Genomic DNA, 72,089 nt, shown 5'->3' on the forward strand with positions numbered 1-72,089 from the left:
ACATGAAACATATTGCGGTGAAAAGGTAAACGTCAACTAGTTGTCACACTTTAAGACAAGGTCTGATCCAAAAGTTAGCAGGGCGCGTGAAAATGACTACAAATGATGGACAAACATATGATTGCAACCTTGCTCAAGTAATTTACAGCTCAAAAACAGCCTCCAATCCGTGTTCTATTTTCAAAAGACTAACACACAATATGAAGAACCTCAACCAATGATTCACGTAACATTCAGTACTGCAGTCCACCTTCATAGGTGACACATCCGCTAGAATTTCGTAAAAATTGCTCATTACTGTGAAACTCATACAATACTCCAAGATGAAGTTCCACTTTTTGTGCGTAAGGCATGTTCTGAGATTCACAATTTCGATAGGTAACAAATTTAGCTCAAAGAAACACAATGCCAAAGCAAAATGTAAAATGTAAAAGGAGCGACCAATGCGTGACAAAATCACGTGCTTGTGCTCAAGAAACAACAAATAGTGCTCTCTCGTGTGAAGTGCAAATACTCACTGATGTAATGAATTCAACTACCAAACCACAAACCCAATTGGCCTAAAAGAGAGAGAAGAGATGTATGAATATATGAGTACCAAATAGGACAGATGATCACAAAAAGATGCGTGCTAGGTTGTCGAAATATATGCTTATGATTGAGACTGACACTGCAAGGAGAATTTGCAGAAAAGGAGCTTCAGTGGAGGAAAAAGCTTCATTAAGAAATTTTGGAATGGAAATAAAGCAAGAAAACTATCTCAAGTACAAATATTTCTGATGCAGAAAAAAATAACACCAAATTTGAGGCTTTATACAAATTCGTCCAGAAAGCTTCACGGCAAATGATATCGCCTCTTCGTGTGCAGAAAATACCATCAAACAAAATTCATTGACTTACTTTCCTAGAAAGAATATTCCCCTACGAGGTCTCCGTCAAAATAAACAGAGCTAAAAGGAAACCTCCAACCAATACCCTTTATAACAAAAGAGTATTTAAGGGAAATTTCAGTCGAAGGATTTTCTATCAAAGCAGATATTTCCAACAAATGCTCCTATACTGTTCAAATAAAAACAAACAAATGCTCTTACAATGAATTATTAACTAAGTTAATCCACCCAGTCTCTACCATTCCTTGAATTTATAATTTACCTCCATGCATAAGATTATGCCCATGTGCACTTATCTACAGCTCTGGGGTGAGCGTGTATGTCTAGATGTCATATTCATCTAATTTCAATCTAAAAGATGGGACGCGCCAATATTTTTCTCTTCTGCATTCTTTGTTATCCAGGAAAAAAATGATGGCATACTTGTGAGCAACAGAGGGAAACATTCCATTTCCTAACTAGATTTATCAGCTGTCAGAAAGGAAAACATGAAGCATAGCATAATTGTAGGTTACATAGAATATTTCAATGTGTTCAAAACAAATACACCAACGATGAGTAAGAACAAATCTTAACTGACTTGAAAAGTTGAAAGGTTCGTTTGAAGTTCAAAAATCTATTTCCCCCTACAACAAAGAGTTCTGAGTTCTTAGATCAAGTCAACATAACCCAGAATAAAAGAAAAAAACCTAATCGCCTGAGTTGATTACAGTCACATCAGTTCAAAACACATACATCAGTTCAAAACACATAAAGACACACTACTTCGCAGTTATCTAGAAACAGCAGAATGCAGATATCGTCGTGCCTTAAAAATATAAAGCATCAAAGGTAAAAATTACTGCAGAGAGGGAAAAAAAGAAGAAGAAGCAGCACACAAACGAGATAACGAACCAACAAAACAGGTTGTGGCGCTTGAATACAACATTAAAAATGTACTGGTACTTCACTTATTAGTCTATGATTGTTCTTCAGGATGCCAACCTTTGGAAAAACTTTCATGGAAACTACAAAGAGGTGAAAACCAAAAGGACAGAAATAAGATAAGAAGACTGAGAAACCTCAAGATCTTCTTTGAGAAGATATTTACGAAGATTGAGTAAAATCTAGAATTTTGCCCCCATATGGAAGACATATTACCAGAAGGGGACTTCATATAGTGCACAACATTGTTGCCAAAATTACACACCTCAGCAACCCATCACAGCGCAATTATAGACAAAACTTCCCAAATGCTTACTGGCAAGTAAGCTCCACTGTGGGGGCCCTTGATCTGGCACCCAAGCATTAACCTCTATGACACCTCCACCTAAAGCCCTTGGTCCGCCGATTACAATAAGCTGGTCCCCGCATGCCCTAAACGCCAGCCCCCAACCATTCATGGAGGCTGCCCGTTCAGGCAACCTCCCAACTGTTGACCACAGATTCCTCTCCTTGTCATACTTCCTCACTTCATTTTCCGCATAATACGCCGCATACAGCTCATTCTTCACTACAGCAAGCAAAGGAGGTGCCCTGGATGTCGCAGGTGGCTCTCTTTCCCCAGTCACGCTGTTTCGTGCTGGGAACATATTGGGAATCTCGTACCATTTTCTTGTCTCCAAATCATACATCTCCCCACATGTAAGCACATTTGGATTTCCTATTCCAATTCCCCCAAGGACATAGAAATTCCCATCCATAAACACCCCAGAACACATTTTCCTAGGTTTATTCATTCTTGGAAGAGACAACCATGTACCGGTATCCGAGTTATAAATCTCTGCTGAACTCAAGATATTGCCCTCTGGGTCACAACCTCCTGCAACAATCGCAATTTCCCCAAGGCTGGCAGACCCAAACAAGCATCTTGGTTCGTTCATCTCTCTACCCGATGACCATGAGTTCGTCAATATGCTATATTTGTAAATCACATGCGACCTAATCTCCTTTCCAAATACAAGTAGCTCGGTACCAACCGCCAATGATTCCTTGTCCGAGCACATGAAGCACTCGTTTGATGTCATCCTTGGCAGATGCATCCATCGAAGGCGAACAGGATCGAATGACTCCCATTCAAGAAGATTACAAGAGAAATAAACCCAGTGTTCGATAATTCCCATCTTTCGCCTAAGCCTATATAGCTCACCAGTCTGAATTAGAGACCGAAAGCTTCGATTCAAAGAGGCAATCGATCCGTAATCTGATCTTGAGCAGCGGAGCAGACAATTTATAGAGATGTCACGTCCAATTTGGTGGATGAGGGAGCTTGAATTTGATTGGTCACCATTGCGGCACCCATTATCCGATTGGCGCGTTTGAGATATTAAAAGATCACAAATCACTGTTTCTTCCTTCACAACAATGACGTCAGACAGCTTGGTTGACTTGCTAAGCAAGTTCCCTTCAACTTCCAAACGGCGCTTACCGTTTGAAAGTTTGATCACGCAGAATCTGTTGTAAATCAACATGCTCTCATGCTTGCAGGAACTGGGCAATTGTCGGGAGACAAGAAATGACGGACCTTCCCACATGGCAAAATTTAGTCGGAGGAGTGGGTGTAATACGTCAAAGAGCAATCAATGCAAAAGCCCGTGTCTCTTCTTCAGCAAAATAAAAGTGAGAGCCCGTTAGTCAACAACTCATAACATTGCTTGTCAGTTACCATGAGCATAACACCACATCCAGATTATAAAAATGAGACCATGGAAATAGAAAGAAGACACCCAACATACAAAACTGATGTATCCAATATGACAGCTAAAATATACATTTAGGAAAGTTCTTAAAAAAAATCTCTGACGTTCTTAATCAAAGAACAATCAATGCAAAAGCTCGTGTCTCTTCTTCAGCAGAATCAAACCAAGAGCCAGTTAGTCAGCAACTCATAATATTGCGTGTCGGTTACCATGAGCATAACAGCGTATCCAGATTACAAAAATGAGACCTTGGAAATAGAAAGAAGACACCCAACATACAAAACAGATATATCCAAGATCTGCTGAGACAAACCTTTACGGAAATTTAAAAGAAAAATCTGTGACGTTCTTAATCAATGCACTGATCTCAACATTAAACCAATCACTCCATCAGTGAACAACTCATTACCGCATGTCCGTTATTCTGAGCATAATACCAAACTTCAGATGATAAAAAACAGAACTTTGGCATAAATAGAAGACTCTACATATCCAATTACCAAAACGGATGTATCCTAGACATTGCTGACATAGATATTCCGGACTTCAAAATTTCTGTGACTTTCTTCATCAATGCAACGATCTCGACATTAAACCGTTCAGCCAACAACTCATCATAGAGCTTGTCAGTTACAATGAGAATCATACCATATTCAGATGATAAAAATGAGCCCTTTTCCAGAAAAGACAATAGGTACACATCCAATTTACAAAACAAGATATATCCTAGATAGCAACTGAACAGCAGAAAAAAAACCTTTTTCAATACGTATATTTGGTGAAAAATTATTAATCAAAACTGCTTATTTCTAGCAACAGTTCCTTAATCACCCAATTCAAATCAGTAACGAGACTAACCCAATAAATAAATTCAAAAGAATCTGCACAAAACCCACAAGGTATATATTCAACAGCATGAATAAAAAGCCCTAGAAGCTTCAAATCAGATCTTCAAATCCTAACCCAAATCCAAACCACACTAAAGTTTACAGATAACAAGACCAGCTGTAATCTGAGAGTTTCACCATTTAATCAAATCCAAGTCCAAGTCCAAACCCATTAATCCAGACTATACTTTTTCAATGATAATTAAGCACCAGCCGTAATCCGAAAGCTAACTATTCAATCAAACCCACAGGCACAAAAGAAAAGGAAGTCTTTTTTTTAATTTCCCCCTATCAGAAAGATCTAGTTTTTAAAAAGTCATCAAATTAGGAAACTGCAATTACATTTCGTAGCATTCAATTATTCACCTGAGATTGAGCTGGAAACGAACACACAAAGGAGCAATCAAAGCGCATTCAGATCGAATTGGGATAATAAAATGGGGAGAGAACTCACCGATTTATATTGCGAAGAGAATTATTCGATAACAGTTATTCACTCACTGTTCTTCATGTATTCTTCTCTCTCTCTCTCTCTCTCTCTCTCTCTCTCTCTACACTAGCATCCTCTCTGTCATTCATTTTCCCTGGTTTTATATGCGGCATCCCTGTATGGCTGTATCTATCTCTCTCTCTATATAGTTTTAACGGAAAGAAGGGGGTCAGGGGAGTGGTGGCGGGCCCAGAACGGCTTAAGGCGGAGAGAGTTAAAGAGAGAGAGAGACGCCGTTAACTGGTCGGCGGCATCTCGGTAACGGAACGCTCAAACGGTCGTTAGTGCACGTGTAAGCACGTCCCCCTGGTTTTAACATTTTTTTCGGGGTTTTATTTAAAATGGTGTTTCCCTTTTCGGACCAGTTTTGAACTGTAGACTGTAGTGGATTAGTCGAGAGCACGAAATAATGATCGGAACCATTCACATTTTAGATACCGTAAAGAAATATGTTATAGAAAAAAATTAGTTTGATCAGACATCGATTTCTTAATAAACATTTTATATTTGTACTAGACTAAATAAACCGTCAAAACTTTCATAGTAGTATATTTTATCAATCATAAGAATGATCGATCTGTTATCATAGCTATCGGAGTCTAATCAAGCTAATTTTATGTATGAAAATGATAGATTTAAAATATAAATGGCATTGACCATTGTCGTGGCTCCAGTATAGGCCCACGACAGTCGGAAATTGGACAGAAATGGAGGATAAAAAAAAACAATTATGCTAGAGGTATATATAAATAGGTACATACATATTTGACCCATCTCGGGTCCCAAAAAATTGATTCGAGACACTCATTTTGTTTAAAATGGGTTGTTTCGCACCACTGTAAAAAAAATAAACTCTATCCAAAATCGGTATAGGCATATACGAAACATCAAATTTTTCTTCATAAACTAAGCCTAGATTATGAAATAAAGTTAGATGTTTTGTAATCATTTTTACCAATATTTGATTAAGTTTATTTTTACAGAAACCTTAAACAAATTATTTTGAATAAAATGAACAATTCGGATCATTTTTTAGGATCCGATATAGGTCCAAAACGCTCTGTATATGTACTCATAGACTTTTCGTAAAAAGAGAGAGTGAGAGAGATGGAAGCTTTGCTCCTGCCCGTTCGCCGTACGCCTGTCCGTTCCGTAGCATTTTTCCCCCGTGCAGCCTTTTTCTCCTTTGCCTTTCTGGGCGTAATTGATGAGAGAGGAAGTTTGATTTGATCTCCACTGTCACTATTGGAAACTTGGAATCATGTGGAGGAGTACTCATCTGGAGTTTGGTTCCATTCTAGAAACTTTTTTAAAAAATAAACAGTTTATTTTATATTTTTTTTACATCGTATAAAAAATTTTATCGAAAATTTTCAAATAAGATCTATATTGCATATTTTTAGATTTCAATAAATTTATATTTTTTGAGCTTGAAATTGCATTCTTATAAAATAAGAACTTTTTTTTTTGTTCCGAAACGAAGCCTCTTTTTGACTCATTCCAATCTCATGTTGATAATCGACACCGTTCACATCGATAATCGAAATCGTTTGAGAGCTCAAGATCGAAAGACCAATCTTGTGATCGGTATCTTCATGAAATAGTTTTTAAAATATATTTGTCACGAAAATAATTCCGTACAACAAAATCGAAACTCATTTAACATTAGGATGCGCAAGCACCTATCATTTGTTTTTCAATAATTTGAGATCATATATTTTATCATCATATATTTTTCGACTGGATCTATAAAATGAATAATTCTGATTATTGTAGTATGAGCTCAGGATAGGATTAGTTAGATTAAAACTAAACCTGTCTGAGTTTTTTTTTTAATGCAAAAATGAGGTGTAGTCACTTTCACTGTATAGTTGTTCCGTACATGTGTTTGGAACATATATAATTGGAGCTTTCAATTGAGGGTACGTTCTTATAAACTTATAAATTTGAAATTTATTTCAGTATTTTTTATTTTTTGTAATTTTTTGTTTAGTTTTTCGTCGTAATTTTTGGGTTAATCGTTTGTCTCGACGAGACGAATCGGAAAAGTATAAAAATATGGACTGATATTGAAAAAATTCAAATAAAACGACACTTTAGACAAATCAGACAGTAATTTGATATTTTTTCGTCTTTAGTAAACTTTTTTTTTACTTTCGGTCATAATTTTAGACTCCTCTCGTCAAGATAGATGATTAATCCAAAAAATATCCCTTGAATTTAACAAAAATTTTGAAAAGAAAAACAAAACACACAAAACGAATAAAATAATTAAGTTTACGAGTAGGATTTTGATTTAGTATCCAAGCTAACAAATTCTCTAATCGGTTTCATCCAACTTTCGACATTCGCCGATGATGCGGCGCCACGGAGCCCCCAAAATTTCTCTCATTTGGGAGTATATAATACATGAAATTAGTTAGCAAATGTCCAATTATACTTAGTGTCCAATTAGTTTTTATGGAAGCTCAAATCAAAGGGCTCAAAAAATTGGTGATAAAGATATAATTTTAAAAGTTGTGGGTTAAATTTCACAATAAGTGTAAGTATTAATAGCAGTAAGCAGTGTTTTGTCCTAGCTTGTTTCAATGAATGAAAAACGTTGCCTTCATCCTTACCATCGTTCCCGAGCCCTAGCTTGAAATTGACAAAACTTCAAACGTATCGATGGACAAGCTGTGGACGAAGATTCTTGTTTTGAATCGGCTAAAATATGAGAGCTTAATTATTACTTTTATCACTAAAAATGCGAGGAAAATGATATAGACGTAATACTTTTTACATTAATAAAAAGGTTATTATTAATTATCTCTTTTGTGTTTATATTTTTCTAATACTTGTAGTATTTTCCATTGAAATTGATTAAAATTTTTTAAATTGGTTATTTTTGAAGCATGTAAAAGGTCCCGTTTTTAATTTTTTCTTTGAGACCTAAAATACTCTGTACTAAGTACTAACCCTCATTAGTTGTATAAAGGTTGTCATTACAAAACTCAAAAGCTTACTGAGCAAAGGTCCTGTCAAGTTTGTTATGGTCCATTCCTGCCTATTTACAATTTTTTTGGGCCCCGTCCCGTGCCTCAATCATGCATCTAGCTAGTTATTTTTTATTACCTGTATTTGCCAAAAATATGAAGGGTTAATATTTATACCTTCCTAGTTAATTTTTCGTCTTTCAATCAGTAATTATGGGGACTTGGTTAATTAGGCATGATAGAATTTTTCTTTTGAAATCCTACAAATTAACTACTGGTAGTTATGTTCTGTTTGTTTTATCTGGCTTTCTTGCCAATCATGGAATTAGAAACAGACCATAAAGGGGAAGAAGAGATTGGAGATGCGCGCGTGAGGGAAAACGAGAGGGATATTATTCTTCAAATTTGAAACCGAAAAATCGGAGTGAAATCAAGGAAACAGGGACTGTATTGACGGGCCATGGTTCAACCTCAGGTCAACTACAATTGAATTGTAATTGGACTGTGACATCATAAATATATTTAATACAGTATGTTAGAAATTTAAAATTACTCCAACTTGTGAAGTTTACTACATGCATAAATGAAAGTAAATTTTTATTTTTTTATTTGTCAAAATGAGAAGAATGTATTGATAAACGCCTAGCGGCACTTACAAAACGAAAATTATTACAAAGAACTTGGACAAAGCCAAACTAATTGTCTGACAAATATAAAACGAATAAATCACAAGGCAATCGATGTCTTTCATCGTAACTCAGGCATGACCTGATGCAATAGCGACATTTTTAAACTGCCTAACATCTAATCAGGAGTATCAAACGAGAAAAACTGCAAAGTTAAGGACAAAAACATCAAATACCCAGATGATCCGATATACTTCAACCAAGTATGAACTCCCAAAAACTATAGATTTGCCAAGTCATCATGAGTTGCTCGCCAAAAATATCGTGTAGGGATAAAACGCTGAAGCACAGATATCGTTGTGAAGTAACCTCGATTGAGAGAATCCGATCTGTAGACAAAATTCATCCAAAGATGAAACTAACTCTCGTAAAATGAGAGACAAAACTCTCACAGATTAGCCGACAAGCCGTTAAAAAAAATCGTTGATCTGGAGAGACAGAAGAAAAAAAAGAAAAAAAGCAAAGAAAATAAGTCAGAATAGTACCATGGCCTTCTCCTCCTGCCACTGCACACGAGTATGAAACCCACGGGGGAGGGGAAGGGAGAAGAGGAGTTGTAGTGGTTAGGGTTGAGGTACAGGAAGAGAGAGATATAGGGTCGGCTGAGAAGAGTTTGAAAGTAACTTGCTTTGTTCGGTTCACTTTTAATTTGGAAAAAAAATTCCAACTAAAAAAACATTCATTATCCCTACTTTCAATCATTACTTACATTTATCTCTCTACTCATTACCTCTATCACCAATCATTATTATCATTTCCCTCTATCTCTCCTCACTTATTACTCATTTCTTCAATTATTACCCTAATTTCTCTTTCTACTCATTATCCCAAAAACTAAACTAAAAAATTCTCAACAACACATCCAAATACAACATTTATTAGTATCTATTTGGAACCGGTTGATTAAGTATTTCAATCAAAACTTTTCGCATTACTTTTCGAACCGGCCGGTCATTTTCAGATTTCAAACTTTTTCTTTATTTTGGGGCAAGGGCCTGTAGTTTCCAACCACATCATCATATATATATATTTGTCGAAGACAGAGATCTTAATGACACGTTATATTTGCTGGTTAATTAAAGATGTGTTGATTACATTTAGGTCTTGGATTATAGCTAGCTAGGTTGGACTTGAGATAAACCCTACTGATCACTAAATAAAGTTTTTGATTTAGCTGTAGTACGTAGTATCTTAGGGGAATATGCATGCCAATGTTGTCTATGACTAAGGGATTATATCGATATTTGTGTGAGTGTGTGTTATTATGTGTTTATATTCGATCATCTCTGATCTCTACACTTACCGGGTCATGATACAATTTTAAATTTAAGTTACAAAAATTCAAACAAAAGGATTTAGAAGTCTAAAATCTCTCTCTCTCTCTCTCTCTCTCTCTCTCTCTCTCTCTCGTTTGACATAGTCGAAAATGTTAACTCTGATCAAAACGTACTATGCATCAAACCAGAGAGATTTGTGACATGCAAGATGAGTGATAAACATGGATTTGAAGAAACATAAATGCTGCTGGTACGGCAGGTTCTACACAGACAGCGCGTACAACGCTCGTTTGGGCCCGTCTCGGATCTAACAAAGATAATTGGAACCGTTCATTTTGTTCAATATATTTTGCTTAAGGTCCCCTGTAAAAAATCAACTTCATCCGAAAACAATAAGGGCATTTGCGAAGCATCCAAAATCCCTGTAAAAGAATTCTAAAGCGATTTTGGACGCTTCGCAAATGCCCTTATCGTTTTCGAATGAAGCTGATTTTTTACAGTGACTTTAAGCAAAATATATTGAACAAAATGAGCGGCTCCGATTATTTTTGTTTGACCCGATACGGGCCCAAACGTGCGCTGTACGCGCTGTTTGTGCAGAACTTGCTGTACCAGTAGCAAGATCCTTGAAGAAATATATAACTAGAAATGCGACACATGCACCATAGTATTGAAAATTCGCATATCGGTACAGGTCCTGTGTGGATTATCTCTCTCAGAAATTATCATTAACACATAATCCACCATGATTTGTGGATGAAAGTGCACTGTCATATTCTCAGTTCGAACACCATTCCAATGGGTGTAATGGAGAGGATGCGGATTACTAACATTCTTTCTATTGGAAATCTGTTACTAATGTATCAAATTAAGCTACCGGAAACCAAGTTCACAAATTTCTCTTGACAAATTAAATCCGAACAAAATTAAAGCTTCTGAATACATAGACAAACTGGGGCTGGCTTTATTGGCCAGAACTCTTGCATCTCACAAGAGATTGATGTCAAGAGTTCAAATCTTTCTATCAGCGTGTAAGTATTTTTCACTTTGATGGGCTTTCCATTCGTTCTTAATTTGTTGCTTCCATATGGTATGCTTATTTAAATTTCTTGTGCTGGTTGAGTTTTTTGGCTTGGTTATTTCATGAACTCTCATAAATGATGTGTGTCTCGGATTTGTACGTTATAATTCATGCATGTTGTAAATGATCTTTTTATCTATTGGGAAAAAAGAATACTTAGAAGTTGACATTGAAGGGGTAAAAATTACACTGGGGGTGTTTCTACTAACAAAAAATACCAAAAACTTAATGTATTTTATCATTTCGTTTCCACTAACAAAAAAGTTGTCAACAAAAACTTTTTTTGTTACAGTAATTCTACTCATAAACCCATTAACAACTTATTCACTATCGGAAATAACTTGATATTTCTTAACAACTTATTTACCGGAAACACCTAACAACTTCTCAACCACAAATAAAAATTTACAAGTTTTTCACTACCAGAAACAACCCCTGATCGTAATGTTAAAAAGCCAATGGAACAAAATGTCCCACCAAAAAGTATTCAAATAATGAGGCATGTATTTATACTTATTCTTGTAGCTCAGATGATATGGACATTAACGTCTCAGAATAAGCCTTATAATTATGGGAACCATTAGATTTGAAGTTCGAAAGCAAAAAAGCATTAAAGAATAGAGCTTTTGATATGCTGCATTAAAGAATTGAGCTTTTGATGAGCTCTATCTCTCTCCACATATAAAATTATTATTTGTATCCATGTGAAAGTAACTAATACAATGCATCTGGTGCAATTTACTCTGTGATCGAATCTAGAATACGGTAATAGGAATTTACGTAATTCTAGTCGTAACTACTTTGCTTAAACTTGGGGCTAGATTCACCCAGTCGTTAGGGGTATCCACAATGGCATAATCAATAGTATAAATTTCTAAACTTAACAATGTTAGAGCATCGATGTTGATATTATTAAAACCAAAAGGTTGCTAAAGGTTAGTAACATTTGCTCAAAAAAAGCTCATATTGAAATAATCAAACTTAGCAACATCTTAGTAAGAGCATCCACAGTAGAATAATCAAAATTGGATAGTTAAAAGTTGTCATATTATCTTTTGGTTTTCCATTTAAGGGATTGCTAAGGTTAGTAATATAGAAGTTCACAATGGTACAATCAAAATTGAATAACCAAAACTTGCCATATCACTTTTTCAACTTATAAAAATCTAGAAATTATGACATAGAAAACAATTTTTTTGAAATAGGTTCCAAACTAATAAAAATAGGTTATTAGAAAAGGAGAAATTAAATTTTAAAAAACTTTGATTAAAAAAAATTTGGGAAAAAAATTTAAAAAAAAAAACCTTTTTTGAAAAAAAAAGTTTTTCTTTTTTCAAAATAACAGTTTTTGAAAAAAATAAAAATAAAAAAACTGTTTTTGCAAAAAAACAGTTTTAATAAAAAAAAAAACTGTTTTTAAAAGTATTTTTCTTAGAAACATGTTGAAAATGGAAGAGAAAGAAGGTTTTTGTGTAATGATGGTGTACTTAATTGAGGAAATATGGGGATAACTTAACTTGATTATTGACAAAAGATTGCTAGTTTTGATTATTCAATGGCCAAAATTTGATGAGTTGCTGAGAGGTTGTTATGTTTAGTTATTCCAATGTGAGCTCTTTATTTAACAAATGTTGCTAATCTTAGCAGCCTTTTGGTTTTGATTATACCACTATGGATAACTCATCAAATTTTTGCCATTGAATAATCAAAGCTAGCAACGTTTTGCCAATAACCAAATTTAGTTGTTCCCAAATTTTCTTAATGAAGTACACCATCATTACACAAAAACCTTCTTTTTCTTCCATTTTCAACATGTTTCTAAGAAAAATATTTTTAAAAATAGTTTTTATTTCTTTGCGAAAACAGTTTTTTTTTTAAACAGTTTTCCCATAACTTTTTTTTTTTTTTTTTTGCAAAAACAGTTTATTTGAAAACAGTATTTTTCTTAAAAGTTTTTTTTTCAAAAGCTTATTTTTTTTACTTCTTTTCAATTACAGTTTTTTTTAAAATCAAAGTTTTCAAAAAACTATTTTCTCTTTTACTTCTTCCCAATTATTGTTTGAAAACTATTTTAAAAAATTATTTCCATGTCATAATTTTTAGATTTTTATAAGTTAAAAATGTGATGTGGCAAGTTTTAGTTATTCAATTTTGATTGTACCATTGTGGCCCTCTGCATTGCTAACCTTAGCAACTCCCCTAAATGGATAACCAAATGATGATGTGACAACTTTTGATTATTGACTCTTGGTTATTCCACTACGGATATAATTATACTAAGCAACCTCATTAGAAATAATCAAACTTTGGGCTTTAAATAACCATGCAAAAACCCTAACCAATTTTAGTGGATCTCACATATTCTCAATCAAATACACTTACCATTACACAAAAAAAACGTTTTCTCTCTCTCTCTCTCTCTCTCAACAATGTTTTCAAAAAGTATTTTACTAGTAAATTATTATTTTTCCAAAAAAAAATTTGACTGTTTTTCATAAACAGTTTTTACACAGTACTAAAACAACTATTCTTTTTTGGGAATTTTTTTAAAACTGTTTGTTTAAAAATCTTTTCTTATATAAAGACTACTTTTTCAAAAACTGTAGTTACACAAAAATTGTGTTTTTAAAAACTGTTTTTTTTTAAAATTTTTCCAAAAAAGAATTCAAAAACTATTTTCCATTTTTAATAAATAGTTTTTATTAGTTTCAAAACTATTTAAAAAAATTATTTTCTATATTCACAGTTTTTAATTTTTTGTAGTTTGAAAAGGTGATGTGACAAGTTTTGATTATGCCATTGTATACCTCAACATTGCTAACTTTATAATTTCTCAAATGAAAAATCAAAAGCTGATATGACAACTATTAGTTATGTATTTTTTATTATGTCATTGTGGATACTTTTTAGAATTCTGAAATTAGTTGAGGTATGCACAAGCTGGCTCGGACATCTTATTGTCAAAAAAAAACAAAAAAAAACTTTGCCTTGGTTAAGTTAAATGCACATACTCCATTTTATTTTATGATCAAATATCGGGCCAGCACACGCACACCTAGACTAATTATGGAGGACCAACCCACTATCCGGTAGTAAGCCCCCATTTAAAGTCAATTTGCTCTATATGAACTGGCCACTAATTAATTGATAGCACATCAGAGATTTCGAACATGAAATTTTAAGAGAAAGCAAACTCTTAATTTTCAGACTTTAATTAACCACCGGCCAACTCTTGGGGTATACAAATGCATATACCCCTAACACAATAAAGTTAAACCCCTATGTTTTTAGGAAATAAAATCTGAAAAAGAAAGAGCAGCCCCATCAAAATGGTGTACAAATTTATTTACACATCTCAAAAGTAGATGAATATATCAATTTCATTAATTAGTTCTTTCTCATCAATGTTTTAATTCAGCTCCAATAATTTAAGGCACCGGTACATGAACCAATAAAAGTAGTGGGACCACCCACTTAATTTGAAAATAGTTGCACAATTATTTGGTCTAAATGTTCATCAGAATATATATACACTATAATTCTTAGGCCCCGTTCCAGAAACCTTCTAAAAAAATAAGCAGCTAATTTTATATTTTCAAACTCAAAAATAAAGTAAATGAAAAATAAATTTTTAATTTTTTTTGCATCGTATAAAAGATCTTTCAAACAAGATCCATATTGCATATTTTTAAATTTCAATAAACCCATAATTTTTGAGCTTGAAATTGACTTCTTAAAAAATAAGGGCTTTTTTTTTTTTTTTTTTTTTGTGTTCCGAAACGGAGCCTAAGATACTCATATTTCTGATGTCACCTCCATCCAAGAATGCATTTGAAATTTAATGATGTCAAATACTTGTAATTCGAGTTTTATTCTTGTGAGTTGTCGTGCCTAGGCTATTAACAAAGATTCACATTCTTAACGAGTGTGTATATATGTGTGTGCGAAAAAATGAGTTAGAGTCTGTTCATGCTATTGTCTAAATGATAATTTTGAAACTTTTCGATATCGTAGTTAAAAAAATGCACACCATTCGAGACAACTCATTTTATTTATTTTTGTTGTCTAAGTAGTATTTTTTAGTAAAAACAAATTGTTATTCTGACATTTATACATAAATAAAAAACATAGTGTGAAGTCATGAATTTTCATCCGTTCTAGAATCCAAAATAAGTATTTATTTTTTAAGAAAGCAATTTCAAGCTAAAAAATAATGCGTTTACGCAAATAATATTTCTAACAATAGAGATCTTATTTGATAAATCTCGTTGAGATTTTTTGAACGGTGTAATAAAAATCAATTTTTTTTTTGAGTTTAAAAATACTACTGTATAAAATAAACTGCTTATTTTTATTATTTTTTAAAAAGAGGTTTGTTGAACGGGCCTCGCCGTCACGAAAGTTACTGTTAAATAAGACTTTAATTAACAGCGACTGACGTGACTTGCACTGATTGGTACGATCGAATAAGTTCCACAACACCACCTTAATCAGTTTGTTAGATTGACATGTTTTACCCCATCAATTTATGATGCTGTGATAGTACTATAGAGTAACATGCACCTGTAAATAACGGCATAATGTTTGTTAGAACATGCATGAATATTTTTAACTAAAAATGTGGGAATCTGAACCGTTCATTTGCTTTTATGAGTACTTAATTTTATGAAAATATTTCATGTACCCTATCAATGCTCATATTTAAGAGCATTTAAAATGGTCTAATCAAAATCAAAAAAATTGTTAAAGTTAATTGTGTTTGTTAAAAAAAATGCTCACATTGAAATAACAAAATTTAGTAACATATTACTAATTAACAAAATTTTGATTCTTAGATAACCAAAACTACCTAGCAATATTTGCTAATAATCAAATCTAGTGAATTCTGGAATTCTACATCTTCTCACTCCATTACAAATATCATTATATAAAAACCTTCTCTTTATTCCCTTCTACTTCTATCTAGTATCTTTTTTAACAATGTTTTCAAAACTTTTTAGAAAACCTTTTTTTTTTTCAAAAACAGTTTTTTAAAAACCTTTTTTTAGCAAATATTTTTTTAAAAAGTGTTTTCAAAAAATTATTTTGAAAAAGAGTTTCAAATTTTTTCCCTCAAAAACTGTTTTCTTCAAAAATACAAACTTTTTTTTTTCAAAAACTAATTTCAAAGAAATGTTTTTAAATTTTTTTATTTCTAATAAACGGTTTTTATTAGTTTGAAAAGTACTTTAAAAAAAACTACTATTTCTTATGTTAACAAGTTTTAGTTTTTCGCTTTTGGTTATACTATTGTGGACTTCTACATTGCTAACCTTAGTGATCCCTAAAATGGATAACCAAAAGGTGATGTGACAACTTTTGGTTATCCAATTTCGGTTAGTCCATTGTGGATGCTATCTATTCTTCTAAACTTTTTGTCTAAAATTTTATCGACATTTTTTACGTTTCATAACTTTTTGTTGAGTTTTTCGTCGTAACTTTTAGGGTTAATAGTTTGTATCGACGAAAGAAATTAGAAAAGCATAAAATATGAGTCGATGTTGAAAAAAGTTCATATAAGATGACACTTTAGAGGAAAAAAAATTGCTGTTTGGTATTTTTTTCGTCTTTAGTAAACTTTTTTTTTCCACTTTTGACTATAATTTTGTACTTCTTAGACTACTCACGTCAAGATAAATAGTTAATCCAAAAAATATGACGTCAAACAAAAATTTAGAAAAGACGAACGAAACACACAAAACAAAATAGACAAAAAGGTAAGGATCGAGAAGCTTAACAAAAAGTTGCAAAAAGTAAAAAAATGCCGCTAATGTTTTAGATAAAAAAAGGTCATGAACAATGCACCCAAGTCTCACATCGAAAAAACAAGAAAAATGCTGGGTCTTAATGTAATGCTGGATGACTCACTACTTACATGCTTAAAGTCTAAAGTGGGTCTTTGCAGCAAGGTGGCTCGATGATGGAGTGGTGTGATTGGATGACTCTAAGTCAATGGAGTGGGTGCGGAATAAGCCTAGTTCGGGAGATATGATTTTAGAGTAGTAGATCACAATCAAGGGAGAATTTGGATGCAAAGAGAGTGATCAAGGCCATATGTACGGTTCACACGTGAGGGGAGATTTTTTTTTTGGTACTTCGAAAATTCTTTAGGGGAGATTTGTTTGAACATGTGTGAACATTAAAGTTCTACATTACAATAAAGGTTAGGTCTTAATATAATATTTGATGACCCAGTACTCTTACGAGTCCGAATTTGTTCACCTTCACCAAACATGGATGAACGTTACCCTCGATTACTTCTATTGGTTGTTTCTAATTTATAGACCCTACCAAATTATCTCTGCACTGGTATCCTAAGGAACTCTCTACAATAGTACCTGAAAGGAGCCCCTTTATCATGGACCCCAAAGAGACGCGACACCCTAATAAAACTCCCCCAAAAAACCCTATTATTTAAGAAAAGCCTAAATAATCAAACAACTGGAAGCACTTTCTTTCGTGTCCGCACCGGCCGGAGGGACGTGACTCCCGTTCGGAAGAAAGTTTCAACGCATATATACAACTTGGGTCATCTGAACAGCCGTGACTCCCGCTTGCACAATGAACGGAAATTGTAGCTAACCATATTCAATAGGCTAAAAAGGTGAATTCCATGAAAGCATAACATTTCAAATTATGAAACAACTTTAGGTTCATCCGGTTGTTATAGAGTCATAAAATTAACCGAAATGTGCATAAAGTGGCCCCGTACCGGTTACAAAAAATTGTACTATATGAGAATGACAGTCTTCTGTTAGTTAATTCAGGTAAATGTACGTAATATAAAAATTCCGGTCCAAGACTGCCTTTCTACAGCTATATATGAAATCAATGTCCACATGATGTCTCACTCCAAACTGCGTTTGGCCAGCTATAAATTGAACACTCACATGGACTGCTTCACCCAATTTAGGCCCTAAATAGACACATGTTTCTTATAGTTTCTTTTTTTATGGGTATTACGAGTTGTGACGGATTAGCTTGCGTGCATGAAGACTAATCTTTCCACAGCCGTTTCATGTGCTTACGTGTGAGGGTGAGGTGACTCAAGAGTTGCTGATAATGAGAATCGAATTTGAAATTTTAGGATGAAGCAAAATCTTAAGTTCCAAGCAAAGATCACAAGGCCAACCCAGAGAGAGAGAGAGAGAGAGAGAGAGAGAGAGAGAGAGAGAGAGAGAGAGAGAGAGAGAGAGAGAGAGAGAGAGAGAGAGAGAGAGAGAGAGAGAGAGAGAGAGAGAGGCTGCTTTCTTATAGTTACCCAGCAAGGCATGTTCAACGTTATTTCTCTACGAGAGGCTGCTTTCTTATAGTTACCCAGCAAGGCATGTTCAACGTTATTTCTCTACGAGATCTTCCTTCAATTTAGCTAGTTTAGTGAAAGATCGATAAGTAGTAAATTACTGTACCAAACTGTTAAAATTCATATTGCGGGGGGTGTTTAGGTTTCGTTGGTTTTGATGATGGGAGTCTGTGTTTTTTTTTGGGTTTGAGGCTCACTTGGGGGTGTTTAGGTTTCGTTGGTTGGATTTTTGGTATTCGGTTGGCGTTTTGCCTTCTTTGCCCTTTTTTTCTCGGTGATCTTAGGTGACTTTTGCCGGTGTACTCTTATTCCGTTTAATCTTGTAATCGTTTATAAAGATTAATAAAATCTTTTTGTTGTTGCAGGAGAAAAAATAACCATACAGACGCACACCATTACTCTTGTATTGAAGTGTAATCGGCGAATTTAAACTTCTACCGCTTGAAAAACCACAGCTGTACATTTTCCTGCTCCTTACGTAGTTACGTGTACCGTTGTACATTGCGGGTCTTGTGGCGCGTAGTACTCTTCTTGAGTTATTTTCCTAGTATAATCACGTAATTTTTTTTCTTTGACTTGGTTTGGATGACTGGAATGTCGAACGAGAATGACAACATGATTCTAGTTTTCGGGATTCTTATGATTAGAACGGACTAAAACCAAAATCGAAGTACGTAACTCTTGGTGACCTAATTAATTAAGCAAATCCATATCAAATTTTCAAACTGTGTAAACATCTGATCCTGACTTTCTATATGGTATTCTCACATTTTCGATCGGTTCGATATACATTAATTAAGAAATTGGTATATATGGTAATATCTTAATTAGATCTTGAAAAAGAATTTTGAGTTTACCCATTTACCTAGCTAGCTAAACAGAGAAGTCCACATATGCTAATTTTGGATTCCCACTCGAACTACGTACAGGTATATATGTTTTCCACTCAAAACTAGGGGCCGGCATAAAAACGTAGTGTGGAATTTTGGAAATAGTAGCGTTTAGCTTGCGGAAGTGGTAGACGCTTGCCAAATGGCGCAGGAATTTCATGTTAAGGTACGTACTAGAAAAAGGACGGGGCATATTTCGGTGTACTTGACATCACTAATAATTGGCATCTAAAAATTAGTGGTGGTTGTGCCCTACATTTCTTATAGGTGTAGAAGTTCTAGTGCTTAGATGTACTGTATTTGGAGGAGGGAGGACATATGCCCATAAAGTTGAAGAAAAGATCCTTTAACAATATTATATATAACTTACCCATTATTCGTGTTCAACTTTAATTCAATTCAATTTAATTCGTATATATTCGTCGCTTGTCATGAAGCTTTAATTTTGTGTTCCACAAAATAGCACCCGTTTCCTACTTTTCGTTTCTACCGTCATCGAATGACAAGGAATATATGCAAGTTTACTTGGCAGTCACGTGGCACGAGAAGCCACTCTCTTTAATATTTCGGTTTCTACCGGTCGTAAACTTCATCATACGAAGTAACATTTTGGTTTGGGTAGGAATAGACCTTAGAAGAGCAAGAATACGCTTCATCATGGGATAACGTAGATCAGCGTTATGTGTCTCGATCTATAAGGAATGCTTGCTTGGATGCTTCAATTCATTTGCTTTGGGATAAACAAAGTAGACAATCTAACCTTTTGTTTTAGTAAACTGATTCCGCCAAGATAGACCAAAAAATGACTAAAAATTGAACATAATCTGAAAAAAGTTCAGTAAAGCATAAATGGCAAAAAAAAAAAACCATATGTTTTGTTTTTGGTGGACTTTTCTCAAATTAGGTCTATATGTTTTACTTTTGTTGTTTCGGATCCTCTCTTATCTTTGTTGCATTTCTTCTTTCAAAATAATAAGCCAAAAAGTTGTTTTTGTTAATTGAAGACATCCCTTTAGAATTTGAGTGAGGATTTGGGAAAAAAACAGCACTGGCACCATAGACAAAGTAAGAAATTACTCCGTCTAACCGAACGGTCCTAAAGTTGCATTCTTGTAAACTTTTTTGTTCAGAACTTTTTTCGTTATCTTTTCGTAGTAATTTTTAGGATTAATTATTCTTCTCAACGAGAGAAATTGAAAAAGTACAAAAACATGGGCCCATATTAAAAAAAATTCATATAAGACGACACTTTAGACAAAAAAGTCATGCATTGTTTTCTAGTTTTGTTTTCATTGTCGGCTCTTTTTACCCATGGGCACCATCAGTTGGATGGCCCGGGATATATATGGGTCCCCATCATTGTTACAGGCTTGGATAGTGCTTTCCATGGACTGGGCTCATGTTTATTAGGATGTTCACTTTTTTATACCGGGCTTTTGTCTTGCTCTTGTTCCCATTAATGGCCCAGTAGGTCCACGTAAATAAAGAGATTTACCATTTCACATGGTGGTCAGGGATGCATATGCCACGTACGTCCCTATAGGATAATCACGTGGCTCAAAAGTTATTCCCTCCCTCCCGATTTATTTATTTACTTTTTGACTTTTAAGTGTCCCAAAATGTTTGTCCATTTGACATCTAATTGGATCGATTTTTCTTTTTTGCCCTTTTTTAGTGGAATAAAGTAACTTTTTTGAAAAAGTTGAGGGCAAATGTGAAAAGTTGAATCTTTTTGGGGGTAATAATTGTGTTCCCTAAAAAAGTTGAATTTTCGAGATTGGACAAACAAATTGGAACGGAAAGAGTATAACTCAGGTTAATAGTAACTAGTGGATAATACCTTATATACTACTCAATATTTTTCATGTCTAGTCAATATTGGAGTACTATGGATGGATTTCACAATCTCCTTCACTTAAGATTGCAACGTCCTCATTCTTCCTTATGGTCCAACAAATTTTACTCACCAAGCAATGTGAGACCAATACCCGTTTAAGCATGTCGAGCTCATCCCTTGTACGACCCACCTAATTAGCAAGCCTTCTCGCGGGATTTTGTCTCACACTTTCGATTGGTGTACGTAGGCTCTGACTTGTAACCATGCGGCTCAAAAATTATAACGAAGACGTACGTCGTTCAAAAAAGTTACAACTCAGATGCATGTACTGGTACTTGATGAATGAAATGAGTGGAGATCTTCGATCCTTCTCCCTTGCTAATTACCGAAAGTATTTATACTCCAAAAAAAAAAAAATGTATCAAATTTTGTTTTTTGTTTAGGTGAACTGGACACGTAGTTGGATGATTGCCGCAAATGAAAAAAAAAATTAAAAAAACCAAAGGAAAGATGCAATATACTTATATAAGTACAATATTAACTCACTTAGGAAGTTGTCATTGAGAATAAAACAAACGAATTTACGATCTCGATCCGGCCTTTCCAGTATCTATTTCAACTTTGAAATTGGAGTATTTACTATCTGGGTAAATTGAATGGAAATCAATAAAATCATGAAATCTTTCTTAAAATGTGATTGTAATCTTATTGTATCGATCGTACTCCTGTTCGTTGTCCACGAACTCATATACAAAAATATGAAGATTAAGAGTCAATTTGTCTCAAATTAAGCTAGCTAGCTAGCACTAGTATTTTTTTAAAATTTTCTTAGATTCACGTCAATTTTTTTCATCCATCATTAATTCCTCTCGACAAACAGAATCTAGCTAGCTATTTGCATGGTGGTAATATTCAAACTTAAATATAGCATGTCCCATGAGAGCCTGAGACAAAAAATTAATATGAATGCATGTTTGCAAGTTTTCAATCGAGATTTCTAAGAAATTAGTAGTAATTCTGAGTACGTAGTACTTCTCCATTAATCGAGATTCAGGACAGCCAATCCCATTTATTGGAACTGTACATGTCAGGCATAAAATGATCATATATCAGCTTGCAATATTACAGGAAAATGTTTATTGCAACTGGCATTAAGTTAACACTGCGGACCTTTTGCCGACAAATCTCATTTTGTTATTTAATCTTTTAAATTCTCTTTGTTTGGAAGTTGATCAGGAAAGTGAGAGAAAATTAATTAATGGGAGAAAGTTGAGAAGCAAATGAGAGGGAAATATTGTACTATTTACACTTCTAGATTTTTCTATTTTCTCTCTTCTTTCTCTCCAAACCAAATAATGGAAGAGAATTTTTTTTTAATTTTCCCTTTCTTTCTCTCACTTTCCTCAAGTTCCAAACAAAGTGTTGATTGAGTTGAGTTCATACTTCCAAGAAATCATCAAGTTTTCTTCAAGTGTGTGTACACACACATGTACACATATAGAGTACTATGTAAATGATCGGAGCCGTTCAATTTATTTAAAATATGTTTTTAAGAGGTCCCGTAATAAATCAATTCATTCAGATGTTGGTACGAGCTTGATGGCTTTTTTCTCGAAAAAATGTTTTCATGCTCCCCTTTTTTATATTCACTCTTTTTTTTTTTAAAGCAAAAAAATACACACACTTTAACACTTTAAAAAAAGGAGTGTGTATATTAGAAAAGAGAGTGAAAATCACTCCCCCTTTTTTCCAGCTTTTCTAATTTTGGAACTTCACAAGATTAACTCAGGCTTGAAAACTCGAGTTTGAAAGCCAAGCTTATCACGATCACAAAGGTCCAAAATGTGAGCCAAGCTTGAACAATGATCCTGGAGAACTCGCAAGCTCGAGCTGAGCGTGACCGTGTGTAAAAAGAGTTTGAGCCAAGCCTGAACAATATTGTGTTTGACTTATTTTGCTCGATTAACAACCCTACACCTAAATAAGATATCGCGACGCAAGCTTGAAAATGTATTGTTTGTTTGTTCACCGCACTTCTAATTTAAACTAGTATATATGCTCGCCCTTATTTGATACTACCTCCTTGGTTCCTGTTAAGTGTCCATTATAAAAAGTCGTTCAAATGTGGGATCAAGTAATAAAATAATTTCGTACATAAATTTTAACTTTCTTTGCACCAAATTATAGATATTCTTTGCACCAAATTATAGATATCAAATAATTCTTGAAATAGGTGCCAAAACATGTTCAAAATTATGAACCGAAGAATTTTATCTTCTAATTTTAAAATTTCTTTTTGTAGTAGACAGTTAAAAAGAAACAGATAGATGGAATATGGAACTTTGATTGGATGACCACGCGGTTCCGCAGATAACCAATTAAACACCTAAAAAATTATCTCAAATCTCAATCTCATAGTTTCTGATCAAATTTTTATGATCCGAACCGTTCAATGTGTGCAGAATGTGATGTTAAGGGTACTCGCGAGAAAGTAGCAAAAACTATGACCGGGAAGTACTTGTTTTGAGTAATTTTTAATTGAACTGTTCATCAAATCTAAGCTAAAAACTGCTCAGATCAAGTTATTCCTGGTCTTTTCTTCTGCTGATTTCTCACGAGTACCCTTAAAATCACAACTGATCACATTGAGCGGCTAAAATCATTAAAATTTAATCGGGAACTATGAGGTGTTTTTTTAAGTGTCTAATTAGTTGTCTCCGAAACCGTCTCGATATAACTAATAACTAATAATATATTGCGCAAAAAAGAAAAAGAAAAAGGCAGAGTTTATCTATGCACATATGGAAGTTTGAGCTTTCAGAATAATTTTGCACTTTGTGTACTGTGGAATCAATCTCTGTGCAAGACAAAGGCTTAAAAGTATGGTATTAAACTTGCAAAAAAAACCTGTTGGGATAATATTTATCTCCACTCTGATTGCATGGAGGGAAGAGAAAGATGCTAAATTAAAGTCATACACGTGCAGTCCTGCTTCTTCAATCCTACTCCAAACGCCTTAATTATTAGTATTCGATTTAAACTCCTCCCCAACGGCAAAGCTATGGTGTTTCCTAGATCCTACCCTAAGGCTCCGTTCTTTTGCACTTAATTTAAACTTAATTTTATTCTGAAAATTTTATTCTTATTTGAAATTTTTTCGCATTTATTGGTTTTGTGTCAAATTTTTGTAGGTTATTGATTCATTTAAACGAGAGAAATCGGAAAGTAATTTTTTTTTTTTACTTTTACCTAAATATTTTGAGAAATAACCAATTTTTAGCAAGAAAAGTCACTTTTTGTGCTAAAATAAATCACACTGCTGCTTATCTGATAGGGACTTGAGGAGCTGTTGTCCCTCAGGAACAATAGCATTCAGAAGCGCTTGATCTCATCATCCCTCTCGGTAATCAATGATTCGGATTTCGAAAGGGAAGAGTTCTGTGAGATTGAGCGTTGCCCCCCAATCAAGAAGTACACAAAAATAAATATACTTCTTGACGAAGAATATATGCCAACTTGGTTGGCTGAACGATTCATGTGCAATCCGAACCCAAGAGCTATTTAGGATGTTTGAGCGCATAAAACATTGAAATCCAACAATTGAAAGATTTAAGAATCCGGGGATATTAGAGGTAATTTTAGAAGTTTTATGGTCCAATACGCAGTAATAAGTTAAGAAAAATTGAAGGACGACTAAAGTAATTTTCACTCAACAGGTTCACGTGACTCCACTTCACCGAGAATGCCTCCGCCGGTCCACCCCTTGATATAACACATCACTTCTAATGTTTTGAATTTTGATTCCAAAATATTTGACCACAACTAAGTAGGAGCTAGCTGCCTTGTTTAAAACCGTTACCAAAAACTGAGTTGATCAAAATTGACGTGCTTGCCCTATGCTCCCTTCGCCCTTAGGTCGGTGGTGGCTGTAGTTCATTACAAGTAATACTCCAACATGCAGAAGCTAGCCCGTTTAACCAAGCTCCCCTTTCGACTTACTTTTCTTCCCCGTACATCGATCGACTTAATATATTACACCAACTCCTGGTCATTAAGTACGGAATTATTTACAAAAAAAAAAAAAAAAAAATTGTTGTTGTGCTTATATAATATAAAAATAGACGGTACAAAGAGCATATGGTAAGAAGATCATTAAGTATCTTTCTTGGAAACCAGAACCAAGCTCATCTTTCTGAGCTACTATTTAATTTCCAGAGAAACCATGCACCAGCCCACTGGATTTTCCAAGAAATTTGTTAAGAAGAGAAATTAAACTAATAAGTAAAAATCAGGGGTTGCTCGTGGCTTTGGGTACGGCTTCGCTGTCCACCAAATCAAAGGTCATGTGCCCCCGATCGAGATTATAGCTGAAGCGATCCCATTTTTAATCTTGGAACTTGATCCTCTGTGACCTCCAATATCAGTCATCGATTTGAACGATTCAGTTTTATACTAGTAGTAGATTGTGAGCTTTTTTCGTGTTTTATTTTTATGGTCGGGATCGTCTGTCTGGCTGTTATAATTATCGGTGAGAACTATAATCGGTTTCAAAAGTTACGTTCTTTTTTCCCGATGTTAGTATTTTAGTAGACTCGTAAAATCTCACACACTGTCACCTAATTGTCCACTCACTGCTGTCAGACGATAGGATGTTAGTATTTTAGTGGACTCATGAAATCTCACGCACTGTTATTTGAGTGTCCACTCACCACAGCTTGAGCTACAAACCAAAAATTATGTGGATCGAAATCTGCTTTATTAAAGATAAACGTGTTCTAAGATCATATCAGATGATATCTCGTTCAGAAAGTCTAGGAATGCTACTTTAGAATGCAACTCCATACTCAATTGTGTCCGGAACCGTTGAATATATACAGTACTGGCCCTGATGTTTGAGTTGCCCTAATCCGACCCCAAATTTAGTTGCCCACTTTCTATTAGTTATAAAAAATAAAGAACTACAAGTCAAAACAAAAAAAAAAATAGAAAATAAATTCAAGGTTACATAGAACACATATTTTCTTACAAAAACTTAAATGAAAGAGTATAAGCTAGTAGTGTGTGTGTATATATATATATATATATATATATATATATATATATATATATATATATATATATATATATATATATATATATATATATATATATATATATATATATATATATATATTAGAAAAGGCAATAACGAGTATTTCTGCATCTTTTAAAGCTGAAAAGTATTAGTACTATTTTTTATTTATTTTATCCATGGAGTATATTGCATATATGTAATATCATTGTGGTGCCAATGCGCGTTAACGAAACTTATGTGGGGTTCAAAACTCAATCGGGTAAAACTTGTGAATAAGTTTTCTTGATTGGAATTACTGTTTGCGCTCTAAAGTTTAACATAGATGGAGCATATAAATCCTCCTGCAGCGCTGCTGCCTTTGGCATTATCGCGAGAGACCATGGTGGATTAGCTCAAATTTGGCGTTCAGGAAAAGCAATGGCATCCTCTGCAATTACCATAGAGGCTTGGGCAATTACCATAGAGGCTTGGGCTTTTAGAATTGCTTGCGGAACTGTTATGGATCTAAATCTCTATGAGGTGGTCTTCGAATTTGATTGTTTAGAACTCATTAACTGCTTCAAAAAGTCCAATTCTACTACTCCGTGGGAAATTCGAACTGTGATTGAAGATATTAAAAGTTGGGCATCCGGTAAGAAATGGTCCTTTGTTTGGTGCCCAAGGGAAATGAACAAAGTAGTACACTGGTTGGCCACGAATTGTCTTAATAGGAATTTTGTTTCTTCATCAGATTGTATTCTGCCTGAACTTTAATGTCTTCTTAACTATATATGATGTAATCCGTTGATCTCGTTCTATATATCAATGACCTTTTCAAAAAAAAAAAACTAGTCCCAATACATCCAAAAAAATTTGTTCATAAGTTCGTGAAGTAAATGCTTTTCTCCAACTAGTCTGTCCTAACGTACTCTTTTAACCATGAGTTCATACTCATTGCTAAGATCTTTGGCTCTCAACTCAAAACCACCACCACTACCGGTCTCCACCGGACCTAAAAGAGAAACTCAAGTTGAACTTCATACTGGAGAATTTGACTCGAGAACGAATTTTATTAGTATGTATTCCATTGTGGCATTCAAGAGAAGCGATAGAAACAACCAAACTTGCGATTCTGCGAATCAAGAAGATTCTATTACTAATGAAAAGATACGATTTTATGGCAACAAATTAACCCCCGGGAGATACATATTTGTAGTTTTTAAGAGATTAGAGATTCTGAGGGATTTTTTTTCGCTGCTGCAGCAGCAGGGAGTCTGCCATGGTGCGCCAGTCCCCCGGCTCCATAGGTGTCCAGCTGCACCTCTGTTCTGGAAAGCGATTTGCAAGCAGTGATTAACATGCTCACCTGGCAAGTAGTTGTCAGCCAAGAAGTGAAGGTCATTCTTAGCGATGTGAGCTTGAGAAGAGGAAGGGATGATAAACAAGCCGAACAAGCCAAGCAGGTAGTTGATCAAATTTGGTTTGATAACTTAACGAGATTCAAAAATATGCTTGAGTTTAGCTTGTTTATAAAACGAGCCGATTGCGACCAAGCTATAGTCAAGCCAAACAAGAGTCAATCTCAAGTAACTTGAATTTTTTGTACACAATAAGCCGAACGAACCAAGTAGTAGCTTAATCAAGCTTAGCTTCAAATCTTAACGAGCTTCAGAAAATGTTCAAGATTGGTTTGTTAATGTAACAAAGCAATCTTGAACAAGGCTTTAATGAACGGACACGAGCTCAAACTCAAGTAGCTTGATTCGTTTAGCCGCCCTAAATATGGGTTTTCAATGTTGATTTTTTTTTTCTTTTGCTCGTAGAACTTCCAATATGGTGTCCCCTGGCTACTTGATCCCTCGTCTAGGTACGAGGTTCCCTCTTGATGTAATCTTATTGGGCAATGATATCCACGCCATTTTGGCGAAAAAATAAAAGTAAAATTAGAGAAATTTCAAAACCCCCAAAACAGAGTACATACCTAATGCAAAGTCCACTTTGATCCCTTATAATTTGGGCCATGTGCATATATACCCCTTATGGTTCAAAATTATGCACATAACCTCTTGTAATTTTAAAAATATGCAAATAAACCCCCTGTCGTCATGTTTTTCATCCACTTTAATGGAGGTGCATATATCTCATATGTCTTTAGAATCTTATCTGAGCCGTTCATAATATATTAAATAAAGAATATAGTAATTCTGTAAAAAATTATCTCGATCAAGTATCAATAAACCAATGATCTAATTCTTGATGAATTCAAATTTGAAATTCTAATTTCATAATAAATTTGATTCGACCATGAGATTTTCATTTTTTGATCGACTTGAATTTTAGCGTGGATGTAGTACTCGTCAAACTCTACAATATCAACGGTTCAGATCCAATTTTTGTGTCCATTAATATGGATGAAAAATATGACGGCATGGGATCTATCTGCACATTTTTAAGATCACATAAGGGTTATGTGCACATTTTTGAACCATAAAAAGTGTATTTGCACATGGTCCAAATCATGGGGTAAAAGTGGACTTTGCCCTAACTAATACTAATCTCAATTGACGTTTGCATGATGAAAATGCTTTTCAATTTTTGCATTTCCTGGTTTACGTTCTAATAATTGCCATCTATGATTGTCTCAATAGATCTTCCAACTAAAAACTTTGCTTGATTTCTACTTACTTTCCTGAACTAGATCACACTTCCAACAGATATCAATCATTTACCAAAAAAACAAATAAACATAAAAAAATTAAATAAAAAAAAACCAGATCCCTAATTACTAATCTGGCTGAAATAAAACAAACAAACAAACACAATCTAATTGCATAGCAAGGGAATCACACAGCCCTTCAATGATTGGACTGACAGTAACACGTGTTTTTTCTATTGGAAATCATAAGCTTCTCTTTATTGAAGTAGTATAGTTACTATAGTACAATTTGAGCTGCACAAAATTAAATCACCAATTTAAATTTCAGCCTCACAGATAGATTATGAGTGTGGCACATGACACACCATACATGTTGTTATGCCAACTTGGACTTCATTTGTTTATTTATTTATGGGTAATGACCAAATTTTTTACAACCCCATATACTATATAGCTTTTGAAAGACTGTACATGTGTGAAAATTGTCTTTTATCGGCTAACAAAAAAGAAACAGTTTGATCTACTATAATTTGGATTTGATGATGTTAGAGTTTTCTAAAGGCTACGCCACAATAATGGGGTGGTTTTGGCAATTTACCCAAACTAATATCATGATGATACTTTTTCGCCCAATTGAGAGGAGGGAACAACAAAAACTTACTCTGTAGTTCATCTGTTACTTACATTTTCTTTGACAGGATAACTTATCTATTTTCTTCTTCCAAGCAAGACTGCAAGAGTGACCGGAACTTAATTCGTTGGTCTAATTCATTGATTTTCAATCCAGTTCAACCGCGTTATTTACTGGTGGTAGATCTTCAAATTTTTTTGAAAACTCATGATATTAGGTTTTTGAGTATTAATGAAATTCTTATATTCATTTCATGAGTTATTTTGTGTGCTAAATATAGAAAGAAATACAGTGTTACCAGGCTAGTACATTACACTCACTTCAACTAACTCCTAAGGAATCCAATCCCAGCTTGACTAATATCGAGTTCATGTTATTTTAATACTCGTTGGATCTTGGTAGGGTAGATCCAGACAGAACAAAAACCGTACAAGTTTGCGGGTTTCAATGGATGATTTTTTTTTTTTTTTTGATATTACTAGTAACTTAGATTATCCAATTGGTCCTAACATCATCACTATTCATAGAAAAGAATTTGCATGTAACATCGACAAATGTGGCCTACCTTAAATTCCCACTCTCAAATTGAAATATTAACGTAGGGCCTGTCAATGTTATGGGGCCAACGGATTGACTACCGTTGCACTGTAACCGTTCGGCACCTCATGACGACCTCACCATGTTAATTACCACCGGATACAAAATTGGTACAAATTTTATGAAATTCTTAATGGAAATTAGTATTTTGCTGAGGAATCGGGTCGGTGTAAGCCCAAGAGGTTTGAGTCAATAGCCACGAGAATGCTAATAAGAACTTGATCTTCACAAGACAACATGATCGAATTCTGTAGAGGCCAACATTGGGGCCAATGGAGTGTTTGTGAGTGGTTTTCTCGACCAATCAGTGGGGTAATCTGGTCCGGACAACCGTTTATTAAAAGAAAACAAAAATAGTGTCGGTGTAACGCCTCAAAACCTTTTTGAGGGCAACGTGTAATTTCTAGTTGCGGGCAGACCATGTTGTTGTGTGTGGGACTTGGACCAGTCAACCATATCCAACATCTCCCCACGTTAGTTAAGTCCTCACACGCAGCTGGTTTCACTCTCCCACACACGGTTTGTCTTTGTGATCCAGTTCTCACTTCCTCCCCCCCCCCCCCCCCACCACCGCTTTTATGTGCGCATTCATTGATACGACAATTCTAGAGAAAAAAACACACACTTGTGCACAAACACTTTCATGTGTTTTGTGAACGTGGGTGGCGCCTGTCCATTGTAATTGCGAAAATGCTACGCCCACCCACGATGGTCATACCGACCTTGCACCAACGGTCACACGGGCCCATCACTACGGGTCATGCACGGAAAACTTGATCCTTTAATCTGAATAAAAAATGAAAAGATTGAATCGAACACCTACATATATCGGATTAAACTTATTTTTTCCAAGGCCATTTAGATTTTTTTTTTAAATTATTGAACGACTCGGATTATTAGTGTGGTACCAATAATGGGTCTTGCGTGGCCGTCGGTGCAGGGTCGGTATGGCCATCGTCGTGGCTGTACAAGGGTTCATGTAAATGAGTTTGCAACGGAGTATAAATCAAATGCATGTCCGAACCAAGTTGCACGCATGTTGAGTACTTTTTGGGTCATAAAGTTAACGATTTGACAAATCTTGAGTGACCCTAAGGCTTGAAATGTTTGGTTTTTACGGGATTCGAACACGTACCCTAATGAAAAACATGTACTTAATTATTAGTTTTTTCATGCCTACTTGAGTAAACTCTTTTTAACTTTTTGGTTGTCTCTATGTCTAGCAGTTTTTTTTTTACTATAAATAATTCTATATGCTTTAAAGAAAAAATTTTAAATTTTCCCTCTCTTTTTTCTCGTTTTCGCCAAGTTCCTATAACAAAAACCTTATAGAATATAGATTGAGAAACAAGACCATAACTCATCTCTTGCAATTGAACTCCGGTTAATTTGTAGATGTTCTAGTATTTTTACATGCAGCTAGCATCTTTCTCCGAAAGACATGTAGATTGTGATTGATGAGTAACTTTTAGGGAGGGGATATTTTTTCACATTCCCCGGAAGGGGAAATTTCAGAATATTGACCACTCGTAGCTGGACACCAACCAACTCTCTCTCTCTCTGGGAATGGGAACACGAAGGGGGAAGACAGTATGGCGTCTCTCTCTCTCTCTAAAATCCTATTTAAATACGACCTTTCCCCCACCGCTTTCTCCCATGCATTTGTCTTTCCTCATCCCCACAGCACCACTAGTGCTTCTGTTCTTGCGCGCTCTCTCTCTCTCTTAAAGCACTACTACCGAGTGCTAGTGCTAACATCTCTCTCTTCTACATAACTTGTCTCCCTGACACTACCCCTTTCTCTCCACTCCAAGCTGTTTCACCATTCTCCTTAAAGAAGCACTTCCCTTTCCAGTTCTCTGACAAGTCAAATTTCATCCCATTTGTCTTTGTTCACCACTTCTCTCTCTCTCTCTCTCTCTCTCTCTCTCTCTCTCTCTCTCAAATTGTTGCGCATAATATTAAAACAGAAACAGAATGTCTAGCAGAAGGTCACGTTCTAGGCAAGCAGCAACTGGAGTTTCAAGGAATATCAGTGATGACCAAATTAATGAACTTGTTTCTAAGTTGCAAGAACTTCTTCCTGAGCTTCGCCGGAGCCGTAGCCGCTCTGACAAGGTACTTACTACTTTCTTTTTCTACTCGTCATTTTCACTGTGTAAGTTCTTACTCTAGTAAAACAATGTTCTTTTCATTTTTCAAGATAATAGAAAGTAAATAGAAAAATAGGAGAGAGAGAGAGAGAGAGAGAGAGAGAGAGAGAGAGAGAGAGAGAGAGAGGGCTTTGATGGCATGTTATGCCAAACTGAAGCAAAGAAAACTTATTACAAACGACTCGTTTTACACACATTACACACACACATGTGACGTGGCCCACAAGGCCACAAATGAACACATGGTGGGTGAGTGTCTGTGTGCAGCATGTGTATAAGACTTTAAGCAGGTTTTTGCATTCACAAATCGATCGATGCAACACCAAACAAATTGCGTAATGAGAGGTTTGGGTTTATTAAGTGGCGGAGAGAGTTATTGCATCTGGCCGGACCTACTAATGAATCACTCACTTACTATATATACAATGCACCTAGCTTCTGGGATGTTCCGACTTCAAGATCTCCTGAATCAATAATGCCGGAACTGGGAACACGGAGCAATGTGAGAAAAAGAACTCTAAAACACAAGTATAGACACAACTATCTTTCAAGCTGTTCGATGAACGTTAGCCCTCATACATCGAATAGTTCCGAACACAGTTGTGTCTTAGGTCCTAATGTTGTGCTCCTAGACTTATTTTTTTTCCTAGTAGAATAATGTCTTCGAATATTTCAGTTACTTTTATTTGGTGAGTAAAGCCCATTTTTTAGAATGGTATGAATTACTTGATAATTATCATGGAGCCAATTGGATTAATATCCAAAAAACCATTGATCCGAGCCACGTCTGGGGTTGCAAATAAACCAACCCGTTCGTCAACTGTTCAAGGCTCGACTCAGTTAGACTCGTTCGAGTTTGATCCAGATACTAAATAGACCCAACCTGAGCCTTAAGTTTAGGCTTGTTTAATAAATGAGCCGAACATAAACCTGACAGTATTCATCTTTATTAAGCTCGTGAACTAGCTGGAGTACATATACATGTCTCGTAAGAATTTCATATACAACGTTGAATATGCATAAACATTTACATGTACGAACATAAAGAAAATTTTATAGCTTTTACATGTAAGTACTTTTAAAATAGCTTTTACAAGTATATACTTTTAAAAGTACTTACATTTTAGTATGCTTTTTAAAATTTTATACATGTATGAATTTATTTATGTACAAAATAAAACTTTATTTGATGTTCTAGACCTATACGAGAGCATAATTATCTAATATTTTTGACTCATTAAGGCTCATGAATTAGTTCGAGTTCAACTTAAACTTAGGCAAGCTCGGCTCAAGCTCGGCTCGTAAAATTTTCACTCAACTTGAGCTCGGCTCGAGTTTTCTTAAAACCTTAACGAACGAACCTAACATTCTGAAGTTTGGCTCAATTCGACTCATTTGCAGCCCTAGCCATGACTAAATAATTGGTGAATGATTGTGAATTTATTGATGCAGGTATCAGCAGCCAGAGTGTTGCAGGAGACTTGTAACTACATAAGAAGCCTGCACAGAGAGGTTGATGACCTAAGTGAGAGGCTGTCCGAGCTATTGGCTACCACTGATGGCCCTCAGGCCGCCATGATTAGGAGCTTACTATCCCAATAGGCCTTAAAATCATATTTCAATCAATGCTGTAATTTCCCTTTATAATTAATTTCTTGTTTCTCTGATCTTTCTGATCAGTGATCTAGCTAGGGTTCTCTCACTAGACCTGGAAATGAGTTTGCAGCTTGGATGATTAGAGCTACAGAGAGTCCATGTGCAAGTCTCTCTTCTCACTTTGACTAATAATAAAAGGATCTCACTTCTCTCAAGAGGCTCCTATTTTGATGAATATTTAATTTACGAGTACAACTTTGTTTCTGTACGTGGGAGTTCTGTACTAACAACTACGGAGTATAATTTTGGCCGCGAATTATTTTTGGTAGTGCAGTACATTAATCAATCGGCCAGAAATGAACCATATGGATTCCAACCTTATTGTCAAGGCTTGGAACTCAAGAGATTTTTCATTGGTTTTAAAGGGAGTACAGTCCTCTGGATGACAGAATTGGTTCTCGACAAATTAATTGAGATACGTACGAGTAAGCTTGGTCCGCACATCTTAAGTTATAAAAAAAAAAAAAATTATTGGAGATATCAATTTGTGTGCTTTGAATGTACTACATGCTGTTTAATTATTTGATGCTCTTGATGACCCATTTTTTGACCCAATTGCTCCTGAAACTGTGAAATCACATGCTGTTCTCCCGCCAAGGAAGTAAACTGCAGTTATTGATTGTACTGGGTTTTTTTTTTTACGATTAAAAAAAAAAACTATTTTGAGCCAATTGAAAGAGCATGGATGAAATCGACACAAATAGAAAGCAAAAGGGACCATTAGCATAATTTACCCTAGATGTATCATACGCCAAGCTTTTTATGTTTATATCACATACGCCAAGCTAAAGCTTAAGGAAAATACTCATAAGCACTCCCTTCACCATATTTTTTGCTTGATGCGTATTGCAAATCCAACTTTTTAAGAAAACATGCTCCTCAGAAAGTTTGGCTACATTTCCAAGGTTACCCCTATATTCTACTCTCCCAATTAAATCGATTATAAATTAAAAAATATTGGCATGCAATTAATGTACGTATGTTCACTTTCACTAAAAAAAATTGTGCATATTTTTTAATGCGAATATCAAAAAGTACATACAATCTTGATCTTATTTAATAGATCCTAATTAAATCGATTACAAATTGAAAGACATAAACAATCTAATACATAACACGAATGCCGAAAATAGACCAACAAACACGGAGGGAATGAATATTCATTTAAAGCTACTTTTAAATAGACTTTTTAGTTTGATTTTTCAAAAACAAACCAGCACTTTTGGACATCCCAAATAGAATGGAGTACAAGACAAGCAATAGGGACAGATAGAGAAGCTCGTAAAATCAATTCAAAATGCTTAATTTATGGGGTAAAAGTCGAATTTTAAGGCTCCCTTTGGCTTAAGATGCAGATTTCTTTCTTTAGTACTGACTAATAGGTTTGACTTCAGTTGTTTAAATAGAATAGCTAAAATATACAATTATAGTTTACGAATTTCTTGACATACTAATAATATATTTAAAATTAATATTTAATATGAAAGAATTCAATTTCTTCATGTGAAGAGTTATACTTATACAAGTCCCAAATCGAATTCATCCTAACTCCACATCACTTGTTGCTAAACCTCTTAATTGCAGAGAAAATAAAAAAGCTCTCATTTCAACAAGCATGCGAAATAATTAAAGGAAAATGTATTCACAAATGGCTATTATTAATATTTATTGATGTTTCTTTGGTATTTTTTTCCTCATAAAGCACATTGACTAATTTTAACTAACGCAATTTTTAAACATGGTTACTAAACTAATTAGCCTGTCAAAATAACAATGGTCGGATTACCCCTAAATTACAAATTAATATCCACTTCCCACCACATACTTCCCATTCTCCGAAGCGAAAACGTTATGGTCCATGATATCCATAAAAGAGGCCATGAAAATGAATTGAACAGTTCAGATTCACATCATGGACCCTATCAATCCTGTCCCCGAAGAGCACATTGAATCCCTCCCCTCTGCCCGACTTGGTTTATTTTATTTTTATATATTATAAACAAAAAAAAAGGCTTAATTGTTGATGTTTATATTACTGCTATGAAGGTAGATTAGGTCCCATAAGAAAGATTGGGCCTTCTAAACTAAAACAGAAGAAGAAGATCGATTTAGCGTTCAATGGATTGACTAGTGCAAATTACTAATGGGCCTTAAGGCGTCCAGGGTCCCAACAATAGCATTTCAAGATTTGCTAAAAAGATCATCACAATTGTTTTACCACTTAATACTAAAGCATGTCCAACCATTTTGAACAAATAAAAAATTTCATTTGAAAATGTCAAGTTTTCTTCTTTTTTTTTGTGGTTAAATTTGGAAATAGCTTTTAACTAATTTTCACATGTAAACTTAATGGATATATTAGTTATCATGGAAGGCTGCCATACCATCCTGGTTCTAGCCTCACTCTGTTTATTCGTGTTTCCTTTTATCCCTTGACATGAAAAATCATGATAGTAGTGCGGTGAACTCTATTGCTGCCCAACTATTGTCGTTGTATCCCATTAGAGCATTCACAATGGCCTAACCAAAATTGGATAATTAAAAGTTACACATCACCTTTTGGTTATCCGTTTTAAGAGATTGTTAAGATTAACAATATAGAGATCCACAATAGCATAATCAAAATTGGATAATTAAAACTTGTTATATCACATTTTCAAACTACAAACAACTAATTAAAACTGTTAACATAGAAAGTATTTTTTTTAAAATAGTTTTCAAACTAATAAAAACTATTTATTAGAAATAGAAAATCATTTTCTCAAAATAATACTTTGCAATCATTTTTGAAACAAAAAGTTTTTGAATTTTTTTTTTTAAAACCATTTTCGAAAAAACAGTTTTTGTGTAGAAGTATTTGTTGAAAAACCATTTAAAAAAAAATAGTTTTGGAAAGTTTTACAAAAAAAAACTATTTAAAAAAAAAAAATTAAAGTGCCCCACAAAGAAGAACCAACTCCAGCATATACACAATCAACATTCTACATTTGATTCCATCTCGACAATTTTGCCGTAAGATCAAATCATTGAACATCCAAACCATGCCAAGTTCCAGTAAAGCATTAACGCGTTGATTTTGAGACTTTACGCAATCATTAGCAAACTCAACTGAAAAAGAACTAACTAAAAAAACATCTCGAACAAAGGCATGAATAACTACTACAGGGGCAAATTTCACTGACCTCCCCTGAGGTTTCTGACACCAACAGATACCTCCCCTGAGGTATCTGAAATATCACTGCCCTCCCCTCTTTTGGCTGACAATACCAAAGGATCCCCTTCCTTTAAACTTCAATTGGAAATTGGACGGATAAAATGATGTCACCCCCCACAAACTTTTATTATACATTTATTACCCTCACCCATACTCTCTCCTTTGCTGTAAATATGACCCACACCAACTCCATTTCACAAATTTAACACCTCGGAAACAGAAAGGAAAGCAAAACAGAGCATACACCATGAGAAATTAAAGATAGGAACCCATTTTCCATCATATTTCACATTTGCTACAATACTAATAGCAACTCACTTCAAATTTCTGCATTCTCTTCTCCTTTTTTCCCCCCTAAAACATTTGTTGCTCAATCCCATTGACTTTTTTGCCGTGTGCAAGTGTCCAAACATGTAATCCAACTGTCCATGGCCATGTGCAAGTGTCCAAGCATGTAATACAACTCAAAGTCAATGAAATGCAAACTTCTTTCCCATCATATGCAAATTTCATTCATCCAAATATCAGTCAAAGCATAAGTTCCAAGTTTACTGTCAACCAAATTACATAACAGGGCTATACAAAAAGTTGTATCCAATACTGGGTCACAAAAGTACTGAATCCATCTTGGCCTATACTGTTATACAAAAAAGTAGTATCCAAGACAAGGCCAAAAAAAACTGTTGGCAATCTGCTTTTTTACATTTTATGGTATCCTAGTATAATACCACATTAGCCCTATACTACAACATACAAAAGTTGGTCTTCATATGTTCAATCAGCTCACAAAAAAATGCCCAAACTTCATGATCATCTGCAAAGCAAAAAGAGACTGGACTGTTACAAGATACACTGCAGGTAAATGTATGTAATAGGTAAGAAGCACGGAAACAGACACAGATATGGACATGGACATGGACACTTTTATGGACACGGGAATCTGGACACATCAATTCTACAAAAATGGAAACACAAGCACGATGGGGGACACAGCAAAAAGAAAATATATGTACTATAATATTTTTAGTTGTTATTCATGAGTATTGCACCCACAAACAAGAAAAACTAATGAAATTTAACATTTATGCTATATGGAATATAGGATCCACCACAAAGACAAATGGCACAAGTGACGTATATTATAATCCTTATCTTTTTGGTTTCATATATACTATGATTAACCCCCAAAATGAGTTTGTTACTTTATTAATCGACCTCCTATCATATCCCCAAACGTGTCTCAAATGAGAGATGTGTGTCCCCGGTGCATCCCAATGTGTCCTTTGCTTAAAACTTAATAAAATTAATCAAGACACACAACTTGGCATGTCCCATACGTATCCCGCCGTGTCCTTCAAGTATCCATGTCCTCCTAGTATCCAACACGGATACGGAAACCAATAAAAATACTACTCACTTAGAAAAGAGACCACTCTGATAAGCTTTGAGTGACACACTGTTAAGGCTGTGTCTGTGATGTATACCCCCTTGATTTCCCTAATTTTTTGCCAATACATAAATAAGTCCATGAGACAAGGCCTAGGACTATGTAGGTAGTTGAACTTGACCATATTCATATTTAGGAGTGGGGGTGAACTACTCTGACTTTTTTGAGTCTTGCTTTTTGTTTGATTGGTACTAACATAAGTGCATGCAAACCCAGCGCCATAAGGTTCCTTCCCATTATAACTTACTAGGTTCTCCATTCATGCAAGGCACGAATGCCATGCCATCGAAGGGAAAAAATTATGTTTAAGGGCAGTAATTTTGTGGGATTTTAACCGTATAGTTGAAACTGTAAGAAGTAGTTGGTAATAGTTACAAAGGCACAATACATGCATTGATTAAAACAAATATTAGCACTTGCATAAACTTGACTACTATAGCAGGTCTTTTGCAGTTGTACATATAAACCTATAATCTGCACTTTGCATATGTGAGACATGTAATCCTTTTGCTTATTAAGTGACTAAGTAGTTGAGGAAATGTTTCCTAAAACCCCATAGAAGGCGATCAGACAAACAAATGTAGTGGAAAACAACATAGGGTAAAAAAGGGGAGAAGGTTGAGAAGGGTGGCTTTGAATTTGAGATTATAAACTACAGTGGTAATGATATCAATTCGATACAAGAATTTCATATGCCATGTTAAATATGAGGATTGCATGAATTAGTGCACGTATCAAGGTTCTTTGGATATCACAGGACACGATGCCCTCGACAGATCTGAATGGAAAACAAGGATTCATATAGCCGACCCCATTTAATTGGGACTCAAGGCTTAGTTTGGTTTGATATAGTTACATAGCACTATGGTCTAACCATTGGGACATGATGCTTAACCCATGAGAGAATATTATGATATACATTTCCTGACTTCACTACTGTTAAAGAAATGGGATATCCATTTTTTGGGTTGGGAAATGTAAGGACCTGTGGTAGAGTAGACTAATTGGTGATCTCTCAATGCAGCAACTGTTTTTGCTCCAATGCTGACAAACCCCTTTTCCTTTCCTATTAAAATACACATCTTAGCCTTAACCTATTTCCTCTAATAATACAATTGTCTTCATTCTTTCTTCCTTCTCAATTAGCTCATCAAGTTCTTGCCGCAAGGCTATCTTAGTTTAAATTATGTCCAACACTAAGCTACTTACGTAATAGGTGTAGAAGAAGCCAAGAGGCCTTTGGCCCAACGGCATCGGGAATGCACTTAGGGGCGAAAGGAGGTTTAGAGTACAACTCAATTTCCAAGGTGCTAATTCAACAATCTAACAAATACTAACTTTTACTAAGCAACCAAAAAAATGCAGAAAAAGAAACCGGTAAGCAACCCTCTCCCTCGTCGTCAAGAACAAAAAGTTCCCCATGTTCAAATGGAGACATGGTACCAACATCGGTGTTCAAGTAAGGATATGCAATTATATCAAACAGTTACTGCATTGCAAAAGGAATAAATACCAACTACTCTTCACATAATTTCCACAATGATTAAGAATAAACAACATTAAATCTGAAAAGAAAATTAAGTAAACCAACAAGATACTTGAAGGAAGAAGAAAAAGTCTCAGGAATTTGGGTTGGTTAGGAGCTGTCTTTTTCATCGACTAGACCCCTAGCAAGAGATGCTCATTCTATCTCGGCCAGAGAAGTAATTGTTTGTTCACCTAGAGGGTTGACAGAACCTTGTACATTGTTTAATTTGATCCTTCGGGATGATGTTATCTGCTATGACAGCACAATGAGGAATGTCTGCAGTAATTCAAAGGAATTGATTTCCACACTCTCTTTTTAGCCATCCACACTCCTTTTTTTGTCTTTATCCATAAATTTATCAAAAGGACTGTGCAATGGTCTAAGGCTCAATTATATTTGCAAGCATTTTATACATGGGCAGCTAAAAGGATGTCTCATAGATCCAGGAAAAGGACTACTTGCTAACGTAAGGTGTGACCTGAACATCGATCCCAAAATAGTCCTTACAAAATTCAAGAGCAGCCAGCAACTTGAATTCAGGTGTAGATGATCAATGGTTGCCTTAAAACTTGGTCAGTGGATATGCAATTGTAAATTCACAATGCACACTGCACAGGGTTGCAAATCCATTTCTGCTTACCAATCAATATTTTATAATCAAATGTGTAATACTTAGAGCAAGATGGTCGTGAGTCATTATGATTACCAAAACCATAAATTAGCAAAATATAGCCCATGGAAAGAAAAAAAAGAAAGAAAGAAGGAAACTCGATCTTGGAAAATATTTGAAAGTGAAAAAAGAGAAAACAAAAACCCTTTTACTACAACCTCTGTTTGAAAAAATTATAACTCAATATCGAAATAAATACCTAAAATATATTACACCGGATAGGATATGAATGCCACAATACTACATTTACCAAGAACTCTGTGCAAAAAGGGCATTTATCAAGTAGTCTATAGCATGCTAGCAACCAACTTATCTTTCACTAAAGAAGATTTTACACATGTCCATTTCACCAAAGTAAAATCAGTTAGAGTGCAACTTGATACAATCTTGTAGATTCAATATAGTTTTACAAGAAAGATTACAATCTACCTCTATAAACCTTTTTGAATTTCAAGACATAACAGTAGATCAAGGGTTGAAAATAAACAAATACCGAGACCATTGAAAAACTAACTAAAATTTTAAATAGGCATTTGTATTTCCTGACTAAATAAATTAAGCTACGAACAAGCAATAATCAAAATGAACATTCTACTAATATATGCAATTTTTTCAGAAATATACCCTAAATCCAAATCCTATTTGCAAAGAAATGAATAAACACAAACGAATACCTAGCAATCAGAATGATTCGAACGGAAAATCAGACCCAACCATGTTGATTCACGACTGCATTTCCGGCACATAGAGCAATCCAATTTAGTAACTGTCAGTTCATTTTCGGTAACTGAACGTAGAAATGAGGTTTGCAGTTTAAAACCCAAAACGAAAAATCAAAACCCTAGCTAAAAATCAAAGCCTTCGCTGGTATTTGGAAAATGTTGTTATAGACCTGACAAACGCCGCTAAAACCTATGCCAACGCTTTAGGCAGGCGCCGACTTTGCGGCCATCGGTGTATCTTTGTGACACTTTGAAAACGTCTGCATTAATTACAGTCGGCGCTTCTGAACACGCCTTTTATTTTCCTTACCACTAACGTTACCAATGACGGCCCGTAAAAATGGTGCCATGCTAACAGCATTTGACAACGTCTCTCCCAAAAGCGCCGGCCCATTAATTACACCTCTTCTTGCTCACCGTTGGTAACAGGTGTAAACACCATTAAATATATGAACAACCAAATTATGTAACTACTGGTACTCCTTCAGATTGAAATTTTGGCCACCAACACAGTTTTCCAATAAATCAATCAACCACGAAAGTATGCAATTGACAATTAATACTCCTTTCGTGAATTTACACACAGCAACACCATTTTTATGATATTCAATAAAATACACCAAAACAAGTTCTACTGCAATACAAATGCTAGTAATAAACAAAATAACTTAATTCAATGTCTCAAAAGATCATCAAATATTTTCCTGTGGGCCAAAAAGCAAATGCACGGTTCAAAAAAATATCCTCAAACTTCCGTAACCATTACTCTTAAATACCAACTAAATATTGAAACTTAAGTTAGCTCGAAAGTTGCTTGTGAGGTTAACCCAGATATCCGGTATTTCCTATGAATATTCCCACGGTGTGTAACTTCAACTTTCACACCTCTCAACGCTTTCTCGGTCTAATACAACACAACAAAAAGCCAACTTTCCAGATAAATGACCCCATTCATCAAATTTAGCTACACATAACATAAGCTACATGAAATATCCTCTACAGAGATTCCATTTGAGGAAATAATTGTGCTTAATGAAAAAAAACAAATCAATCTTTAACTTAAACATAAACACGAAGAGAGAGCGAGAAAACGAAGAAGAAGAAAGAAAGATGGAAAGAAAGCAATTAGAAACTAAAGCAGATATTCATGGACAAAAGGAGGCACACGAAACAGAATGTAGCCAAAGACTTGAAAATATATAAGTGCGGATACACATTCATGGACAAAAGGAGGTACACCCAAATGTGAAATGCCACCATCAAGGTTCTAATTACCATACATCCATGTGGGGCCTCTTATTTGCCTTTGTGTGCATTGGATTGAAGTAGAACTTATGCTCATCAAATAAAGGCAACACTAATCCATTTCTTCTAGTTAAAAACTCTTGGTTATTCATGTAATCAGGATTAACCACGCAATCAACAGAATATATAGTAAAGTCAAGTAACCTATTGATTAATGCATCCAAACATTCAGGACCATCAAAGTTTCACAGGAAATTAAGAAATATCTCAAGTTTGGGGTTTCTTTGTCCTAATAATCAAAAGAGGAAGCTGCACAAAGTTTATTTGAGAACTCACCAGAGCATTAGTTTCTTAGTTGAAGAGAAGAATCCAACATCTGTATTTCTGCATTTGGTAAAACAAAATCAACATCATCATTCCTTTAAACTACTGATCTGTCATAATTTCATATCCCAAAAGATTAAGAAAATACAACCTTCAAGTGCAGTTTCTAACAAGAAAACTTATCACAAGCTTTAAGTGAGATTTCAGAATCGGCGAGCTAGAACCAAAATTAGTAGAAATCGCTCTCTTCACTTTCTTCATCATTGTCTAATCCATAACAAAACAAAAGAAAGGCTTTGAGTATAACCAAATGAACTTATATTTCTAGCGAAACATACAACTAACTTGAGAACTTACCAATTGCGATTTCAGAGCGGAGGAGCAGAAGCGGAAATCAGTAGATCGACATTGTTTACCTAGCTAAGAAATCAGTAGATCGTTAAGAAAAGAAAATTCCTTATCCAAATCAGCAGATCTATGTACAAAATCATACCATAACAAAAAGCCCTAACAAAATTCCTAAGAAATCTTACCAAGAAATAAGCCCTAAAAATTGATTTATTTGGAAGCCAAACATCGCTGAATGGAAGAGAAATCGGCAAAATCAACAATCATCAGAATCTCGAGTCGAGACACAGATCGTTGAATTCTTCAATTCAATCTGAACATCGTTGAGTTCTTCGATTCGATCTGAAGAGAATGAGAAGAGAACAGAATCTCGAATGAGTCTAACAAAGCAAAAACAGAGAGAGAGAGCAGAGAAGATACGCGATTTGGTCTCGGATGCCCGTTCGTGCGAAAGGCGGAGAGGACGTCGGGGTAGCAGAGGGCGGCAGATTGGACGATGGAGAGGAGCTGGTAGTGGGTGAAGGAGGAGAGGAGGGAGCGAGCGTCGTCGGGGGTGAGTTGGGGGGCGGTGGCGAGGAGGTCCAGTTGTTGGCCGTTGCTGTTGTCGTCCCAGGAGTTTTGCGGAAGGAGGGTGAGTTTGTGAGATTTTAATTGGAAAGCGGTAGGAGAGAGAGAGAATCTGTGGCACTTTATTAAACTCTAAGCAAACTGTAAATTGTCCGAAATTGAGGGGCAAAACTGTAACCAGACTTTGGCATGCCTAGTGATTAATTGGTAGAATGGCCGAAATTAAAGGGCATAATAGTCCCAAATTGAAAGATGGACCTCCGAAAAACTCCTCCTTTATATATAGGAGGAGGATATCAAACCCAGCCCCATGCTCTAAAACCTCATCACTCCCACTAGACATGTCGCCCTCATCATCACCTGATTGGTAGTCACTAAGTCCTTCATTATCTACCCCACTAATCTCATTTATAAGTCTACCCCCATCATCTAACTCTACCTCCCCTTCCCTATCCAAATTCCAATCATCCTCCTTATCGTTATAACCATATTCAAATTGAACATAGAATCCAAAAAAATTTACAGGAAAACCCAAAAACACAAGAAAAAATATTTACAGTATGTGTATGTGAATGGTAAAGACTTTCATATGAACGGCAAAGATTTTCAGTAAGTGGATGGTTACATTCACTATTTGATTTCACAAAAAAGCCCCACAACCCCCTAATACCCGAACTTAACTAATCTAATTTCACACAAATTTTTCTTATTTTTGCACAACATGTAACACCACTTACCCAACAATCTAACCTATCAAACCACAGCCCCGAATGACATTAACACTAACTATTCTGATGTCACTAGAAATCCAACAAAAATAAAAAATAAAAACAGAAAAATCTACATGGATCATGTCGCATGTACCAAAAATACTAAAATGGTTACATGCACTGTTTACAGTAGCCATATTCGGAATTAAAGGGGAACACAAAATCCCCTAATTTCGAAACCCTAAATTTTCGGATTGAACAAAAAAAACCCAAATTTTTTTGCAAGAAAACCAAAAAACACATCAGAAAAACTATTATAGTAGCCATGGTTACCTCTACTAGCGTCAAGAAGCAACGATCTTCAACAGTTGAACGGTTGAGAAGTTTCTATAAAGCGATCTTCTTCAGCAAAAAAAAAAAACCAAGGTCTTGGGGTCAAGAACGCGATCGTGGTCGCGATTACGTGATCTCACCACCATTCTCCATCGTTGTCATTGTATATCTCTCTCCCTCTCTTTCTTTCTCTATGTCTGTCTCTCTTCTGGGTGTCGACGAGTATGCCAAATGTGGGAGGGGAAATTCCCGAGTGTTGCTTTATATACCAAAGGGCACTTTGGTCTATTCCATGTAATTATGTAAACTAACGGAGAATTTAACACCGTGGGAGGGATTTTGGCGGGATGGACTTGATTTGGTATTGTCAGCCAAAGGAGGGGAGGGCAGTGATATTTCAGATACCTCAGGGGAGGTATCTGTTGGTGTCAGAAACCTTAGGGGAGGTCAGTGAAATTTGCCCATAACTACAGAAGACCAAACAACATACTCCTAACTATGCAAAAAAAAAAAAAAAATTGAAACGGCAAAAATATTTTATAATAGGGGAAAGGGGAAGGAATCGAATTCCAACCAAAAATTAAAACATACAGTAGTTGAGAACATAGCCCAATACACCCATGGGTTAAAAACCCAAATAATACAATCAAAGCACATAAACAAAAGGCCTAAAGTGCCCAAAACCTAACTATGCAAAGTTGATCTTTTGAAACTAGCTTCTTGTATTTGCATGGTAATTTGTTTTCAATGATGAAATTTATTCTCGCGCTCAACCACTGCTATGCTTGACAGTAATCACATTGCCATCAGAATCAATATCGATAGTGACAGAATCTCCGTCTTTGACCTCTCGTTTAAGCACCTTTTTAGCCAAGATATCCTCAAAAAGTCTTGTAATGGCTTTCTTTAGTGGCCTTGCACCATAACGTGAGTTGTACCCTTCCTCGACCACCTTATCTCTTAATCTTTCAGTTAGCTGAATGTCTATATCCTTGGATTTCAACTTCTTTAAAATTGCAATTAACAATATGTCAGCTATCTTCTTCACCTCCAGCTTGGTGAGCTGGTGAGCTGCCAAAACACAATCATTCCATCACATGATCTATTTAAGAACTCTAGTCGGAAATGTTGTTTCATTTCCTCTGTCACCAAGATTCTAATTCTATTGTAACTACTATCATTCACATCACTGTCAATGTCAAAATCCTCTAGGAGTCCTCCCTTCTCAATGAAAGAACTCTCTACATTAGATGTTATAGTCAGAAATACGTTCTTTATGTTCACAGTTCTATTGAGAATCAACACATGACTCTCCATAGAATCCTCCATAATATATAGAGAATTCTAGACAAGTCCAGAAGGTTTTAAAGTGTTCTAGAGTATTCTAGAATGTGGAGAACTCTCTAGAATATTCAAGAATAATCTGAACTATTCTAGAATGTTGGAGAATGTTCTAGATATTTTTGAAAGGTTCTAAATGGGGAGGAACCTAGAGAGTTCCGGAGAATTCCATAGGATTCCGGATTATTTTACTCTCTCCGTCCCAAATTCTTTGTTCGGTCTGCAAAACGGAGTGTTAAAAATAATACAATTTTTGTAAGAAAAAATCAAAAGTTTTTCAATAACTTACTAGATATCAATGAGTATTTTTAATTTGTGAAAAAAGTTTAAATTTTTTCTTGAAAAAATTGCATTATTTTTAACACTCCGTTTTGCAGACCAGACAAAGAATTTGGGACGGAGGGAGTAGTAGATTGTAGAAGACTCCACACTATCTTCGAGTTGGGTGGAGAGTTATAGAATATTGTGAAGATGTGAAGAAGCAAAAATATTGTCTAGGAGGATTCTAGATGGGAAATTTTGGCCGTTGGATAAAATTGATCTTAGTCGTCCATTGAGAGGTGGATGGCTATAAAAGGGAAGGATGAGGATATATTTGTAAGATGCACACCAGGAATGCACGTAGGGGGGTGCACATGGGAGCACATTTATATATGTGTTACGAGAGTGTAATTAATTGGGAGAGTATACTTAGAGTGTGCGTAGATTGGTGCAAGAGAAGTGTGCGTAGAGTGGTGTGAGAGAACCTTGTGTGGGAGAGAGTAGTTGTTGTAGAAAGCTTACAGGTTTGGACAGCCCGAATATACTGATGGCCAATGCCGGCAACAAAGGCGACCTCTTTTTGGTTAGAGAAATTGTAACGCTTACCAAGAGTCTTTCCAACCAAAATACCAACCGGCACATATATCTCAAATCGATAATATTCAACTTCAGTCTTTGGGTCAATTGGTCAATTCTCGGTTGATAAGCACCCGATAATCCAATGAAGGGTGCACTAAATCTCTAGATTAGTTTAAGTTAATCGTTTAATTAGTTGTTTTTAATTACTTTTGCTCGTAAGATATTTTTTTTTTCGTTTTGTAGAAAAATCGTTCAAAACAGGAGTTTTAAAGCTTAAAGCATACCAAAGGCATTCAAGGACCCGAAGGTGACCCGAAGAGCCGAGACTGAAGCGAGAACCAAAAGGGGCAAAGTTTCTGAGTTAACCTGCTCGGTATCGATACCACTTGTTTTGTTCTATCGGTACCGAGTGGTTTAGCAGGGCTCCAACAATTGCAGTTAACCTGCTCGGTATCGATACCATATAATATCTTCTATTGGTACTGAGCCCCTTAGCACAGCAGCGTACCATGTTCTCTATCGGTACCGAGGGCTTCGGAGCAAAATCTTCAAAGCATCTTTGGGATATTCTGTGCGCAAAACAGGGGGGTATAAATACTCCGTTATGTCACCATTGCACGATTTCGACATAAATGTACCCATTTTTAGATCTAAAATAGGATTTGCTTGCCTTTTAAATTGATCTTCATTGATCTTCATTTCCAGCACTTTAATTCTAATTTTATGCTTTAGTTAATTAGTTTTTGCTACTTTTGTCTTCATTAAAGTTGTAGCCGCTACTCCAATCTATCGTTTAATATAGTTTTCTTCAAGTGTTGTTATTTCACTATACTTAATAGATTTTTGCTTGCTCTTATCTTCATAGATATATGTGAGTAGTTTTATAGGGTTAGGTCATGGGGTGATTAGCACCTCAAGGCTTGAGTAAAAAATGCATTTTTCACTAATAAAATTTAAATCTTTGGTTCAAAAATCGATGTGTAGTTCGGGTTTGTTTGTCAAATTGCCAAGGTGTTAACCTCCTTGATCATGTGTAGGTAAGAGCATCGCCTACTTACCACACTTGATGCTTAGAGCTCTGTCGCTCGAGGTGTTTGCTAAATAAATTCTAGAACTAGCTTGGTAATTAAATCATCTTATCTTCCGGTTTAGGAACCTTAATTGAGTATCTTAAACCGCGTAATTGGGTGAAAATGTGATTTAACTCAAGTCGTGGGTGTTAAGATCTTCGAGACCTAACCTGCTTTTTATCCTAGTTTATTTCCTTTTAATTTAGCCTTTTTACTTTCCACCGCAAACGTAAAACAAAGTTGGCTACCTAAAAGCCGAAAACCTTGCTTACTTCTACAAATCAATCCAAGCCGTAATAAATTTTCCCTTGGGTACGATCCCTGTCTTCCGGATTATTATGCTTCAAATGACGTATTAAGCCCTATGCTTGGGGTGTTATTCCTTATATCAGAGCGAACGAAGCCTTGCTTACTTCTACAAATCAATCCAAGCCGTAATAAATTTTCCCTTGGGTACGATCCCTGTCTTCCGGATTATTATGCTTCAAATGACGTATTAAGCCCTACGCTTGGGGTGTTATTCCTTATATCGGAGCGAACGAAGCATCGGTTCCCAGTTTGAGTCGAGAGTGGTGCTAACAAAGGCATACTGCTTCGTTCGTCAATATATCAAATAAGATCACCCAAGCGTAAGGTATAAGCGTCCAATTGAAGCATAATAATCCGGAAGACTGCGATCGTACCCACGGGAATAATTAGTATAGCTTGGTTGGATTTGTAGAAGTAAGCACGAGTTTTCGGCCTTTAGGCAGCCAACTTTATATTACGTTTGCGGTGAAAAGTAAAAAGGCTAAATTAAAAGCGAATAAACTAGGATAAAAAGGTAGGTTAGGTCTAGGAATTACTAACTCCCCCGACTAGAGTTAAATCACATTTTAACCCAATTATGCGGTTTAAGATACTCAATTAAGGTTACTAAACCGAAAGATAAGATGGTTCAATTACCTAGCTAGCTTTAGAATTTATTTAGCAAACACCTTGAGCGACAAAGCTCCAAATATCATGTGTGGTAAGTAGGCGATGCTCTTACCTACACTTGATCAAAGAGGTTAACACCTTGGCAATTTAACAAACAAACCCAAACTACAAATCGATTTTTTAACCAAAGATTCAAACTTTATTGGTGAAAAATGTAATTTTTACTCGAGCCATGAGGTGCTATTCATCCCATGACCTAACCCTAGAGAACTACTCACATTTATCTATGAAGATAAGAGCAAGCAAAAATCTACTAAGCATGGTGAAATAACAACACTTGAAGAAAACTAGATTAAACGATAGATCGGAGTAGCGCCTACAACTTTAATGAAGACAAAAGTAGCAAAAACTAATTAATTAAAGCATGAAATTAAAATTAAAGTGCTGGAAATGAAGAACATTTCAAAAAATAAGTAAATCTAGGCTAGATCTAAATTAAACAATACAAAAGCTATTCTACTTGTTTGTACAAAGTGACATCACGGGCTTTTTATATCTTCCAAAGTACGCACACGGAATATTCTTCTGAAAATCTAAAAATCCTTCTTTAAAGCTCCCGGTATCGATTGCAAAGGCCTTACGTTGTTGTGATAAGGGCTCGGTACCGATTGTACAATTTGGGTTCTACCGATGCCGAGCTTGCTTCAAGGATTTCTGTTGATTGGCTCGGTACCGATTGGACAAATTCTTGTCTACCGATGCCGAGATTCTTAAGTCCAACCCCTTGCTTCCTGATCCTTGGCTTGCCCTCCTCGAGCCGACGGATCACCTTCGGGTCCTTGAATTCTTTGGCTTGGATTCCGATGGCTCTGTTCTTGGTCATTTTTGAACTTTGAATATCCGTGACAAGCTGAGTCTTGAAAATTCCTGTTTTTAGATGATTTCTCTACAAAGCAAAACTAAACTACCTTACGAGTAAAAGCAATTGAAAGCAACTAAATTAACGATTAAATTAACTAAAACTAGATAACCAGCGCACCCTACATTGCATTATCGGGTGCTTATCACGTACTTGGCTTGACTCACAAAAACAGGCCTACCACCACGATACGTCTCCAGATCATAGTAGTCCTTGTCTAAATTGTCTCCTTGATCGTCTGCTAGGAATCCATTCCGAAGGACAGTATCGAAGGAGATTCTATACCAGCGAAATACATGATAACTTATGTCTTTGTCGTTAAAGTTGTCTCTGTAAAATACCTTCTCCAGTGGGTTTTCACAATACTCCTTGGTGCAATTATAGAGATGAATAGTATTTAACCGAGTTTCAGATGCCTTAATGTTTTCATCAGTGACAGATTGACGGAAGCTTGATGCACATTTTCTCGAGGATGAACCCGGCGGGAACCAAGTTTTCTTCTATCGCCGATAATTTATTTTGTAAGTGATTCGTTGCCAACAATTGCCTTCCAATCAGAAGGAACAAAAAGTGCTTATACATTGGCAACATATATCAGTCACCAGGAACCTTAGGCCTAAGTGTTTTTGATCATGGCAAACTCAAATGAATTCCAGTTAAGACACAAACACCTAGGAATACCTGCCTTGGATCTTTTTGTACCATTGGAATTAAGTCATTCATATTTACTAAAAGGTAACACGAAAGCAAAGCAAACATTCTTTTTGCACGCTATGATGATAAGCCTTCCTTGCACACCGGCATCCCATTAAACGCAAATTAATTGGGTATGGCCGATTCAGCTATTATGTGGACAATGAGGGTGGGGGCCTTCCTTGCACACCGACATTCCGTTAAATGCAAATAATTAATTGGGTATGGCCGATTCAATTATTATGTGGACAACGAGGGTGGGAATATGCATCCTATTTGAATCAAGGAGCGATTCAGCTTGGCTCCCAGTCGATACACCTCGGCAGGCCGAAGCCATAGGTTGAAGTCCATCAACGGTACTAACTGAGTGAGGCTCTCCTCATGCATCCTGGCATCTGGAGTCAAGTGTCTGATTTGAATAAGGGTCGTACCGTATTCACTTCTAGCACTCTCAGTTCGATATACCTCGGGAAGCCCCCAGTTCAGATGACCCTCGTACCATGTCTTTAGTAAGTCAACCAAAGAGAATCCGTTGACACAATATACAGGACCAAATGGCTTGACTCGAATGTCATACACATGCGGGAGGCCCTCTTCTAGACTGCATGACACGGCTTTAAAGTGTAAAAAAGAATGGAGGTTGAGAAGATAGAGTTGGGTATGAAGTGAAGCATGAGCAGTAGAGTTCAATACAAGCAAACGTAAATAATATAAAAATGGAAGAGCAATGCATTGAGATAAAAATGGTGAGGAAAAGTTAGCTAAAGATGCAATGGTTTCATAAATCAAAAGGACCTTAAGTTCTTTTACTACAGCAATTTATCAAACGGATCATACTCACAAAATATCAACATTTACATTAAGCTAGGTAGCGTTCTTTTGCACTTAAATTGGAGCTTAACTTATTTTTTAAGTTTCTACGTTCTTTATAATTTACTTTGGACATCTCACCACTCATTCTTTATTCTAATACCCATATATTTTTAATGAAATAATTAAATAATCAAAATTTTGATAGTTATGTGGTGTTCGCAATATTTTATATTAATGGCCAAAATGATAAATTTATGCATTACGGTGTGGTGGCCACAAATAGTTTAGGCCAATAGGATTGCATCAATGTGGATGACTCCTAAAAATGGAAGGGCAATATTGTAATAGTAAAAGATAACAAAATAAGTTTATAAGAATGCAAGAGCTAAAATTATTTTCAATTAAGTTCCAAAAGGGTGAAAAATAAGTTGAGCCCCAAAATTAAGTTTAGAAGAATGCTACCTAAGGGGTGTTTGGCAGGGTATGAGTAAAGGGGATAAGACAGTAAGAAACTATTATTTAAAGGGGATTAGTAACAGAAATGCTAGAGGCACATCGGTGTGGCACACTTGTGCCACATCCCTCTCACATACAGGTGGAACCCGTTCCACTGGAATCCACTTGTATGTGAGAGGAGTGTGGCACAAGTGTGTCATACCGATGTGCATGTAGCAACCCCGATTAGTAAAGGGGATAAGACAACAAAACCCCAGCAAAAGATCACCTCAACGCCGAACCTGACGGCGAGAACACCTAAGCTAGCTTTCTGGGTTTGCTTGCCCTAACCCGTATAACTGGTACTTTAAACGCCGACGAGGCTCGTGGAGCCTACAAGAAGTGCAGGCGTGTTGGGCATCGTACTTTTAATTTTCATTGCATTAATCTCAGTTCAAAAAATAAGTAGTATTTATCTCAAGCCCTTTTGCTAGTATTTCGTAGGGTGAGCATGGTTCGGATTGTTCAAGTTTCATAAGAAACCAAGAACCAAACCATAGTTTACGGTTCTAAGAATTTGAGAATCAAATCGAATCATCAAATTTGCACAACCAAACCAAACCATTTACTACGGTTTGGTTACGGTTCAAACCACGGTTCCATTGTAGCCAATATACATATAGAATTTGGGAAAGTCTTCAATACACACCCCTTTAAGGTGTGTATCATATGCACCTATTGTGTGGTTTATATTGTGCCACCTCATAAAAAATTACTTGTAGGACCGGTCATTCATAACATTTTATTTTGTGTCGTAACTTTTATACTAAAAATTCGTAACTTTCATCAATATGATTCATAACTTTTTAGCAATAGATTCATAACATTTTGGAGATCGTAACATTTTAGTGTGTTTCAATAAGGATGCATATGATACACACCCAAATAAAGGGTGTGTATTGTAGCACTTCCCATAGAATTTGTACAAACGATTAAGAAATTATGACTTGTACGTCTTTATAATTAATCAATTTGTTCTTATATAGATAAAATAACAATGAAATCACCCAAAGCACTAGATTTATCAAAATCCATAAAAGCTACGACTTTAGGATATGTTTTCGAATAAATAAATAAATCAACCACTAATAAATAGTACTCCCAATTATAATTAAAAATATATCCTGAAAGTTGCTTATATCATTTGTAGTACATGTCTACTTTCTTGAGGTTATATTTACGAACTATGATATATGTCATTCCGTATTAACGGTTCAGATCGGTTCCGATCCGGAACCACAAGCATAAAACCTCGGACCAATCCCTTGTAAACGGTTTTCAATTTTTCTAACTGTGTTCGAACCAAGCAACTAAAAACTAAACCAAACTACCGGACTGGATTCGCGAATTGACGATTTTTTTGCTCACCTCTAGTAATTCATCAAGTGGTTATTTTTACTCTCGGTTTTCTTTTACACTTTTTAGGCTTTTAGCACTAATCCCCCCTCCCCCACCCACCCACACACACACAAAAAAAAAAAAAAACAAAGAAGGCAAAACAAAAGGAAATAAAAGTAAGGGAAAAAACAGGAAAAAAAAATGGAAAATAAGAAAAGGCCGTAAAATGGGGCCCGATCCTATGGGCAAACAGCTGAACAACTCAAGCCCAAGTTCATGGCCCCCTAACATTTTATTTGGGGCCTTTTTTGGACATAAATTTATGGGTTCTTCCAGGTCAGTCCTATGTAGGTAAATTATGTATCCTTGTGCACAAATGTGCACAAATATTTTCCCATGGGATCCTGTCTCCACGCATGCGGCACGCCACCTCTCCCCTCTCTCTTCCCTCGCTGACTTGTGTAGATATTCTCTCTCTCTCTCTCTCTCTCTCTCTCTCTCTCTCTCTCTCTCCTTTTTGTCAGTATTTTTTAACTTAATTTACAAAATCTTAAATGTTTATAAATTTTATTGTACATATTTTTTTTTATAAAATTCATATACTTGAAATCTACTTGTAAAGATCTAATTAATGAGATCAATATTGAATATAAAAATATGACATGTAAAATTTTTATTTTATTTTGTCTAAATTTCCAATTAACATTGTTTATTTAGCAATTATCAATGTTAATTAACAGTGTAATTTTACAACTATTACTGTTAATTAACAGTGTAAGTTCACAATTAACAGTTTTTATTTCTTCCTAAGTTCACAATTAATAGTGTTAAATTCACAAATAAAAGAGTTAAATTATCAATTTTCAATATAAATTCACATTTAAAAGTGCTTAATTAATAATTCAAGGTGTAAAATAAAAAAAAGAGACTGCACGTAAAAAATATATTTTTCTACACATAATTTAATATCCACTACTAGTCTTGTTTGATATACTTTGTTGAGTAGATGTCAAAAATATAAATTTTATAAGAAATAAATATTTACAGACAAAGATATAAGCTTTATAAAATTTAAAATAAAAAAGTAGGAGACATGGAGAGAGAGAGAGAGAGAGAGAGAGAGAGAGAGAGAGAGAGAGAGAGAGGCGGAAGAGAAACTGAGACTGTGGCGCCATCACCCACGTGCACATGGGGTGAGGTGAGAGAGAAGAGAGATACACGGAAGAGAAAAGAAAAAGCAAAAATGCTACTCATACAATAATCCAAACACGACATCAAATACAACCTCTCACATGCATGTGGGCTCCATACATACTACTGTGGGTTCCATACACACTACTATGTATGGGTCTTATATGTATGTGAGAGATTGTGTGAGTTATTATGTTTGAATTGTTGCGTGAGTTGCATTGTCAAAGAAAAAAAATGGGCGCACGTGGGTTTTTTTTTCTAGGGATCCAATGGGCTGTTTGACTTATTTGAAAAAAAGGATCTCAAGGCTATAAAATTGAAAAATGGACTGGCCCAACATTTTCTCTAAATTCCTGCGTGTTGTATTCGAATGTCACGACAACAAAAAAAATTCAATTTCCAGACCCGAACCCAGCCGATATTGCTGATCGAAACCGTCTGTTCAGTTGGTTATGTCGGGTCGGGTTAGGGTGATTTGCTTAGCCCTAGACCGACACGAATGTTTAACATTAAGCTTGGAGGCTGATGTTTGATGGAACTAACAGTGAAACATACAATAATCTTATCGGATTAAAAGTTTTTAGCAATGATCCGATTCATTAATTGATTTCAAAATAATTTTTCGAATAGTCCTGCAAAAATCAGCTCATTCAAATTTTTTTAGGTACTTGATCATAGTCCAATTTTTATGTCCAAACTATGTGCTTGATCTAATATTCCAACTTTCGGACACAAATAGCCCAAATTTCCTGTCCGAACTCGGACATAAAAGTTGGACTATTGAATCAAGCACCTAAGAAAATTCAAATAAATTGATGTTAGAAATTTCATTTCAAAATGAATCAACGAATCGGATCAAACCCGAAGTGGTGCGCAAAAAATTGATCCCAATGGCTTTTTCGGTGGTCTTGTCCTTTGAAGGACTGCAACATTTTTGGATGTTCCTACGGATCGATAAATAATACTCATCGATTTTCGTTGGAATTAATTTTTGGAAAATTTTCAAAATGGCACCTGAACTTTCATTGCAATGTCACAGAAACACATAAACTTCACTTTATTTCAATTAAACACCTGGACTTACAAAATCCCAAAAATGAGGCACCTGCCGTTGGCCTCCATCCATTCCATCCAAAAAATTGTTGATGTGGCACACTTCACCCGTTAAGTGGGCCCATTTCACATGTTAGGAAGTAAAAGACATGCACACAATCACATCCCAACACTACCCTACTTCACTTTTCTTCACCTTTTAATTGTGCGCACAATCAAAACTCCACAGATCAAAAAAAAAAAAAATCAAAACCCCACAAACCTCCAATCTAGTCCCATTCATTAAACCAGTCGGAGAAGTTCCCACTGCCACTGATGAGGTTTCTTAGGAGCAATTTCGGTGGTCGAAGTAGAGGCAAATCGCGTTCCGGTCTAATGTTCAGAATCAAGGATTGTTGAAGAAATTGAACAGAATTTGGTAGAAATTGTGGATTCGGTTGATGGAAAAGCAGAGGAAATTAGGAGGGTTCAAGAAGTGGAAGCGACGATGGATCTAGTGCAGTGAAAGGGTGGGTTTTGATTGTGTGCATGTCTTTTACTTCCTAACATGTAAAATGGGGCTAATTAATGGGTGATGTGTGCCACATCAGCAATTTTGTTGACAGAATGGATGGAGGCTAACGGCAGGTGCCTCATTTTGGGGATTTGGTAAGTTCAGGTGTTTAATTGAAATAAAATGAAATCTAGGTGTTTCGATGACATTGGCGTGAAAGTTCAGGTGTCATTTTGAAATTTTCCCTTAATTTTTTACAAGACTTCATAAACTAATATTTTAAAATTTATGAATATTTTTTCAGAATTTTTTAGGACCTTGAATGATCCCTATTGTATACAAGGATGGGACCAGAGGGGTTTAGTAGCGGCGATCGCCACGACAAGAATTTTAGAAAATACAATTATTATATGTAAAAAAAAATTATGCCCAACTTATATAGTCTCGCCATTACTAGATTTTTTTAGTATACATTTCGCCACTGCTAGGGTAAAATCCTGGTTCCGTCCTTGATTGTATAGTGTACCTATTTTTTTCGTTTTTGGACAGAGAGAATGGAGAAAAAACCCTAGAAACCTCTGGTTCACATGAAGATGAAGAAATCCAAGGTCGAATCAATGAGTTACCCGACTCGCTTCTCCTCCACATCTTCTCCCTCTCACAGCCCGCCCCCGCCCTCAATCAACTCATCCGAACGGCTACTCTCTCTAAATGCTGGCTACACCTCTGGACTTTCGTCCCTACCCTCGTTTTCCCCCCTCCGTCGACTAACCTACCCTTCCAAAAGTTCGTTTCCGGCGTCACCAAAACCCTAGATCAATTTTGTGGTGAAAAGGTTGAGAAATTCTCAATCGTCGTTCCATACTGCGCTTCGGTTTCAAGCGATGTTGATTCATGGGTGCACTTTGCCACAAGGAATAATGTAGATGATCTTAACTAGAGTTTCATCTCTGGTGTTTACTTGTTGCCACAACATCTATTCACGAATTTGTCCTTGAGGATTTTAGAATTGAATATATGCGATTTTGCCCCCGTAGGCCTAATTAGTTGGAAATCACTCAAAAGCTTGTCTTTAAAATCTAGCAGACTAAGTACTGGTGTGATTGAGGGAATATTGTCAGGTTGTCCTGTGTTGGAAATTTTGGAAGTGCGTAATTACCGGAGCTGCAATTGCTTGAATGTTGCTTCCCCGAGTTTACGAGAATTAGTTTTGGGCAACTTTGACGTTTGTCTTGGTTGTGATTATGTGTGTAGACACCCTATTTTGGACTTTCCAGATTAGTTTATTTACGGTATTTGATTCTCCGATGATGAAATGGATCAAGAACACCCCGGAAATGTTAGTATGTTTGAGCTTTGAGCATTCCAAAACCCTTTCAGATCCTTTCAAATTCTCTAAACCAGAACCAAAAGGCCTCAACAAAACCCAACTTGCATACGCCGGTAATAAACTGGCGTGCGCTGGTCCTCTACCACGTGTCAGTCATCGGTCAACTTTGACCGTTGACCAAGCCCGAACTGGAGTACGCCAGTTATTAACTGGAGTACGCCAGTCAAACTTTCGGTCAAACTTGTGTTTTTAAGCATGCAGAAGCCATGGGTAGGGGTCTACAGCACTTGGGAACCTTCCAATCCACTGAAAAAGCATTCTCCGCCGGGGGACATTTTCTTACACCCATCCCATCACCTTTCTCCTCTCATCCAATGAGAAGGAAGGCTTAAGGGCTAAGGCTCCAATCCCTTTGACTGGCCTTAGCCCCTCTCTCTCTCCCTCTCCTCCTATATAAACCCCCTCTCTTCAATCCTTGCAAGGGGGTTACAAAAAAAAAAGTTCCTAAGTCTCTTTCTCTATCTCTCTCCTTTGGCTTCTTGCTTTCTCTTCTTCCATCACTTGAAAGAGTAAGCAAGCAGCCCTTTTCATACATCATCCAAGCCCAAACATTCATCATCCATCCCTCAAACCTCAAGCTCAAGCTCAAGCTCAAAACACACCATCAAGCTCAAAAGCAAAAGGTATACACCTTTGAACTGTTTTCCTGTTCTGATCTTTGAGGGGAGCTGACAGGGTCAAGGCTGGTAATCAATACCAGTCCTGGCCCTAAAGCTGTCAAGGTTTCAAAAACAAAAAATCGTTTTTAACAAGAATCGGCGCGCGCCGGTCCGTGGCAGAACGTACAGTTTTAAATTTGATCTGTTTGGAGTTTGTCTGGAACTGGCGTACTCCAGTTAATAACTGGCGTACTCCAGTTCCAAGCCCTCCAGAACTGGCGTACTCCAGTTGTGAAATGGGGTCCAGATCTTTGTTTTATGCTTTATTTCCTATCTATTCATCACCTTATTGCATGCTAAAAACTAGTCTACTGCTTTTTTGTATTTAGAACTGTTTAGTTGTAATATTCAATATTTGTCCATATCTGTTTTAGAAAGCCTCTGGGATGCTTTCTGGTCATGTTCCAGAACCCAGATGATGCAAAGCCAAGCACTGGGTAAGGGGTGTAACTGACGTACGGTCTCATACGATTGGCGTACGGCAGTTATGCCAAGATCCAGTGGCTGGCCCTTGCATCTTAGCTTAGTCTTGGCCTCTTTTAGGTTCCCTCACTGTTTATGGGGTGTTCTGTTTATTTTCATGGCTTAAAGCCGTTTCATCTGTCTGTAATTATATAACTGCTGACATATTGACTGCGTGGTTTGTCCTGGGTGTGCGCTGGTCCATTCCAGAGCCCAGAGGGTTGCAAACAAAGACTGTGAGTTCATGGTAAGTGGAGTACGCCAGCGATGAGGTGGCGTGCGCAGGTTGCGTTAGTATGCAGTGGCCTGGCCGGTGCATACTGGTGCGATACCTGCTCACATCCCTTCAGAGCAGCATACTCCAGCTTACTCAAACTGCTCTCGGTGCTTGTTCTCAATCTATGATTATTATTGCAAGCAAATCATCCATAAAGCATTTTTGTCACATAAATTGCAACTTGTTACCGTTTTAATCCCCATTAACTGCTCTCCCGCCCTAACTGGCTAAAAAAGATGACCAAATGAGAGAAAAATGCAAAAGTTTTATAAAAATGCCTGAGTAGAGACCGATCTCCGGATTGGGCGAGAGGGGTGCCATAAAACCCTTCCCCTCTCGTAAACTGGCTCCCGAACCTCAGATATCGAAGGTGACGACGGATCGGTCTACGCCTTTTTCAAAATCAAACAAACGTGGCAAACGTTTTCGAGTTCGGTTCCTTGGGTGTTTTCACCGCTAAAACCCAAGTGGCGACTCTGAATCAAGGCGTTTCGCCGCGCTTTCTCCGAAAAAGGGCCGCGCCCAATCTTTTAAAATGGACCCAATCGAGCATTTTTGGGGCGCGTGCCCACAGTGGCGACTCTGCTGGGGACTCATCGCGTTAATTGGTATTTGGCAATTAATATACGATTGAACAATTTTCATAAGCTTGTCAAAACAGTACGCTTCGCGCTGCTGAAGAACGGAATGGTAACATAACAGGATCTCAGCATCCGACCAATCCGAACTGGGGCTTTTACTACTGTTCTCTTGTGTAAACTTCTCCAAGTATCAATTAACAAAAGTGAGCCAAACTTCAAAAGGCATTTTTTCAAAGCGTTGCATTTCTCTCTCATACAAATCATTCTTCGGCATTCTTCGCTCGCGATTGATGTTTGGTCAGCCCCGTTGAGGTGTTTTAGGTAACCGGCACAATTTATTGGAGCCCGGGGTCCTCGAACGCCCAACAACCTTGGACGATGATGAGTCGTACTACCGTTCGACCATTGCTTTGCTCTACGCGTTGCAATGGGAGGTATATCGCGGCTCTAGTCAGAGGAACCCCTTTAAGCCAAAACCGGCCTCTACAGCGTTTACAAAGCACTAGAACCTTTCAACATAAGACAGGAACCCGCAGGGTAGGATTACTTGTTTCTAACCCCATATCCTGTCTATGTGTTACCGCTTTCCTCATCGCATGCTTGTACATACATTCATGACCGTTTTTGCGTAGGAGCATGCTAGGGCGGCTTTTAGGATATCTTTTGTCGAGTCTGTCTTGCGCCCATTCGACGTTGCCTTGGACCGATGACGAGTCGTGCATCTCGATGGTGCACGTTATCAAATTTTCAAAGTCCTTGAATCAACAATGTTTTGGGAAATCAAGACTTTCTAAGTCCTTGTCTAACGCCCGATCGAAGTTTCAAACAGAAAACTATGGACAACGGAGAGAATGCCGTGATACTTACACCATCCAGGTTAAGTGCTAAACACTTACACCATCTTGGCTCAGTGGAGTGTTACCACCTACGCCGCCCCGGTTCCAGTATCACGTCATCTACACCGAGTTGTTCCAACCTCTAAAGTTGAAAGTTCGAGAACGGAGTAGTCAAAGACTTAGACTATTTTGACATCTCTTAGTGTTAGTCGATTCAAACAAGGATACACCGTCGTAAAGAAATCCGAGGATTCTGGCAGCATCCGAATGTCATGAGACAAACTCGTTTCTAGAGTCTAGGAGGACACCGACGACGATGACATGCGTTTTGCATTCCTTCAAATTCTTTCAAAAGCTTGCTGCAGGAACACCACTGAGTTCTTATTTACTTTGCTGTCCAAAAGCTCTAGGCTATTTCACCGAAGGAAAGAACCAAACCTACTTGGGAGCGTCTGCCAGGGCTATTTCACTATCACTTCCAAAGCCATATTACCCTCCTCAATCATCAATCCAAAATGGCAGCACAAACAGAGCTGGCTGAGCTAAAAAGGGTTGTTCAAGAAATGAACCAGAAAATGGACAAACAAATGGCTATGGTCCAGGGGCTGGTTGACCTTTTTGCCTCCTTCATGTCAAGGCCGGATCTGGGGCTAGTCAAAGAACCTTTTTAGGCTCGCCACACTGCTGTTGTCGGAATCAAGATGTGCTCGAAAGACGTGTTCAAAGACCTGGTTGAGTTTCATGAAGCCAGGACTCTCCCGGAGGAGAATGTTGAATCCTTGTTCAAAGCTAACGCCGAAAGGGAGGATATGTGCGACAAAGAAATCAATCCCAAAGGCAAAAGAGTGCACCCTGTTGATGGTGCAATGTTGTGCAACTACAAAGCAAGCAAAGGCTCCACCTTGAACCCCCAATTTAATCGCCGAAACCCACCAAGGACCTTCTCCCGTTTCTCCACACCTTTGTCCTCTGTTTATGAGAAGCTCCTCGAAGCTGGCTTCCTCAAGCCACTCCTTCCAACTCCTTCGCCTCGAACATTTCCGGCATCCTACAACCTAAACGCCTATTGTGCTTTCCATCAAATGCCCGGCCATCTCACCGATGCCTGCTTCCGCCTTCGACATGAAATTCAAAATCTCATTGACAATGGCACCATTCAAGCTCCATTCCCATCAAAGCCCAGCGTCATATCCAACTTCATGCTCCAACACGGTTCCAACCCATGTGTTAACCAGATATCCATCAACTCTACTCAAATCAACTCAAGCTCCACTCAAATCAAACCTAGCTCAACCATATTCAACCCAACCCTTTTCATTAGCCCAGAAAATCAAACCAAGCCAATTTTGTCTCTCCCATCCGAACCAGAGGTTAACCTGATGGCCATAGGTGCAGTCGAGGTCCTTACCACCGATACCTGGAAGCCTACAAAGGAAGAATTCAAGAGGAAGCTTAATCAATCAAAGGAGAAAACGGACTGGCGTGGATCCTTCAATCATGAGAATTTGGGGCTGTTGTTCAAGGAGTTCTCTCAAGTGGGTTTGGACGAAGAAGCTGAAGAGGCCGAAGTGCTGTTGCTTGAGCCTGTTGTCCTCTAGCTCCCACCTCTCTGCGAGGAAGTCAAGGGTAACTATAAAAGTTGCATTTTCAAATCGCGTCTCTTTTGCATTGACACTTTCGAGTCTGAGTCTGACGCAGTGTCTGTCAAGTTGTCTAAGTCTAGCTCTGAGTCGGAGCTTGTGCCTCTTGGCCCTCCATGTCGTAGCTTCTATCCTCAATTTGAGTCTTTTTGCTGTTCTTGGCAACCCCGAGGGTTCTTATGATATGCATTATCCTGCTTCTAAGTACTTTGCTGGCTTTTGAATAAATCGTGTCGACCCTGACGACGAAGGGATAGATTTCGATGGGATCATCCCCAAGGAAATGTGTCCCCTCGCCGAAAGGGAAGACGAAAGGCATGCTCAGCCTCTAAAAGAAGAAGTAATTTCAAATAACCTTGAAAGATGGGGCAGACCCCCGGATGGTTCAAATTGGTTCAACGCTATCCCCATAAGAGTATTGCGCCCGTTCAGACTTGTTCAAAGAATTCAACAATACCTTGGCATGGTCTCACAAAGACACGCTTGGCGTTGATCATGGGATAAAGAAATATCAAATTCCCTGCTACCGGATGCCAAGCCAGAAAGCAGAAGCTCAGAAGGCTCCAGGCCTCGTACCATGTTCAAAACAGTAACAACAGTTGTTCCATCAAGCGCACATTAAAAGGGTGCAAAAGTGGCCTGGAGCCAGGCATTTCCAATTGTAGCAGTCAGGGCCCTTTCACTATCAAGGCCATTTTATCTGGGGCTACAATCAAAGATCATCAACCTCGACAGCAACAAATTCAATACCTTGGTCAACCCAGATCAACTCAAGCGTTAGTATCCTTGAGAGATGCTCGTTGGATCGAAAACCACAAGGGTGGGCGATTCCAAGCAAAAGTTAGAGCAGCCTGCTAGACCAAAAACCTATAAAGGCGGTCTAGGCAAAAATGAATTGGCAAAAAGTCGAAAGCTCGCTAGACCGAAAATCTGAGAGGGCGGTACTAGGCAAAAGTTAGAGCATAAAAGGAGAGGTAGAACACACGAGTGAACCTTTGCCTGAACTACGTTTTGACCTGATTCCCCGAAAGGGATACGTAGGCAGTCTCTCTTCGAGGCTCGGTCACATTCTATCAATTGGATCCATGGTTGACATTTTGGGTACACATCAAAGGTCGAAGAGGATCGAAGATCAGATCAAGCTGCATTGGAGGAATCAGAAGGGGGAAAACCTTTGTCTTTCAATTTTATTACAAACTGCTTCTTCAATTTACAGGCTGAGCATAAGTCTTAAAATATTTGAAGCATCAAAAACAGAACAAAATGCTAGAAGCCTTAACCGGCTCATAATTTATTCTAAGTTCAGCGAAGTCTGGTATAAGCAACCGCAGCGCGTTTGTTCGAAGTGATGCGCGTTGGTCTCAAACCTGCGCACGCTTCTTGCAACAGACAGTAGCAGTTAGCTACTACCCTCAAATGTCATTCCAGGGGCTTTTGCCAAGTCTTGTCATATCATGCAAGTCATATGGACTTAATGTGACTGCACGGGGGTGTCGGTTTCAGTCCGGGCCTATACGAGTCATTATCTGCGTCTTATGTCCGTTTTTGCGACATTTTTCAAGCTTTTAAATCAATTATCGTTTCAAGATGCTTTTCTCGATTTTGTTTGTACAGGTCTTTGTGCCTTTTTGCGTCTTTCGCAAGTGTCAGTTTCACCTGTCTAAGGAATGTTGTGAGTTTTTGGCTTATTAATACCCAAAAATTTCATTATGTTCCGTGTGTCTAAGGGTTTGCATTATACCCTGGGGCTCTTTTTCCCTTTTCATTCGAGCTAGGCCAGTCTGTTTATGTGCACACGTCTGTGTGTCGATTCAAATCACTTGTCAATGCAAATTAGATATTAGTGGTTAGTTTTTGCATTCTCTTCAACGCTTGTAAAAGAGTGTCAATAAACTGGAAAACGCAATTGTTACATTGCTACCCTACCATCTGTGGAATCTTGTGAGCAGCGAGGGCATGTCGGCTCAAGGCCAAGCAAAGCTTATCTATGGGGCTCATCCGCCCAAGCAGCAAAGGAAAAGGGGCACATCGACCCAATGCCACTCCTAAATGTCAACTGGGGCAGGCCAACCCGCTTAATGTCTATCTATCTGGGAGTGCATCTAAGAAGCAAAGGACAGTAAAGTAAAAAGGCTCAGTGGTAGTCCTCAGTGGTAGAGCTCAGCCTCGTTCTCGTCATTGTCGTCACTTTTGATCTCCTTGAAGTATTTGGGGCTCCTATCCCATCCGCCTCTTCTGAGGAGGCTTTCGCTGATGGACTCTTTCTCTCTCACTCTCTCTCAATCTCTCAGACTACTCTCTCTGAACCTCTGAAAACTCTTTGGCGCGAGCCACCCTTTCTATGGGCCTTTCTTTCAACTGTACACCTCCAGTCGCTAGTTATCTATTGCTGTCGTATCTCTGAGCTGTGGCTAAGAGGTCAGTACCGCTTTGTGTAACTCTTGTTTATGTGGCCATCCTAAGCCATCATCCTCTTGAAGCCACCCTAGTCTGCCCTTACATTTTCAATTTATGCATTCAATTCCGTACATATCATTGCATATTGTATATCAACTGTTGAAAACAGGGAAAATCTATCCAGCGTCAAAGCATGCCTGTCCAGTATCGAAAGCAGCAAGTAATCAGGATTTTGGGGGTTCATACCTGGGATCTAGTCACTACTGGAACTGGAGCCGAAGCCGCTGCTCTGGGAAAGTGCAATTGTAAGGGGGATGCCACATGCTGTTCTCCTTATCTATCTCTCCATGACAAATGTCAAGCACACAGCCTCACTGTCCCGCTCCACTAGCACCTGGAGCACACTTTGGCAATCAGAATGCAATTCAAAGCAACAATGGCTTGTGCTACCTGTTTCAATCAGATCAACGACGATCAGTCATGTCGTCCTTCTCAAATCAAATCAACGACGGTCAGCCATGTCGTCCTTCTCAAATCAAATCAACGACGATCAGTCATGTCGTCCATTCCAAATCAAATCAACGACGATCAGTCATGTCGTCCATTCCAAATCAATCAACGACGATCAACTGTGTCGTCCTTTTCAATCCTTCAACGACGATCAGCCATGTCGTCTATCGTCCTTTTCAACTCAATCAACGACGATCAGCCATGTCGTCCGTTTCAATCAGATCAACGACGATCAGTCATGTCGCCCTTCCAATCCCTCAACGACGATCAATCATATCGTCCTTTTCAAATCCATCAATGAAGATCAGAATATCGTCCTTTTCAATCTCTCAACTCAACGATGGTTCCCGAGTTGTCCTCAACGATGACCTACCGTCTCAAATCAACGATGGTTCAACGAGTCGTCTTCAGTGATGACCCACCGTCTCAAATCAACGATGGTTCAACGAGTCGTCTTCAGTGATGACCCACCGTCTCAAGTCAAAGATGGTTCAACGAGTCGCCTTCAGTGATGACCCACCGTCTCAAATCAACGATGGTTCAACGAGTCGTCTTCAGTGATGACCCACCGTCTCAAATCAACGATGGTTCAACGAGTCCTCTTCAGTGGCGACCCACCGTCTCAAATCAACGATGGTTCAACGAGTTGTCTTCAGTGATGACCCACCGTCTCAAATCAACGATGGTTCAACGAGTCGTCTTCAGTGATGACCCACCGTCTCAAATCAACGATGGTTCAACGAGTCGTCTTCAGTGATGACCCACCGTCTCAAGTCAAAGATGGTTCAACGAGTCGCCTTCAGTGATGACCCACCGTCTCAAATCAACGATGGTTCAACGAGTCGTCTTCAGTGATGACCCACCGTCTCAAATCAACGATGGTTCAACGAGTCCTCTTCAGTGGCGACCCACCGTCTCAAATCAACGATGGTTCAACGAGTCGTCTTCAGTGATGACCCACCGTCTCAAATCAACGATGGTTCAACGAGTCGTCTTCAGTGATGACCCACCGTCTCAAATCAACGATGGTTCAACGAGTCGTCTTCAGTGATGACCCACCGTCTCAAATCAACGATGGTTCCCGAGTCGTCCTCAACGATGACCCACCGTCTCAAATCAACGATGGTTCAACGAGTCGTCCTTCAGGGATGACCCACCGTCTCAAATCAACGATGGTTCCCGAGTCGTCCACAACGATGACCCACCGTCTCAAATCAACGATGGTTCAACGAGTCGTCCTTCAGCGATGACCCACCGTCTCAAATCAACGATGGTTCAACGAGTCGTCCTTTAGGGATGACCCACCGTCTCAAATCAACGATGGTTCCCGAAGTCATCCTCAACGATGATCCATCATCCATGTTCAACGATGGTCCGTCCATTCTGAATGACTACCTCTACTTCAGTCCAGCTTAGAGCACATTTTCCAGCAGTCTTATTGCTCTGTCTCGGATGGTCTTTGATAAGGAGATTGGCTCTGATTCCCAACAGATGGAATTTAACCTACCTGACACGACCTACCCGTGTTTGTTGGAAATGATGTGTGCCAAGGATAGCTTGATCCCCTCGACGACGATTCGCCCGTTCAATTTCAAATCAACGACGGTTTGCCCGTCCATTATCAAATCAACGACGGTTCGCCCGTCCATTATCAAATCAACGACGGTTCGCCCGTCCAATTTCAAATCAACGACGGTTCGCCCGTCCAATTTCAAATCGACAACGGTTTGCCCGTCCAATTTCAAATCAACGATGGTTCGCCCATCCACTTTCAAATCAATGACGGTTCGTCCGTCCAATTTCCAAGCAACGACGGTTCGCCTGACCCATTTCCAAGCAACGACGGTTCGCCGGCCCAATTTCTAAGCAACGACGGTTTGCCCGTCCAAGTTTCAATTCAGTGACAGCCAGTCTTATCCAAAGTCAACGACAGCCTGTCCTGTCCAATCCATTTGCAACGTCACTCTGTCCTGGTCTACAGTGATCCAACCATTAACACATCTTCCAACAGTCTTATTGCTCTGTCTCGGATGGTCCTTGATAAGGAGATTGGCTCTGATTCCCAACAGATGGAATTTAACCTCCCTGACGCGACCTACCCGTGATTGTTGGGGTTCTTTATGTGCCGAAAAGGTTTGGTCACCAAGTAGTGTTGAATCATCTGCAGCTAGTTGTTTCTCAAACGGCGGCCAGTCCATTCAATCAACAACGCGGCGGTCTGTCCTGTCCACCAGTTCAAATCAAACGACGGTTCGCCCGTCCAATTTTAACTCAACGACGGTTCGCCCGTTCGTTTTCAAAAATCAATAAGCGACGGTCTTCCTGTCCATTCAATCAAACGGAGGCCTGTCCTGTCCACCAATTCAATCGGCGACAGCCAGCCCGTTCAGTTCAAATCCATCAATCAGGTTCTTTAAGTATTCATGTTTGCTTTTTTACTAGCCTGTTCTGTTCTGGATAGCCTAGAATGGGGTGTCTAGAAAACCTTTGACGTTACTTGTACCAAGACAATGGTGCTCCAAGTGCCGTCAAAGGGGGGCTACTGTAGACACCCTATTTTGGACTTTCCAGATTAGTTTACTTACGGTATTTGATTCCCCGATGATGAAATGGATCAAGAACACCCCGGAAATGTTAGTATGTTTGAGCTTTGAGCATTCCAAAACCCTTTCAGATCCTTTCAAATTCTCTAAACCAGAACCAAAAGGCCTCAACAAAACCCAACTTGCATACGCCGGTAATAAACTGGCGTGCGCTGGTCCTCTGCCACGTGTCAGTCATCGGTCAACTTTGATCGTTGACCAAGCCCGAACTGGAGTACGCCAGTTATTAACTGGAGTACGCCAGTCAAACTTTCGGTCAAACTTATGTTTTTAAGCATGCAGAAGCCATGGGTAGGGGTCTACAGCACTTGGGAACCTTCCAATCCACTGAAAAAGCATTCTCCGCCGGGGGACATTTTCTTACACCCATCCCATCACCTTTCTCCTCTCATCCAATGAGAAGGAAGGCTTAAGGGCTAAGGCTCCAGTCCCTTTGACTGGCCTTAGCCCCTCTCTCTCTCCCTCTCCTCCTATATAAACCCCCTCTCTTCAATCCTTGCAAGGGGGTTACAAAAAAAAAAGTTCCTAAGTCTCTTTCTCTATCTCTCTCCTTTGGCTTCTTGCTTTCTCTTCTTCCATCACTTGAAAGAGTAAGCAAACAGCCCTTTTCATACATCATCCAAGCCCAAACATTCATCATCCATCTCTCAAACCTCAAGCTCAAGCTCAAGCTCAAAACACACCATCAAGCTCAAAAGCAAAAGGTATACACCTTTGAACTGTTTTCCTGTTCTGATCTTTGAGGGGAGCTGACAGGGTCAAGGCTGGTAATCAATACCAGTCCTGGCCCTAAAGCTGTCAAGGTTTCAAAAACAAAAAATCGTTTCTAACAAGAATCGGCGCGCGCCGGTCATAAGCCCGCGTACGCCGGTCCGTGGCAGAACGTACAGTTTTAAATTTGATCTGTTTGGAGTCTGTCTGGAACTGGCGTACTCCAGTTAATAACTGGCGTACTCCAGTTCCAAGCCCTCCAGAACTGGTGTACTCCAGTTGTGAAATGGGGTCCAGATCTTTGTTTTATGCTTTATTTCCTATCTATTCATCACCTTATTGCATGCTAAAAACTAGTCTACTGTTTTTTTGTATTTAGAACTGTTTAGTTGTAATATTCAATATTTGTCCATATCTGTTTTAGAAAGCCTCTGGGATGCTTTCTGGTCATGTTCCAGAACCCAGATGATGCAAAGCCAAGCACTGGGTAAGGGGTGTAACTGACGTACGGTCTCATACGATTGGCGTACAGCAGTTATGCCAAGATCCTGTGGCTGGCCCTTGCATCTTAGCTTAGTCTTGGCCTCTTTTAGGTTCCCTCACTGTTTATGGGGTGTTCTGTTTATTTTCATGGCTTAAAGCCGTTTCATCTGTCTGTAATTATATAACTGCTGACATATTGACTGCGTGGTTTGTCCTGGGTGTGCGCTGGTCCATTCCAGAGCCCAGAGGGTTGCAAACAAAGACTGTGAGTTCATGGTAAGTGGAGTACGCCAGCGATGAGGTGGCGTGCGCAGGTTGCGTTAGTATGCAGTGGCCTGGCCGGTGCATACTGGTGCGATACCTGCTCACATCCCTTCAGAGCAGCATACTCCAGCTTACTCAAACTGCTCTCGGTGCTTGTTCTCAATCTATGATTATTATTGCAAGCAAATCATCCATAAAGCATTTTTGTCACATAAATTGCAACTTGTTACCGTTTTAATCCCCATTAACTGCTCTCCCGCCCTAACTGGCTAAAAAAGATGACCAAATGAGAGAAAAATGCAAAAGTTTTATAAAAATGCCTGAGTAGAGACCGATCTCCGGATTGGGCGAGAGGGGTGCCATAAAACCCTTCCCCTCTTGTAAACTGGCTCCCGAACCTCAGATATCGAAGGTGACGACGGACCGGTCTACGCCTTTCTCAAAATCAAACAAACGTGGCAAACGTTTTCGAGTTCGGTTCCTTGGGTGTTTTCACCGCTAAAACCCGAGTGGCGACTCTGAATCAAGGCGTTTCGCCGCGCTTTCTCCGAAAAAGGGCCGCGCCCAATCTTTTAAAATGGACCCAATCGAGCATTTTTGGGGCGCGTGCCCACAATGTGTATTGGAATGAGGATGATTATGATCCTTATGATCCAGATGATTACTTGACAATTTCAACTCCAAATCTTCGTACCTTGACAATTTCGCATCATTGCTATACGTTGAACATTCGTTTGGAGGATGTGAAGTATTTAGTTGTTGCAGATCTCAGGTACTACTTGAGTGGTTGTGATCTTATTAACTATGATATTGAGAGGACTTTGATACGTATTGCGACTTATCACAGGAGCTTATTGAGAAACTCCATCATGTTCAAGATCTTAAACTTGCAGCCTGGTGCATTAAGGTGTGTACTGCTTCTCAAATTTCCTCTTTCCTATTCCCATGACCCATATATATAGAACTAAGAAGCATGGACACAGACATGTTATTTTTTGGAAAATTAAAACACAAACACGTACGGGACACGTTGAATGCAAAAAGTATTTGTATTATAGAGGTGTGTTATGAATTCATAGACAAGTTGAGAGCATTGTTTTTAATAAATTAAGAACAATACTGTGAAGATGCAAATCAACGGTCCACATATAAGACACGCATAAACCATGAATATGTGAAAAATTTCACTCTGGACCGATTTTTTAAAACCTAAGTTATCCCCAATGTGTTTGAGTTAAGAAAAACAAAGTTTGGACAAGTGCTTAGACATGTCCGATATGTGTCTGTGACCTACACATGTCGGACATGGATATGTAAGGCCGATAGACGTGCACGTATCTGTGCTTCTTAGATAGCAAAAGCTAACAGTTAAAGTGTTCAATTCAAAACCAATTGGCCATGAGTAAGAGGATGCTGAAACTCACATATTAGTTTTTGTTAACCAAATTGGGACAAACTCTAAGACCCCTGGCCCACATAGGGAGAGGTAAATAAAGGATCTATAACATAGAGATCACAACGAACAACGAAACAAGGTGCGGTTAAGGCATAAACAATGAGGAAATCAGTCAAGAGAGTCTTATTCAAGTAGTCAACAGTTTTAACAGGTAAAATTAATGTTGATGTCAAGAACAAGTAAACTAATGGATAAATCTAAGAAAATTGCAGTGGAATGTATTTCTATTCTATGTAGTGAAGTGTTCTGTATGTTTCTATCTTTAAGTTCTTGATGTGGGATAGATGCTCTTAATTAATGCTCCACAATCATACTCGGAAGGTTCATATCCCATTTTCACAAGAATGAAATGCATGGGACTGGGACTATGTTTTCATTTATTTATTGGTAAATCCGCCATGTATTTTTCAAGTACCACATTAACTTTGTTTACCAATTGAAGTTTGAGAAGGGTTAAAACCGAGCTGATTTACATCATTCCGCCCACAAATAAGAGAAATTTGATGTAGCCAGGACAAATTTATTTTCTGATAGTTTGCTGACTTTTCAAGGTACTTATCCATTTTTAGCCAGTATAGTTATGGGTTCACCTACGCATACAAAACTAGAGCTCAGTATGGGCTGTTTATGTTACCAGTTTGATTCTGGATGGCATATGTTGTTTATTAAACAGAGTTGTCTTCTATACTAAAGAAAGTTGGAAATCTTCTTCCCAGTTTCTTTTGTTTCCCTGATCAGAAACTTGATACCATTTGAATGCAAAGGTATATTGGTTTTCCTACCACAACATAAATGTGGCGTATGCAATTTTTGCAGATTTCGTCGTGCTGATACATTTGTCTCTTATGCTAAAAGAAAGTAACCAGTGACAACTTAATGTCCGTTAATACGTCGGTTCTAACTTATTGAACTCTTTGTTTCTCCTATTTTGTCGTCCATTTTGGTTCGCAAGGTATTACCGGTGCACGAGGTGAAAACATTTCCTCCTCCATTTCTGAATTGTATCTCCGACACTCGACTTGCGCATTGCTGATGAGGATCTTCTTGGGATAGCAAAGCTTATCGATAACTCACCTTATCTGGAGACGTTAGTCATAAGCACCGAAACTTCGTACCCTTCAGAGGTGTGTTTTCCCAGAACGACTGTCGTACTTTTATTCTGTACCTATCTATTCGTTGAACTCGTATTCATCTTTAGCAAGAATTTTATAGTATTGGACAATTTGAAGGTTGTTTGTGGGTCTCTTTGTTGTGCAATGTGTAGAACCTTGTCTTCTTAACTTTCCTGAAGTTGACAATTTTGGTCCTTATCCTGGTTCACTCTAGGAATAAGTGAAAGAACTGTTATCGTTGCTAAAAGCTAATTTAGTTAGTTTTAAGTTTTGGGAACTGATTTTCGCGCTCCACTTTTGCTGATGGCACTCCAATTTTAACATGAAGTTACTAGTAACTTCATGAACAAAGCGGAGCGCCATCAATAAAAAGTGAAGCGCGAATATCAATTTCTTAAGTTTTTTGTCATCTCTGGTAATTTGAACTCAAGTGTAACTTACAGTTTTTCTTTGGAGACCTGTTGTTTGATTTTTACTCTTCCTATGGAGTGACCTGCCTCCAATCACGAAAGAAGATTCCAGAGGGTTTATTCCTGCATCTCAAGAAAATTAAAGTCTTTGGCTTCTGAAGAACATATTGTGAAGTTGAGCTTGTACATTTTTTGTTGAAGAATGCCGAAGTGCTAAAGAATATGAACATCTACTTGCCAACGAAAG

The 72,089-nt window shown here is 37.4% G+C and overlaps 2 protein-coding genes, 1 long non-coding RNA gene and 1 pseudogene across 8 annotated transcripts; 1 reads left to right on the top strand and 3 right to left on the bottom strand.

Moving 5' to 3' along the window:
• Positions 1 to 1,776: 1,776 nt before the first annotated feature.
• On the bottom strand, positions 1,777 to 5,070 carry LOC131297930 (F-box/kelch-repeat protein At1g74510-like). 4 transcript variants are annotated; one of them, XM_058323140.1, is made up of 2 exons: positions 4,910 to 5,070; positions 1,777 to 3,472 (listed from the first exon to the last, which is right to left on the bottom strand). In XM_058323140.1, exon 2 carries the CDS (start codon positions 3,401 to 3,403, stop codon positions 2,081 to 2,083), a length of 1,323 nt encoding a protein of 440 aa, XP_058179123.1. In that variant the 5' UTR covers positions 3,404 to 3,472; positions 4,910 to 5,070; the 3' UTR covers positions 1,777 to 2,080. The 4 variants fall into 4 exon arrangements, with proteins under 4 accessions (XP_058179123.1, XP_058179125.1, XP_058179124.1 ...); XM_058323142.1 differs by having other exon boundaries at positions 1,777 to 3,469; positions 4,910 to 5,060; XM_058323141.1 differs by having other exon boundaries at positions 1,777 to 3,469; positions 4,822 to 5,060.
• A 26,527-nt stretch (positions 5,071 to 31,597) lies between these two features.
• On the top strand, positions 31,598 to 33,954 carry LOC131297931 (transcription factor PRE3-like). Its single transcript, XM_058323143.1, has 2 exons — positions 31,598 to 32,088; positions 33,576 to 33,954. The coding sequence occupies exons 1-2, from the start codon at positions 31,948 to 31,950 to the stop codon at positions 33,723 to 33,725; spliced, it is 291 nt and encodes a 96-aa protein (XP_058179126.1). The 5' UTR covers positions 31,598 to 31,947; the 3' UTR covers positions 33,726 to 33,954.
• An 8,546-nt stretch (positions 33,955 to 42,500) lies between these two features.
• On the bottom strand, positions 42,501 to 43,904 carry LOC131297932 (uncharacterized). Of its 3 annotated transcripts, none has more exons than XR_009190415.1 (4): positions 43,463 to 43,904; positions 43,287 to 43,349; positions 43,081 to 43,196; positions 42,503 to 42,989 (listed from the first exon to the last, which is right to left on the bottom strand). It is a non-coding gene; the product is annotated as an uncharacterized LOC131297932 (long non-coding RNA). The 3 variants fall into 3 exon arrangements; XR_009190416.1 differs by having other exon boundaries at positions 42,527 to 43,196; positions 43,463 to 43,619; positions 43,698 to 43,904; XR_009190414.1 differs by having other exon boundaries at positions 42,501 to 43,196.
• Positions 43,905 to 45,656: 1,752 nt separating this feature from the next.
• On the bottom strand, positions 45,657 to 49,939 carry LOC131298701 (chaperone protein ClpC, chloroplastic-like; annotated as a pseudogene).
• Positions 49,940 to 72,089: the final 22,150 nt, after the last annotated feature.

Source organism: Rhododendron vialii, chromosome 8a (genome assembly GCF_030253575.1).
Source record: "Rhododendron vialii isolate Sample 1 chromosome 8a, ASM3025357v1".
In the NCBI taxonomy this organism is placed as follows: Eukaryota; Viridiplantae; Streptophyta; class Magnoliopsida; order Ericales; family Ericaceae; genus Rhododendron; species Rhododendron vialii.

Excerpts from the sequence above, each read along its gene's own strand:
- LOC131297930 (XM_058323140.1), bottom strand. The coding sequence starts at position 3,403 with ATGTGGGAAGGTCCGTCATTTCTTGTCTCCCGACAATTGCCCAGTTCC.
- LOC131297931 (XM_058323143.1), top strand. The coding sequence starts at position 31,948 with ATGTCTAGCAGAAGGTCACGTTCTAGGCAAGCAGCAACTGGAGTTTCA. Across the intron at positions 32,089-33,575 it reads GCCGTAGCCGCTCTGACAAG|GTATCAGCAGCCAGAGTGTT; the intron begins GTACTTACTACT and ends TTATTGATGCAG.